General features: G+C 34.3%; 7 protein-coding genes across 11 annotated transcripts; 5 read left to right on the top strand and 2 right to left on the bottom strand.

The window, feature by feature from the left end:
* The first annotated feature begins 9,749 nt into the window (after nucleotides 1-9,749).
* On the top strand, nucleotides 9,750-11,708 carry LOC120778880 (vanin-like protein 3). The gene is made up of 4 exons (XM_040110923.1): nucleotides 9,750-9,880; nucleotides 9,973-10,627; nucleotides 10,685-11,396; nucleotides 11,455-11,708. The coding sequence occupies exons 1-4, from the start codon at nucleotides 9,809-9,811 to the stop codon at nucleotides 11,654-11,656; spliced, it is 1,641 nt and encodes a 546-aa protein (XP_039966857.1). The 5' UTR covers nucleotides 9,750-9,808; the 3' UTR covers nucleotides 11,657-11,708.
* A 1,109-nt stretch (nucleotides 11,709-12,817) lies between these two features.
* LOC120776907 (elongation of very long chain fatty acids protein 4-like) lies at nucleotides 12,818-15,186 on the top strand. Its single transcript, XM_040107978.1, has 6 exons — nucleotides 12,818-12,984; nucleotides 13,061-13,223; nucleotides 13,296-13,467; nucleotides 13,595-13,722; nucleotides 14,733-14,861; nucleotides 15,040-15,186. The coding sequence occupies exons 1-6, from the start codon at nucleotides 12,818-12,820 to the stop codon at nucleotides 15,184-15,186; spliced, it is 906 nt and encodes a 301-aa protein (XP_039963912.1).
* A 3,337-nt stretch (nucleotides 15,187-18,523) lies between these two features.
* On the bottom strand, nucleotides 18,524-19,881 carry LOC120776838 (telomere length and silencing protein 1 homolog). Its single transcript, XM_040107864.1, has 4 exons — nucleotides 19,626-19,881; nucleotides 19,453-19,567; nucleotides 18,896-19,394; nucleotides 18,524-18,799 (listed from the first exon to the last, which is right to left on the bottom strand). Exons 1-4 carry the CDS (start codon nucleotides 19,781-19,783, stop codon nucleotides 18,630-18,632), a joined length of 942 nt encoding a protein of 313 aa, XP_039963798.1. The 5' UTR covers nucleotides 19,784-19,881; the 3' UTR covers nucleotides 18,524-18,629.
* A 62-nt stretch (nucleotides 19,882-19,943) lies between these two features.
* Nucleotides 19,944-20,855, top strand: LOC120776841 (39S ribosomal protein L12, mitochondrial). Its single transcript, XM_040107867.1, has 2 exons — nucleotides 19,944-20,048; nucleotides 20,110-20,855. Exon 2 carries the CDS (start codon nucleotides 20,120-20,122, stop codon nucleotides 20,669-20,671), a length of 552 nt encoding a protein of 183 aa, XP_039963801.1. The 5' UTR covers nucleotides 19,944-20,048; nucleotides 20,110-20,119; the 3' UTR covers nucleotides 20,672-20,855.
* An 88-nt stretch (nucleotides 20,856-20,943) lies between these two features.
* LOC120776840 lies at nucleotides 20,944-24,175 on the top strand. Its single transcript, XM_040107866.1, has 4 exons — nucleotides 20,944-21,973; nucleotides 22,915-23,073; nucleotides 23,137-23,224; nucleotides 23,296-24,175. Exons 1-4 carry the CDS (start codon nucleotides 21,790-21,792, stop codon nucleotides 24,077-24,079), a joined length of 1,215 nt encoding a protein of 404 aa, XP_039963800.1. The 5' UTR covers nucleotides 20,944-21,789; the 3' UTR covers nucleotides 24,080-24,175.
* On the bottom strand, nucleotides 24,164-27,682 carry LOC120776839 (valine--tRNA ligase). The gene is made up of 7 exons (XM_040107865.1): nucleotides 27,542-27,682; nucleotides 27,043-27,482; nucleotides 25,713-26,978; nucleotides 25,205-25,654; nucleotides 24,676-25,132; nucleotides 24,425-24,603; nucleotides 24,164-24,367 (listed from the first exon to the last, which is right to left on the bottom strand). Exons 1-7 carry the CDS (start codon nucleotides 27,645-27,647, stop codon nucleotides 24,317-24,319), a joined length of 2,949 nt encoding a protein of 982 aa, XP_039963799.1. The 5' UTR covers nucleotides 27,648-27,682; the 3' UTR covers nucleotides 24,164-24,316.
* A 370-nt stretch (nucleotides 27,683-28,052) lies between these two features.
* LOC120777714 (protein boule) lies at nucleotides 28,053-49,440 on the top strand. 5 transcript variants are annotated; one of them, XM_040109197.1, is made up of 9 exons: nucleotides 32,599-32,733; nucleotides 33,744-33,884; nucleotides 42,544-43,104; nucleotides 43,349-43,502; nucleotides 47,151-47,210; nucleotides 47,694-47,796; nucleotides 47,898-47,980; nucleotides 48,104-48,137; nucleotides 48,610-49,440. In XM_040109197.1, exons 3-9 carry the CDS (start codon nucleotides 42,989-42,991, stop codon nucleotides 48,624-48,626), a joined length of 567 nt encoding a protein of 188 aa, XP_039965131.1. In that variant the 5' UTR covers nucleotides 32,599-32,733; nucleotides 33,744-33,884; nucleotides 42,544-42,988; the 3' UTR covers nucleotides 48,627-49,440. The 5 variants fall into 5 exon arrangements, with proteins under 5 accessions (XP_039965129.1, XP_039965131.1, XP_039965130.1 ...); XM_040109196.1 differs by having other exon boundaries at nucleotides 32,602-32,733; nucleotides 47,895-47,980; XM_040109193.1 differs by having other exon boundaries at nucleotides 32,604-32,733; nucleotides 47,880-47,980.
* The last annotated feature ends 14,674 nt before the right edge of the window (nucleotides 49,441-64,114 follow it).

A 64,114-nucleotide genomic window follows, 5' to 3' on the forward strand; every position in this document is an offset into this window, starting at 1 on the left:
TCATACAGAAACTCTACTCTTTATAATTGAAAGTGGAGGTGAATTTGTAGAATGGTTCATTGGGTAGGCGAAACTTCAGCAGCAATATCAGTAACACCATCAGCAAGCACCAATGTTGGTTTTGTTATTGGTGCAAGGTTTGTATATTTGCGCTTAGTTATCCGTATATGTATGTATGTGTGTGTGTGGAACTAAGTAAAAGTGTATTTACATATTCCCTTTAATAATTGTAAGCAAGCATATTTGCTTTTACTGCACTCTAATGTCACCAACATATACACAAACACATACGCATAGGAAGAAGCTCTATTAAAAGCAAGCAAACTCAATTAAGGAAGGTAATGTTTTCAATTTTCAGTATGTAATTTGAATTTAATTTTATGTCACGGTCACACCAAAGAAATTTCGGCAAACAAACACATATAAGTGTATAAATATATGTATGTATTAATAAAAGGTACTTAGATACGCATATGAGTATACAGACGCACACATAACTGCGTGAAGCGGTTAGCCACCCAATTCTAACGGACCATAGGCACCCCTCTGCACAGTTTTGGTTTCTCCAAACATTTGAAATCGGAATGCCTTTTTGACTTTCATTGTTGTTGGGAGCTCATTTTATTTGCCATTCCTTGGTCTGCTCGGACGGGTGTGTTAAATCTAAGCTTTTATGAATTCACCAGCTTGAATCGAGGAATTTGCTGCTTAAAGCACATTTGCATATGAATGAATTGAGGTGTAGCAATGAGTATTCAACCAAAGTCTATCGCAAGTCACACACAGAGTTAATTCGTTGAAGTTTTGTGGAATGTTTCTTGGAAATTGGTTCAATTACACAAAGTTGACAAACAAATGGCTGTTTCTGGCGAAATATTTGAAACGAAATATGCATGCAGTGATTTTATTGCATTACTGATAAATTACTGAAAGCTAAAGGTGTTTCTAAGAAAAATAAATAAATTTTCATTAAGTCTCTTAAAAAATTTCGAAATGATTGGGTCGATTCCGTTCCCCTAATTTTGGTGTAAAAGAGGCACTACGCTTGGGAAGGCCGAAAGTCGATCATTTAAGCACGGTTTCGACTGCCCAGAAGCTAAATGTTGCGCAAAAAAATGTCTCGAACCACCCTTATTTAAGCTGGATAAAAAATAATCCTTATGTATGGCTGCCAGGTGAGCTATCGCAAAAAACCGGTGCAAAGAGTGGCCAAACGAGAAAATTTTTGCAAATTGTTTGGAGGATTGACTTAAAATCATCTACTATGAGCTGCTAACCTACGGCCAAACTCTTAATTCCGAATTCGACTACATCAGGACAACGCCAGACCATACACATCAACAAACGGTGACTGCCGACCTGGCACCAAAAAAGGGACGAGGATTTCTGTTAGATCTCGCCATTAAGCGAAAACCAACAAAGTGCTATAACTAACCACCAAAACAGGATATAGAGTTGTAATTTGGCACAAAGGATTGCTGTACTGTGGCCTGAAAATTTTGAAAAAGTGGCTGTGGCCCCGCTTTATGATAACGGTACTGTTAAAATATTCCAAAAATGGTACGACAGGGATTTATAGGAGAGAATATTTTCGTAATAATAGTATCTAATTGGTGTGTGAAAAATGGTTTGAATCGGGACAATACTTTCCTTCGCCCCCAAATACCTAATATAAAGATTTTCAAACTTCCAGGTGAATTTATACCGCATGTATCGGCCATTATGTGAGTTATCTTAATAAAATTGAGAGAGTGGGTTTTTCTAATAACGGTGCAGTTTTGTGCTAAGAATGAATGAAATCAGGTGAAAACCCGTTCTATATCCCATATAGCTAACAAGCCTTATGCAAGTTGCAAAAGTATGAAATGTTCGGTTATACCCGAACCCTTCCTTAATTGTTCTATTTCTTTTCACTAGACCTATTAAAGTGTGTGTGAAGATTATACGTAGGGAAATTTTTAAATTCCGTTCACTCGATAGCTGAATCGAATATCTCAATCAAAGTCACGAAGACTGCCAATGAACTAACTTTTGTTGTTTAACCAGTTATTGGCCTCCTTCTAGGGGTAAGTTAGGCATTATCATTGACATCATATAATGGTCTGTTCAGAAGGAAAGCAGTACCGATGGCTATAGGGAAAGGAATGCTACTTTGAATGGACAGGCAAGGAGGCATTTAAAACACCATCCTCTCAAAGAGAGTATAAGAAGGAATTAGAGCTTCTCTCGTTGATATATTATCAGCGTATGAAAGGAAAGTCAACATACGAAGGTCTATAAATTCGAGGAACTCGAATCTAAGGTAATAGATATTAATTCGATTATATCTTAAACCTTTTTCGCCTAGAGGTTTTTTCATTCTTTTGTTGCAGACGCTGGCATATATTTTCAGTAAAAAGCAAAACAAGTAAGATAAGTTGTTTAGCGATATTCTTCGTTACATAATACGTACACACGCTCACACTAATCCGGTAAATCAACGGGGCAACAAGCCAACCCATTACATATTTAATCCGTCACACGACTTTCCAACTCACCAACTCCAGCTAAATTAAACGACCGCCAACTTTTGCCCTTTTGCACTACCAGATTGAAGCTAAACTTGAAGCAACATCCTCAGATACGCACGTAAATACATATCTACACACGTATGTAGATTGGTGAGTTTGTAAGTAAATGCTGTGTGGAATTACTAATGCATTGAATTAATTTGTATGCGGACAAAAACTTACTTACCGAGAACTTTTCAACTGAATATTAAATCAAATAATTACAAAGTAAAATCTACCACTAAACGATTTAAATGCGACAGACCAAACAACAGCCAAGGATTCGAGTTGCAGAAAAAATAAAATGAAACGAAAAATACTATGAAATGCGAAATCACAACTTAAGAGTGCGTGAAAGCCCGCGAAAGCTACAGTTTTCGGAGTAAAGAGAGCAAAAGAAAAGAGAGAGAGCGCTTACGCTTTTGGGAGAATATCTCGTGTCCGACCAATTCGCACGACTACAAACAAATGAAATGTGCTAATGGGAAAAGTTGTAGCTGCGCTTGCAAACAATAAAAGAATCAACAGTCAGACGGAGTTGGCGTACGCAAAGGCTGGCGGAAGCCGCATACAAAGGCGGTAACAACAAATTACAAACACGAAAACAGCAACAAACAAATAAAGGAATGGAAGACGCATACGCACGGCAATAAAGGGCAAAAGCCGAAAAATCCCTACATTTAGACAGGCTAATGCCGGCTGACAACGATTGTGATTGTTGCACGCTGTCGCTGTCATTGCTGCCACCAAACCGTTTCACACTGCTTGAATGGACGCCAATCGGCTTTGGCTTTTTGCTTGCTCGCCAAGTGTTTCGTGGCTGTGTGTCGCTTGGCCAGCACCTCGAATTCGATATCCCGGCAATGGTTTTGGCAGCAGGATGGCGGTTACGAGGAATCATGCAGCTGCCAGACGCATTTGGTGGACGCACACACGCGCCGCCATTGTTTGGGCACACACTCTTACTCACCAAGTTCACCAGCTTGTATGTTGACAATCGAGCTGTTTGTAAACCTGCACGATGTTTGTTCCTTTGAGTGGCAATAGCGAGCAATAAATAAATAAATTAACTGCAGCTACGTGATATGTCCGCCATCAGCTAACTGGCAGCCTTAACTCTGCATACAAAACACAGAACTGCGTACATATGTAATTATAAATAGAAATGGTGGCAAAAGGAAAAGGTACTCTTTTTCCGAACTTTTAGCTGATGACATGTGCCTACACCCACACACGCAAAACGCGCGGCTGATCGACGTTCAAATGTTTGCCTACAAATAGGCTAAAATTTAAATGGTGAATTGTGACGCGTACCACACCTGCATAGGGAAGGGTGGATGAGTGCTTTTGTCTGCAGTAATTGTATCTTTTGGATTATATTTGGAGATTATTCTAATACACATTTTTATTTCTAACATGAGTTACTTATTTATAGTATTTTTTGTTTCAAAAAAAATCAAATTTAAACTGCGGGTGGTTCGGTGTCAAATCTTGTTTGTAAACTGAAGAAACAAAATAATCTCTTTCGATTTGGCAGTATAAAACTGTGACAGGAAGTTAAATCCTCTGGATACATAATTAATTGTCTTTAAACTCAAGTCGCCGAGATCTGTTGGCATTATACCAACGTGACTTCAGCGGACGACCATATTCGGAGCGCTTGGAAACAAGTAAGATGACGTTCACCTCGAACACCAGTAGGAGCCCTCAAGTCGCTGTAGAAGAGACGAAGTGAGCTTTTTCAACGATGGATCGAAGTTGAAGAGGAAGGTTGGCGAGCCCCGAGCACTCAATCAGCTCTTGTTTCTGACTGGCAGGCCACTATAGTGTATATGTATAGAAGCAGATATGCTTCTCTGAAGTGTGGCTTATTTTAGGAAGTTGTGCATGACCTCACTAGCAGTAGGATGAAACTCCCTCTATATTAAACTTGCCTGGGTGCCTGGCCACAGCGAAATCGTCGGAAATTGTAGAGCCGATGAGCTTGCGAGAAAAGGCATCCATACTCAAACTCCATCAGAATGGAAACAAGCAGGGGTTATCATGCATTCCTGCATCCAATCACTTGATCAATGAGCTTCGCGCGAGCTCACTTAAGACTGTTGTCTTTCCCGTTCGCACTCTTTCGGTTAGGCAAAAGATATGGACACAAGGCCAGTTTCCGCCAGCATCTCGTTGTCCTGCTTTTTATGAAACCGGCAAATTGGATCCAGACGTTCAACCTACCATACTTTACCTAGCCTAAACTTTTAGGTAGAGATATTTTGGTAGAAAAGTATTAAATTACGAATGAATATGAAAATGTCATCTTTAAAAAACTCTGTGACATTGTTCCTTGAGCATACTGTCAACTGTATCTTAGTCTCCATTTATACCATCACCATCCATGTAGCGGAGTAAATGAAGAAATTTTGAAGGTTGTCTCACATAAATTAAAAATTAAATCCCATTTCCATTACAATTTTCCCCCTTAAATTGCCGTGTTTACACAAAACTGGCCGACTTAATAGCTCTATGCATTTTCAATTAAATTTTCTAATTTTCAGCCTTGATTATGGTACACTTTTTGGCACAAAAACAAATGGCAGCATGTACATATGTGTTGTTGGTTGCACGCACTAATATTTAGCACTAAAAATTCAATTCAATTAACGCAATTAAGCCTAAAGTAAATTTGTGGGCTTTTTGGTATTTCGGAGTTTTGTTATTTTTTTAATTAATTGAATTTTAATTGACTTTGTACATACTGAGGCTTTATGGTGGTCATTTATTGCGTTTACTTTCGGCAATTTCTCGTCTACTTGAAGAAAAATTACGTTGTATATGCATATAAATCGAAATAAGTGCCTGTGTAGTTTACGAGGCTGTGGGGGGGGAGGGGGGTTTCTTTGAAAAAGTAAAGTAAGTAAGGCTACCGGTGACTATATCAAATATGCTGTATTTCGAAACGCAGAATCATGGGCTATACCTATGCCGCCGCTAGTATCAAAAAGACAAAACACAAGAAAAAACGTTAACCGAAGCTAATATACCCTTCACAGGTGCATTTCTTTTAGTAACTATGTGTTTAAATAAATCCAAAGACGTAACCGGCCAGTGGTTTTCATTGAAAAGAAAACATTTTACTAGTTCTTTTTAGCCAGGTTTCTTGCTAGAAACATTAAGGTTATTTAATAAAGAAATTGGATCTATTAGACGTATGGCATTGTTATCCGACCTGCAAAATTTCTTCAACTATTGTAGTGTTGCCTTAGGGAATAAATCACGACTAATTTGCAGAATATATCTCGTTAACTCAAAAGGTCTCCAATGCAAGCATTTGACTCCGATCGTTCAGTTTGTATACAGTGGTTCGATATCGGCAGTTCCGACAAATGAGCAGCTTCTTGAAGAGAAAATGGCGTTTTCAAAATTTCAAAACGATATCTTAAAAACTGAGGGACTACTTGGTATATATACAGACAGACAAACAGTCGGACATGAATGACGGACTCAGCTCAACATACTGATCACTTAAAGATATACTTTATAGGGTCTCCGACGCTTCCTTCTGGGTGTTACAAACTTGTGCGCAGATCACATATGCTCTAGCGGAAGTCGCCTAATTTCTTAAGGTGTAAAAACCCTGGTTTGTTCCCTGGTACTTCAGAGAGGTTTACCTAATCAAAGAAATTTATTTGGATATTTAATTTATAGCCCAGGAGTGGTAAGAGAGAACTGTAATGAAGACCAGTGAATGGCATCGAGCAATACTAGAATACTTTTGTAGAGTTCAGCTGTTCATTGCAAGTCGAACTTCGCTTCTCTGTTATCATAGACTTTGATCACCATCACTCATTCCTCTTTAAATCGGCGCTCATTCTCTAGATCGCATTTCAGGCTCCCTAGCTACATGCCATAACTATTGTGTAAATTTTTAACAACTTCAACTACTATAACAACAACCACCACGTCTATCTTTGCTGCTGTTTCGTACATTTTTAAACAATTTTCTTTCATTTTTGCACTTTCTTTTTCTTATTACGAATTTCGCGTCTGACAGCTTTGCCAAATTGGCAAATATTTTTCTAATTTTCCAAAGGCACATCGCTTCCTACTATCAGCCGGTACTTGCGTGCACAGATACACATCTGCAAATAGCACTCGGTATATAAAAGAGTTTATGGAAACATTGGTACTCGCTGCCTTGACGAGTACATCTTTTCGCCTGCATTTTTATTTTTATTGCGAATGGCAGACGCAGCTGTGCTTGCTGCAAAAGTAAATACTGCCTCAAAATGTAGCAATTTTGTATGGTGTTTCATGATTGCCTTTGGCAAACGTTGAAACTACACTCGCACACAGCTGACAGCTAGCAATGAAGATTTGGCGAAAGAGTGGCAAAAACAGAATTCAAGGAAAACTTAAAGTCGAAAGGTAAAAAAGAAAAAAGTTGCTGAGAAGGTGTTTTATAGGAAATGGCCTTGGCATTATAACGGTAATTAATGCCTATAAGGAAGCTTTCTCAGAGCTTTCATCAGTTAAAGGGTGTATAATTGCAAATTTCGGGCGATAAATGAGTTGCGTGTTACTCATAAAGCGATTATTATTTCTTTAAACCTTTTTAATGGCAACCCTATCGCACATAATAGCGCTAAAATCCCCAGTGATCCCGCTTTCTTCGGCGCGCTTTCCAACACTTTGTTTGCCCTTTTAACTACTCTATACACGCTTGCCAAATTATCCTGCAGGAATTGAGATGCTGCGCTTAACTCCGCCGTAGCTGTTGCTATTTATACTCTTTTCGCCGATTTTCCTTCCTCTCTTGCCAGCTTATGTGCCGTTATTTATTCATAGATGTGTATGTATGTGCGTTATTTTTTGCATGGTTTACGGATAGTTTCGAATTTCTTTTCAAGCGTAAAAACATTTTAACCGCTTCATTGATTTACGAGCCGCAAACAAAGTTACAAAAAATTGCGAAGCTGCTGCGTGCATAAAAATTATGTAAACTGCTGGAGATACATATGTATGTACCGAAGAGTAGGTGTTTATGTTTGCTAGATTTAACAAAACAAGAAAAGAACGTTGACTTCTTTCACAAATAAAAGAAATACATTTCTTGAATATGATTTTGATCGGTAAATTTTCATGACAGCTTTATGCTATAGTTCGGAGATTGTGCCGTTGGCTTGGACAATAATCGTTCCCTTCTAGATGTTACAAACGTGGTGGCAAACTGAATAGACCCTGGTCAAAGTACAAAAAATGTGGTTGTTACTTCCGACTGGGACGAAGTAGTCGAAGTTATTCGAAGAGGTACCGCGAGGGTATTACCCTGCTTTGCTTTAGTTTACAAAAACTTTCTCCACAAAGAAATTTTTATACTGGAATCCTTTAAAATGATATAAATTGTTTAACATATATGGTATATACCACAAATCGGAATTGCTATGAAGAACACATTATATAGGTTTTGTCGAGATAATGTAAGACTTGTATCGTACAAGCCGCTTATTCATCTCTGCTGTGAAGGAAAGAGTTCTCGTAACGTTATGGATCAACTCGACACTATTGTTTTAAGGTTTTTGGTATGAAATGTGTCACCCTGTCGGCTCATACACAAAAACACCTTCCAATCTCTTTGAGGTGTAAGTAGTCAAATTAAATTTTTCTAAGACTAAATCCCCTCAAAACTAATAAGCCTTTGTAAACTGATGTTGAGCAATATCAGGATCGGAAAGGATCTCCCTTTCATGCGACTTCTTCAATATATGTACTCTTGGAGAAAATAATTCCAGCTGCAGAAGTAAATAGAGAAGGTACTCTTTTCTACAAGAGTGTATAGCTGCAGGCGTACGCCGTTGATATTAATATCATTGGCCTTAGCAACCGTGCCGTTGGTTCTGCTTTTTCCAGAATGGATAGGAGGCGTCTGGTGGTGAACGAGCGCAAGACGAAATATCTCCTGTTATCAAACAAACAGTCGTCGCACTCGGAACTGTGCTCCCACGTCACTGTTGATAGTCATAATTTCGAAGTTGTAGATAATTTCGTCTTGGGACCAGTATGAACAGCAACAACAAAGTCAGCCATAAAATTCAAAGCAGAAAAACTCTTACCAACAGGTGCTACTTCGGACTGAGTAAGCAATTGAGAAGTAAAGCCCTCTCTCGACGAACAAAAGCCAAACTCTATACGTCGCCCGTCCTGCTATATGGTGCAGAGGCTTGGACGATGACATCAACTGATGAGTCGACGTTGAGAGTTTTCGAAATAAAAGTTCTGCGAAAGATTTATGGTTCTTTGCGCATTGGCCACGGCGAATATTACATTCAACGGAATGATAAGCTGTATGAGAAATACGACATTGACATACTTCAGCAAATTAAAAGACAGCGGCTACGCTGGCTAGGTCTTGTCATCCGAATGGACAAAAACACTCCAGCTCTGAAAGTATTCGACGCAGTACCTGCCGGAGAAAGCGGAGGAAGAGGAAGACCTCGTCTCCGTTGGAAAGACCAGGTGGAGAAGGACCTGGCTTCGCTGGGAAACTCCAATTGCCGCCAAGCAGCGAAAAGGAAGAACAACCTGCGCGCTATTGTAAACTCGGCTATAACCGCGTATGCAGTGTCTACACCTATAAAGAAGAAGAAAGCTCACGGAAATGTATCGACAAATTTATGCATAATTTTTTCATCGTATTTGCCAGCTTTCACTTTGAATAATAATCCAAATTAATTTGAGTTGCATACCTTACACTATGTACTCGTATTTCTTTTTCGAAACGATAGAAAAGTTGAAAAACAAGTAAAGTTAATTTTAAAGTGTTGCCCCTTGTACAGGTTTGTACTTTTTGTAGTTATGAAAACTACTGGGTAGTTCTAAAAGCTTTACCAGCCCCGTCGAGCTTCTTAAGAAGACGTCTCACATATTGCAGCATAATATTTAGATAAGTTTAAGTTAATTATTCGCCGTTAGAAACTGATTTCTGAAAAACAAAAGTATTTATTATCAAGAAAGTAGTTATGCAAACATAAAGATTAGAACCTAATCATTATAACATCAATTACTATCGCACTATAAAAATGAAGAGATCTCAGGTAACAAAAGTAAAAGAGCGTGAAAGAGAGCGAAATAGAGGGAAAGAGAAAATAAGTAAATAAAAGTAATTAAATCTAGACACTTCGCAGAGCAAGTAAATGCTACGGAAGTGGTGTGATGGGATTAGTAGTTTGACAGCCGGCATCGTGACAATTGGTTGGAATATTCCACAAAACATGGGGCCATTGTTCGTAAATATTTTCCTTAACTGTTTGCTAGGCATTGCGCTTCAAGCAGTTGGTAGTCAGGTAAGAACGACTTTCATCCAATTTTCTGACTGTCTGCTGTAGCAAGTCGTAAAGATAAGATAAATATTAGGCTTAAAAAACACCTCTTATAGGCCTCAGACATCAACGATTCCCACTTTATTGCTGGCGTAGTGGAATTTCGACCAGACTTTATTGGCCTAACGACCGAGCAATTGATTGCCAAACACACAGAGGCATACATAGAGATACTCTCATCACCTGAGGCGCTAGAGACTGATATTGTAGTCTTTCCGGAGAGCACACTTAACAATGAATTTAATACGACCTATGTACCAGCACCTGAGGAAGTTGTCATACCATGTTTGCTGGCTAATCAAAGCAGTCGCTATGAGCCCTATTTGATCGCGCTTTCCTGTGCAGCCCGAGACAATCGCAAATATGTGATCATTAATTTGACGGAGAAGGAAGATTGCGCAGCCAACGCAGCCGTCGATCCACGGCCTTGTGCCACAAATGGCTTAAATATATACAATTCGAATGTGGTATTCGATCGAGAGGGACGCGTCATATCGCGTTATCGCAAGGTGAATATCTATGTAGAGCGTAAAAATACCACTTATCAGCCAGAATTCGCAATATTCGATACGGATTTCGGCGTGCGTTTTGCACACTTCATATGCTTCGATTTGCTCTTTTATACACCGGCCGAGGAATTGGTGGCTAAATATGGCATTAGGAATATCATACTCACCAGTATGTTCGCCTCCGAAACGCCATTTCTAACAGGTGAGCACTGATTAATTGCCACAACTTGAATTTAGATATAAACTAATTACATTTCAGCCGTTCAGCTGCAGCAGTCGTGGGCTTGGGGCAACAATGTCACCTTACTCGCCGCCGGCGGCAGTTATCCCCAGTCAGGCGCCACTGGTTCAGGTATCTATGCCGGTAGTAGTGGGAGCTTAGTATCAGCTATGATCGGCAACACCGGCGTGCGCCAAATCTATGTGGCGAAAGTGCCGAAATTTGCTGGAAAAAGCCTGTATACCTCTACACCAGAAACACACACTACAGCTGCAGCGCAACCCCAAACCGGAGTTAGATTACTGCGCGATCCACAGTTGGATAACTTCAATTCACAGCTACTGCAGTTAAATGCTTCTTCCGCGATTTCAGTCGAGCTCTGTGCCGAAACGCTCTGCTGTAGTCTGATTGCCGAAACAACAACTACAGAAAATTCTTACGGTAATGGCACTACCTCTGATACTTACCAATACCGCTTTGGCGTCTTCACTGGGACGCGTTCGTATGAGAAGGAGCAGTACAGCGATGTAGCCATTTGTGCTATATATGCTTGTACCGATGACACAGTCTCGAGCTGTGGTCTCTTATTCCCTGCAAATACGACCGTAATGCCGAAGTTTGCTTTCAAACGTTTGCAAATTGAGGGGAGCTTTCAAAAGACCGAACGTTTGTTGATTATGCCAAATACACTTGATTTGAGCTTTTATTCCCTGCAACCAGCTCAGGTGGCTTGGAACCTCGCCAATAAAAGGTATATTTTTCCATTTTTGTTAAGTGTTGTCTTTTTATATACCCATTTAATTTTTCAGCAAATCATATGAGGCTGCAATAGAGTTAAAAGCCTCTGCTGACAATCTTCTGGCTTTTGGCATTTACGCCAATTACTATGACAGTTCATCGGGGGCACACAAATATGGCAGCTCTGTGTTAATATTGTCAACAAGTGTTCTACTTTGGATTGGCGCCTATGTCACAGATCTTTTATATATACGATATTTTAGTTCTGTTTAAATGTATTAAATAAATACATACGAAGAAGTTAGTAATACAATTGAGTAATCTATATTGCTACTTAAATTCATCTTACCGGTCTTTTCCGGTAAGCTACGTGCAAAACCCGATTCAACTGACCCCTCCAAGTTTCGATTAGGGATTCCAGATGAATTTCTTATTGTCTTGTACAAAAAACTTTGGAAACTTATGTTGCTAACAGTTACACTTAGAATACAGTTACCATCAATCGAAAGAAGGAAACTGAAAAAATAAAGAAGTCTTCCAGAATTTATTCAAAAAACTTTCATTTTAAACATATTTTAAGTTATAGTTGCCTCATGCTAGAAACATTATCGTTAGAAAAATATTACGAACTGCGTAAAACACTGCAGAAGATGGAGGATATTTCAAGATTTAGACTCCCTATCAGATAAAACTAAACTTGGGAACCTAATAATGCTTATGTAAGACCTCCTACCGATTAAACAGATTAAGGCTTAAATTCGTGTGTTCTATTTTATGAAGGGTTGTAAGGACAAGAAGCAACTTTGGCTTCGTCAAAATTACTTTTGAGGCTAGTATAACATTTATTAAAAATAAAACCTAACGGTGCTTCGAAATAGACCACTAACCGATAATTGTGCTCGTTAGCGTTAATTACAGTGAACATAAAATTTTTAATTTGTTTTATTAGTTAGATTTGACATGACTTATTGCAAGGTAGAGGCGCTCGCTCCATAGTTTTGTAATATTTTTAATAATTTACGCATCGTTGCATTCAATACTGACCAACCGCATTTTGGGTATCGATTATTGTATCTTTCATTTAATTCGGCTGCTATGCATGTTAATATGTATGCCATTTTGGTCAAGGTCAAGGGCGTTGTTGTAACTTAAATGCTCTGCTTCTTTCGAAACGAAAAGCAGACTAAAATTTAAAATTTCATCCGAAGGTTACGAAGGCCGATACGCAAGACTGAATACAAATGTCTCGACTTTAAAAAGAAATGGTTAACATTAGAGAAATGTGAGCACTATAAAAGCACGCTACAAATATTGGCAGATATTTAATACAAGATAGTTTCTACATGCGAGCATTTCATGTGGCAGTGACGGAATAAGAAAAAAAATCAAAACAAAAATATTTAAATAAATAAAAATTAAAATCAACTGAGAAGCATGTTATTGCTCCGACTCTTCAATTTGAACGACATAAGTTTTCCCTACTCCCACCTGGCGGACAAGCGCACACAAAAGTGGCTTTTGGTGGAATCATTCGCTGACGTCTTGGCGCTGCTGACCTTGTACCTGCTCCTGGTGCGCTATCTGCCGCAATGGATGCAAAGGTGGCACAAACACAAACTAGCAAAAGAACGCAGCACAAATACAACAACACTTTAATCACTTTAATCATTTTCGCAGACGCAAACCCCTTCAGCTCAGGCCACTGCTTCTGCTCTACAACTTTCTCTTGGCTCTGCTGAATGCGCACATTTTCAAGGAGCTGCTCATCAATGGCGCGCGCTTGAAATACAACTTCTGGTGTCAACCGTGTCGCGAGCTATACTCCAAAGAGGAGCTGAGGGTGTGTTAAATGTGTTTGCATGAAATTACTGTTATTGTACTGTTTTCCATCCCCGTCGTTTGTCTTGCACAGATTGCTGCTGCCGTTTGGTGGTTCTATGTATCCAAGCTGCTGGAGTTCGCCGACACTATTTTCTTCATTTTACGCAAAAAGCAGACACAACTGACATTCCTTCATGTTTATCATCACAGCACCATGTTTCCACTTTGGTGGATCGCTATCAAGTGGGTACCCACCGGTTCGAGTAAGTGCAAGTGTCCCCTCTCTCTCTCAATTGTTAGTGGTAATGTGTTATCATTAATATGAAAGTAATTTAATCTCGAGCAACAACAAATTTGAATGTGTCCATATTTGTCTTTAATTTCCCATAGCAATAGTGCCGTCGATGATTAATTCTTTCATACATGTCATTATGTACAGTTATTATGGTCTAAGCGCACTTGGTCCCAACGTGCAAAAGTTTTTATGGTGGAAAAAATATCTAACGACTCTGCAATTGGTAAGTTTAGCAACTATATTGGTACTATACGAGTATGTATACTCGTATTAAATGTCGACTAAGGACTTCGGATATCTTCGGCAGTGGCGAAGTTCGTCTATAAGCATCAGAATTTGTTTGTAGGGCGCCATATCTTAATGTTCGCATAGTCGACCGCCTAATTAGAGTGATCTTAAACTTAAATTATTCCTTTGGCCCGACCCCGTCGGATCATCACGTTTCTTGAGCCTCCCGTTAGATGACGTCGACAACAACCTAGATAATCCTTGTCATCCCAACGGGGATTATATAACCGTTAGAACAACAACAACAGTGATCTTAAACTCAGCGTATGATTTCATACTTTTGATAAAAAACGTGATCGGTTCATTTTAGAATAACTATTTGCTTTTACTTCTCATTAGCTCTCGTTCTATAAACTCTATAACATCTTTTGGCTTATACCTATTTAAATTAAAGGGTACCTTGAATTGGATTTGGAATTTTAAATATGACCTCCATGAAATCTTTGCCATGGTTTTGGAGAACTCCTCCGTAACGTTGAGCGTTAGGATATTGGAGTTTTTCTCTGCATGGAAAAGGAAATAGCTAAGTAAGAACTATGCTCCAAATCAAAGCACAAAATAGAAAATAGAACCACCAATCACTAGAAACTTTAGAACGATATTTTTTTTTTGGAATCCATAAACTCGAAAATGGTGTTAACTTTAGTGCCTGCGCATTAGGTTCAAAGCGTTTACTTTTGGACTTCTGAGTTCCATTAAATTTGTACCTACATGCCACATATTCCATCTCTACACGGTCAAGCAATTTTTATGAGAAGCCTTTTCAAGTTTTAAATAATTTAGAAGCTATCCTGATGCCTGTAGAGTGACGAGTGCTTATAAGAAGACACTGCTTGATATTTGTTGAAACTGTAAGCGATTTCAGGTGCTGTTTAGTAGTAGTTTGCATCTATAGTTACACTTACACTCTATAGAAAAAAAATTTCAAAAAATTTCATTTTCCAGGTGCAATTTGTTTTCGGTGCCGCATGGTCCACACAAGCCATCGCCAGAGGCTGCGACTTTCCCGCATGGATTAATTACATAACCATCCTCTATATGGCCAGCTTACTTTCTCTGTTTGGACAATTTTATGTGAAAACATATCAAACAAAAAGAAATAAACATAATTAAATATCTAACGCATCACTTGTTCTCAATTTCCTTTAACACAACCCGCACCGAACACACTTCTGTACACACCAACACCCTTACAGGCTTAACATAAGAACTTCGACACCCAAAAGTGTGAACGTGTTTTATTGCCATTGAGACTCCCATCGAGAGCGCAGCACAATGTCCAGCGTCGAAAGTGTTTCCCAACAACGTTAAGGAGCCAAGGAAGCCAGAATTGAAGGCGTTGAAAAATAATGGTGATGACGTTGGCGCAAATGAAGTTACAACAATGATTGCAGCTTAACAAAAATCTAATTAGCTGCGCTTTGACCTTCGTTGGCGCACGAAGCACTACAACGGCACTCATTTAGCACATTTATACTTATGTAGACGCGTTAGACTACGAGGCTTGTGGCTCCCTGCTCGCCCCAATTTTAGCAAGCTAAGTAAGAAGAATTATAAGAAAATCAAATCAGCACAAATCAGCAGAAATTCGTTCTCCACGCGCAGAGTTTGGCCAGCAACAAGAGATTGCAGTGCGAAGCAGAGAAATGGGTAGTCGACTGTCTAGCCGCATGCATCTACAGACGCTCCTTTAATGTTCTCGAAAACACAATTTATTTAATATTTTCACGCTTGTAATGTTCATCTGCTTAGCAAAAATATTGGATCTTGGTACATATGTACCTTGTGTCTATTGGAAGTGAAAGAATTTTCAAAACCGTTAGTCTTCATAGGGTACATTAAATCAGACACTATATTAAAAAAAAAAAATTCAAAACCGTTAGTCTTCGTAGGGTACATTAAATGAGACACTATATTGCAACCTTAGAATTAAGGCATCGATGAGCTTTTACAGTCCAGAATAACTTTTGCTGCCATAGGATGAAGTTCGAATTGAACATTGGTAAAAGAAGAATAACAGAAGTGCACAGCTTCTAGCGTTCGCCGATGATTTTGATATCATTGGCCTCAACATCCGCGCCGCTAGTTCTGCTTTCCCAAGACTGGATAAGGAAGCTAAGCGTATGGGTTTGGTTGTAAACGAGGACAAGACGAAATATATCCTGTCATCAAACAAAAAGTCATCGCATTCGCGACTTGGATCGCACGTCACTGTTGACAGTCAAAACTTTGCCGTTGTAAATAATTTCCTCTATCTTGAAACCAGCATTAACAGCAACAACAAAAGAAGTGTAAAGCTGACCACTGAAAGTATACCGTTATTTTCACTTGACTTATGTAATTGACGAAGAAGTTAGGGCCACAAAGTCCTTAATTGAGGTTTCTGTAAAGCTAACTAATTTTTACAGCGTTTTTTTTTTAAATCAAAGACGGCTAAGCAATAAACTTGTAAAGGTCGCCTTCTATCTATTAATTGTAAGCACGATTTCCCCTTCTAAATTTAATCTCCAATAGAAAACATATGCTTCAATTGCAAATTGTTATCTTTCTACTTAGAGAGGAGTACCGCACTGATCAGTTTAGGAAGCAGACTTGTTCAAGCGATACTTAATATGTTGCACAAAGCATTTCGTACGAATTTTGCCGGTTACCTCTTTTTCCATATTCTAATCTACGAAATCAAACCGGAGATGAATTTATATCCGCGCAAGAGCTTTCGACTCAGCTGTTGATCTTAAATCTGGGTCATAAAAGTTGTATAACAATCACAACACTGAAACAATTGTATCGACGGACGCAGTTTGAGGATGATTTGTTCGATTTTCGAAAAGAAGCGCCTTGCTCGAAAGATCTGAAAACTGTTCCCATTACAGTCAGGTCTAAGTAGCCGAACCCCTATTTTTATCCGGCCAAGGACTGACAACTCGGCACCATACCTCGAAATTACTCTAGGAATGTTTTCTGCCGCTGGAACAACAACAACAAAGAGCTGAAATAAAATCCCACAACTGTCGGTTCTACGATACTAGAATTGTAATAAAAGATCTGGTAATTAATTGGGGAGACTGAGTATATTCAGACAAAAAACCAATTTCCTTTCACCTTTATTTTATCAGCTCACTAACTGTTAGTCCAGTCCAGTCCAGCAAACCACAATTGCTGGCCCATTACTTAATAATATTATTGTAGTGGCAGATACGTGCAAATATTTAGGCCTTCTGCGCCCTCTAAAAAATAACTGAGAAAAGCATCACAACCTAAATTTCATGGTGTAGGATATTTAAGCCCCAGGATCCTTTTCTAACCATAAATTAAAAACGTAATTTATTGGCAGCAAATTAGATGCAAAAACAGACGAAAAGCACACCAATACTAAATGGTGTGGAAGTATGGGGGTGTGTGTGTACATGTAGCCAAGCAATTCGAATTTGAAATTCCAGCAAACCTTCGTTAATTAGTTGCCAAACTGTTACGAAATGTTGATGAGACGAGCAGCGCAATGATGTCCGTTTATTTGTATGCCAAAGCAAGGACTCCGGGTGCGCCTCCTGCCATTTGCACCGAACATTAGGTTGATTTTTATTTTAGTACTTTCGTTGTTGTTATTTTATTTGTATTTACATTAGTTGCTGTTTAATGGCTTTGGCGAGCGTCGCATTTGAGTCACGTACTTAATTCGATTTGTGGCACGAATTGGTAATGCTTGAATAACTTATTAAGCCACATCGTTTGAACACTATGAACTGGGTAAATGCACTGCTGGTGGCGGAGGTGTGGAACGCAGACGGAACTGCGACCACGAGTGTGGTTGTGTATGTGACAGCGACGTTGCGATACATACCATATTTAAATATAAAGCAAATTATATTGCTCAGACGTTGGAGTGTTTTGATGGCCCGATGATTTGTCGTTAACATTAAATTATACGTGTGACCATTTATATGTACGTGTATAGTGTTGGAGTAAATAGAGTAAATATAAATGTGGAATGGATTAAAAAACCTAAATATTTGAACAGGATTAAGGAAGTACAAAGCTTGCAACTTCGAACTTAAATTTTAGCTGGTGTTCAAAGTTCATTATACTTCAGTACAGAATAATTATATACTGTTAGTTTAACACAGTCGACGCAAAATAGTTTGAACATTGTGATTGAAATTAATTTCAAGAATGTTTTGGGTAGAGTATGTTCGGAGTTAGAGTATAGATATAATAAGCTGTTGAATAGGATATTGAATGTAATAGAGAATTTAAACAGTCTAAGTCCTTCTTAGACCAGGTATTTTAAAAAAATATCAACATCTAAAATCTACATAGATCCATTATTGAACCCGCATTCAACAGATAACAGAAGTAAGGTAGGTGGTAAGGAGCAGGAAATGTTGATATTGTCTACAAAATATCTATAAGACTTAATATAAATAACCATATAGTAAGTATACATATGTATTTATAATATAACAAAAATAAGACAGTCGTCGCCCTTTTGTACCCTTACATCGAATATTGATTTGTTAGAGAAACGCTTTAACACTAGATTGCCTAAGCAAGTCATTTTGACTGCTTTCGAATTTCAATTAAAAAAATAGTGATTTAAATAACGACATATGTATGTATGTAGCTTCTAATAATTTTGTGACTTTTCTACAACATATAAATGGATTAATTAATCATTGTTTTTGCCCCCTCCTTCACTTCCAATATACAGAGCTTCCATTAAATATTAAATGAGTATGTATGTATGTATATGTTCCTTGAAACGCGTTGCCACATTTATTAGTTGAGGAGCATTTATTGTTTAATATTTTTACTATAATTAATGCTAATATAAAGTGATCTTATCTAATAACGACGAAATTGCTTCTTAAATTTATCATAATGGTAATCATCTGTGGCACGCTTGACGCCATTTACTACGCCGCCTTGAGGATGTGATTGCTGTTGTTGTTGTTGTGTATTTTGGGCAATATAATCACGTTTGCGACGTTTCTGTTCGCTATCTTCTATGTTAACTGCAAAATATATATTAATTTAATTATAAATTAAATAAATAAAATGAGCATGGTGTGTAATTATATTATATGTATATATATAATATATAGACTTACATCTATTATGTTGCATAAAGTTTACAGCCATATTCGTCGGCACGAACTGTGATGGACCATCTTTTTTATTCTTTTGATCCTGAAGTAGTTTTTGTTTGGCTTCCTCAGTCGCTTCAATATTTTTAATTTTCGCTTCAATGCCTAAATCGACTTCGGGTATACCGTTTAACATTTGATTGGACAACATTTCCTCGGAGCGATTGGAGGAGGAATGACGCAGGTGATCGGGTAATGCGAGCAAGGCTGCTTCTTCCGGCGTTAAATACTTATTTGGATCACCTTCTTCATTTTCAGCATTTGTTTTGGCTAAACCTTTTCTTTTTTGCAATTCCTGTTCAATATATTTCATCATTTCTTCGTCTTCATCACGTTTATTTGTTTCTGCTGAAAATTGTGTTCCAATGCCTACGTCATAGGCATCTTCTGGTTCTTTCAGTTTTCCAGACTTTAGCGCCTGCATATTCACTAGCCCGCCAGTTTTTACATTAAATGGATCTTTCTGAAATGTTAATAAAAAACTGTTATTACACAACTTTTTTACAAAACCAAAAACTTACTATGGTGATTTCTTCTTCTGGTGCCAATTTCTTGCCTAACGCCAGCCCTATGACACTCACCCCATGGGGACGTTGGCGCAACTTTTGACGCTCCTTAATTTCTTCCAGAACAGCGCTAGAAATTGAAGAATTAAATAGTTTGGGGTTTAAATATATAAAATCGACATACATACATATCTTCTTCAGGTTTATCTTCCTCATCAGAATTCGAGGGCTTCCTTTGTCGCAGATTCTTCCGTGGTTTCTTTTTAAAAAGTAATTTCCCACTCTCTGCTTCAACATTCGATTTTTCCTCGATTTTTTCCAACTTTACCTCTACCTCTTCAGACATGTCGTATATATTAATATAATTTTATTACTAAAAATCTATATTTTAACGAAATATATGCTTTACAAATTTTGTTCACTTAATCCGACAGTAATTTATGTTGACAAATTTACCTTTTGTTTTGTTAACTCATTCGTCTAAATATACCATTCACAATTGAAAGAACATCTATTGTGAACAATTGGTACGAAAACACGGCTGGAATATATTTGACAGCTGAAAAAACCGACGATCATATAACAGGCACGTTGTGATAACATACATTTTTGTGAGTTCTAAATGTGTTTTAATTAATAACATACTTTATTAAAGTTGTTTACGTATTTCAGAATTGGCAATATGAACTTCACACGTGTCGCTTTGCGTCAATTCACCCGTCACGGCAGCCGTGCACGCATGTACTCGGCTGAAGCAGCACCTGCTGCGGCTGGTGCCCCTGAAAAATTGGTACCCCCGCCTCCAGAGGGTGCTGCCAAGCCACCGAACCCAAAATTGGACAGCCTTGTCAACAGTATTGCGGCACTCAACTTACTTGAAGTTTCTGAGCTTAGTGCGTTGCTTAAAAAGAAATTAAATTTGCCTGAAACATCATTCGTGCCACAATTTGCTGCCGGCCCAGCACGTCCAGCTTCTGCTGAAGAAGAAGAGGAAGCAGCCGCTCCGAAGAAGGTACAGACCGCATTCAAAGTGAAGTTACTGAAATTCGACGAGAAACAAAAGGTTGCGCTAATCAAGGAGGTAAAGAATCTCTTGGAGGGCATGAATTTGGTGCAGGCTAAGAAATTCGTTGAAAGTGCGCCAACTATTGTTAAAGAAGATTTACCCAAAGATGAAGCAGAAAAACTCAAAGAAGCTTTAAGCAAAGCTGGCGCTGTCGTTGAAATTGAATAGATTTGTTGCATTACCTGAGTTTTAAATGTGCAGTTAGAGGAGCTGTATTATATGCAGCACCCGTTATTCTTAAATACAAACATAGTTTTACACACGTTTATTTGTGCCTACAAAAAAAAGCTCATTGTTTTATTTTCAACTTTAGTTACCAAAAATGTAATAAATATTAATCTATTATCTCTAATACACACTTTCTGTAATACATTTATATTCATTATATATTTATACTAAGTAAAAATTAAGAATTAATAATGCCGCCACCATTAATATGGCTTTGTTCGAAATTAAAAATCAAACCTGCGAAAAGTGGTTTCTTCCAAATTTCAAGAACAATCAAACCAACCAGGTGACTTGTGACTAACTGTCCATATTTCGTTCATTTAAATTTATTTTTGAGAAACGTAAGAAATTCCACCATAAATGGATATTTACTTTCACGATATTTAAGAATAAATGTTATAATCAACTTGTCATACCTCTTTGATAAAGCAAGTGAATTTAAAACCGTTACGCAAATAAGAGTTTAGCATAGCATACATTGTAGCTAACACGATTTCAGGCATAGCCTAAAAGATAAATACATCAAATTTTTTGTGCAGTGAATATAGGCAACAACAAAATAAGTGAAAATTTCATCACGATTGTGTTAAAAGCAAAATATCAACAAACATTCGTGTTGAACTACATATATTAATATTCTGACCGATCAATCGCGGTCAATTTCTACCATCAACCAACCAATGAAGTAACTGAACTTCCCATAAGTTTACTCATGCACACACACACAAACGCTACAGAGCGTGATCAATTGTAATTAGCACCTTTGCGACAGCAGCAAAAGAAGTTTGGATGCCAGCACTCTGTGCAGCGCCAAATTCTTGCAGGCACATCATATCTGCTTCACCAATGCTGGAGTAGGCATTTACTTTCGAGAATTCTTGCAGAACACACATTCGGTTTAGCCGTTCTCTCGGCTTTGTTAGTGATTTTGTGGCTATAAGTGCACAAAAGAATATAACATTGAAAAAAATATTAACATTTGCGAACTGTGTAAAATATATACCAAAACGAAGTGATAAAACAATTATTCATTTAAAATTTTAGTATATTTTGCAAAAATGACGTTCGTCTCTGTAATCGCCGGAGTGATAACGCTGGGCATTATCGGTTATGTTATATGTAAGGATATTGATGAGTATCCCAGAGAATTATCATTTCAAAATTCATTAAAGACACCAGTTGAAACATTGATGTCCACCAATGAAATACTTCAAAATCATTCACATTCGAGATCTCCTAGATGTGAGTATGTGTACGCGAGTGTTAACCAGTACCATTCGATTCTAAAGCCAGCTCACGCATGTAAAATACATACACAAATTCATTTGCATAGATTTACAATTCACTTTATTATATAATTTACAAACGCTGCATTCATCATCCTCATCCTGTGTAACATTAGTCTAAATGCATATATGTACATACATATATATCCATTAACATATTAAGTTTTCCTATAAATTTAAAAAAACTCTTCCAAAAACTGTTGTCAGTTGAACATTATCTCCTCTTGTGGTCATTACTCCATTTCCGGTCATTCCATGTACAGCCTCTCCCGTGTGTGAGAGTACATATGGTGCATATGTATATGTAAATTATGCGCAATTCATCCAGAAGTGCTAACTACATACCATAAGTGTGACCTAAATTTACTTTTTTTAGATCAGCATGTATTTATAACAATTATTATCCCACGCATTGACAATTAATTAAACAAACAAATGTGTACATACCCACTTAAGTGTCAAAATATAGCGGTTTTAAACTGTGCAACAGTTTTTAAAACATAAAAGTGAAATGTTCCCTGTCGCATACTATAAGGAACCAGAGCGCATGCCTACATCAATAACATTATGAAATCAGGAAACAGTTTTCAGTGAATTATTTGGTAATTTTTGCAAGTTACAGTGTACGGCATACTTTTAGGATTTTTCAATTAGATATTGGTAAAATCCGTTTGGTCATGTACATAACAAATGCATACATACTTGTATAACCTCTCGTCATAACTTGTTTTTGGTAGTTTATAAACACGGTTTAAAATTTGTTTAAATAAAATTATTCATTTATTGTTAGGAGATCAACATAATAGTTTGTACTTACATTCTTAAGTCAAGTTTTTAAATATAACTGTTTAATCCAATTTCATTACACTTGCTCCCTTCAAAATCTTTTCCAATCAGGGTTTCCCTTCTACACAATTGGACGCTTTCCCAATGATGTCTGCGTGGGCGCCAATCAGCTGGCTGGCACCTGTGTGGTGCGAGGCGAATGCAGTGATAACGGTGGTGTGGCGGCTGGCACTTGCAGCACCATTACAACACAAGCTGTGTGTTGTATATGTAAGTATTAAGTCCTAAAAGCCAAAATAAAAAAAAATTGGCAAACTGAATTACAATCTACAGATCAACTGGGTTGCGGCTCCTCAACAAGTTACAACAATACATATTTCTACAATTCCGGTTACCCAGGCACTTACGCCGGTGGCGGACGGTAAGGCTGCTTACGCTTTCAAACTGGAATATATACATATTAAACAAATTTTCTTCATGCCCCCCATACAGTTGCACAATTGTTGTCTCGAAATGCGATAGTAACATCTGTCAACTACGCATTGACTTCCTGTCGCTGTCGATTGCGCCGCCGAACGGTGATGGTTATTGTCTAACGGACACCCTAACTATAACGGGTGGATCGAGGGTGCCCACAATCTGTGGTGAGAATAGTGGCCAGCATGTGTATGTGGATTTCAATGGCGACTCGCCGATCACTATTTCCGTCGCCACATCCGGTGACTACACATTCAATCGCCAATGGCAATTTCAAATCGCACAACTCGCCTGCGCATCTGCCACTCAAGCGCCGTCGGGTTGTCTGCAATACTACATGGATTCCAGTGGAACAGTGTCGAGCTTCAATTACGACTCAGCTGCTAACTCGCTCGCAAATTCAATTGGTGTGGCAGGCACGCGGCAAATCGCCAATCAGCAGTATGGCATTTGTGTGCGCATGGGTGCAGGTATTTGTTCAATTACGTGGAGTCAAGTGAGCTCCGATGCATATTCGTTTACGTTAACCAATGATGTGGGCGTTATTGATCCATCGCTGCTCGGCACATCAACGGTACAAAGTCAAGACTGTACAACTGATTTCATTATCATACCAAATCCGACGCAAAACGGGGCGGCACTGGCTAGCGATCGTTTCTGCGGACTCGGTTTGGTGAGTACAACCAGCGCGACGAAACCTTTTGTGCTTTACTCGGTGACGGACGGAAATGAGGATTTGGATATGTCGAATCGAGGCTTTCATTTATCATACTCTCAAAATTCGTGCCCTGTAGTTTAACGCCACTAAAGACAACTTTCTAAACTTAAGGCTTAAATTAAAATTACTTAGGAATATCTACGAGAATAAATGTGTGATTTATAATTCAGTGTTTTATCAATCGTTTTCTTTTTTTACATTTATTTAATAGATAGTTATGTACAATTCCGATTTTTAAAGCTCCGTACATAGTAAGGCAACAACAAAAAGTTTAACTTAACAAAGCCTTATACATTTTGCTAACTTTTTTAACATATTTTAACTGGTCAAATTTCGAATATTTTTTATTTCTAATTCTAATTGTTGAATCTGAAAGAAAGCAGTTTTAATGGACATTCACTGAGAAATACTGAGGCACATAAATACCTTTTGGTTGTGTCGCTTTTGCACTTGTTCACTAGCCGAGCGCAGGAAGCCTTCGTCATTGATTCTCATGCGGTAGCGTTCCACTTCTGCTTGCAGGCGATCCAGTTTCTTTTGGTTCAGTTCATGACTGGGTTTAACTACTTTTCTCGTTTGCTCATAAATTCTATTTACTTGCAAACCTAAAATCAACACAATCAATGAAATAAGTGTTAATATTTGTGGCCGAGGAATTTTTTATAAAAATTAACTACCGAAAGAGCAGTGATGTCCCGCAGTTGAGAAGAACTGAAACGACTGCCTGCGCAGCTTCAGTTCATTCGGTGTTAGATGTTCCACAAACACCTCTGTGGTTGATGTCAGTGCGCTTATTGGTTTCAAATGCAATTCAAGCTCAGCAAGAGCCTTTGGATCAGGGACGAATATAAACAGGCATGGTTCATGCTTTTTCGATATTTTATTTTGGCTCTTCAGCTGCCGCACGGCTTGACATATTGTCAATATCACCTCAATTTCTGCCTCCACATCAGCATTGAAATACCTACTTAAGTGCAGATGTATGCCGCGTGGCAAATATTTCAGCAACTCCTCGACGATGAATGGAGTAAACACTGATATTGCTTGAAGGCCCCAGCTTAGACAAGTCGCCAATGTAGCACAACTAATGTAACCATTTGCCGTACCTTCATTAATTGCTGGTTTTGTGGTTTCCTGCAAATCAAAAGTGTTATTAGAGCGGAAATGCTTTTAAAATCACTCCAACGATTTGAAACGCATGCGCACCAGATATACGTCGCACAGGTTATTATAAAAGAATTGTTTAAGCGCAGCTGTGGCCAAGTGGAAGTCGTGTTTCTCAATACTTTGACTAACTGTTGTTAAAGTGTCTGCCAAACGACTGAGTATCCAGCGATCCCATTTGCTTAATGGGCAATTTCCCATAGTCTCGATACCGGTAAGAGATAAATTCAGCTTTTCAGCCGCACCAATGGTGTATCTAGTTGCCTGCCAGATTTTATTAAGAAATAGTTTGTTCGTATAACACTCGGCCACGTCGAAGTTGACAAAATGATTTTTGATATTGTGACTGCATAGAGTGAAACGAAGTGCGTCGGTGCCGCATTGTTGTATGCCTTGTGGAAACATTTTTTGCAACCCTCTAAGCGATTTTTTCAATTCAACTTCACTTAGTATGCCCGCATCATAAGAAGTCTGTATCTCTTTTTGCAGCTCCTGTTAAAAAAATTAAAGTAGTTTTATAAAAATATAAAACCTTTTTAATGGCAATTACCTCTAAACTGGCGCCTTGTACAACTTGGTTTGGAGTTACTACATTACCCAGACTTTTCGACATTTTTCGACCATGCGCATCGCACACAATGCCATTTAAGAGCACTCTCTTAAATGGCGCTTCACCTGTTAGCTTTACTCCCATCATTACCATACGAGCCACCCAGAAAAATAGAATATCATGTCCTGTGGCCATTAAGTCCAATGGGTAACGACTTTTATACTCCGACGAGGGCCAGTTGGATACGGAGAAAGGCAGCAGTGATGAGGAAAACCATGTATCCAACACATCCGGATCTCGTTCCACACTCCGAAGCTCTGCATTTAATTTCGTTTTAGCAAGTTTCGTAGCTTCTTCTGTGTTCAGTGCAGCTACCCAGCAAGTGTTGCCCTCAATGTCTGTAGCCAAGTAAGCGGGAATTTGATGTCCCCACCACAATTGACGAGAAATACACCAATCACGACATGCTTCAAGCCATCGATACCAATCAATCTCGAAGTTTTCAGGTTGAATTTTCATTCGACCACTTCGTACTTCGGAGATGGCAGCCTCCGCCAAGGGTTTACAATGCAAAAACCACTGAGGTCGCAACATGTACTCGACTACATCTTTTGAACGCGAGCAGATGGGTAATACCATGGCATGTGGTTTGGCAGCTCCTAGCAGCTGAAGGTTTGAGAGTTCATCCAAAACGCGCTCGCGTGCTACGAATCTAGGCAAACCTTTAAATACTTCAAATTTATCTGTAATAGTCCCTTGTTCTGTGAATACTTGTATGGGTTCCAGAAGATGTTGTTTAGCTATTTCATAATCAATACGATCGTGGGCGGGAGTGATTTTGACTGCACCAGTGCCAAAGTTCTGGTCTACTTTGACATCGAAAACAAGAGGAATCTGTTCGTTGCGAAAAGGATGGTTGAGAGAAACTTGCTCTTGATTGCGATATTTTTCATATCTTGGATCTTGTGGGTGTACAGCTACTGCAACATCGCCCAGCACAGTTTCTGGCCTCGTTGTCGAAACTGTAATTTCATCATTTGAATTGCATACACGATATTTAATATCGTACAATCTTCCAAATTCAACACTGGCTTTATGACCTGGCACAGTTAGCGCAGTGGGTCCACTTAGCTCTAATAAATCCACTTCGATGTCGGAGATAGCAGACTCTAGCGCACAAGACCAATTGACTAGCGATTTGTGTCGTTGGATGAGACCTTCATCGAACAGACGAATGAATGCTGTATTGACAGCTCGTGATTGTTTCTGCCAACGTAAATAATAAACATTTTAAAATTTCCATTTACAATTGGAAAATAAAAATATATACCTCATCCATTGTAAAGTATTCGCTATCCCATTCTAGCGTGCATCCTAGTTTACGAAGATCTTCTATGATCCTATCACCTTTTTTTCGTTTCCATTTCCATACTTCCAATAAAAATGGTGTGCGCCCGAGTTGGTGTCGTGTAATACCACGTTCCTTAAACAAATTTTTTTCCACAATCACTTGTGTAGCAATGCCCGCATGATCTGTGCCCGGGATCCATTCTACTTCATATCCCAATTGTCGTTGCTGACGGCATATAACGTCTTGTAAAGTCGCATTCAATGCATGTCCTAAGTGCAGATTTCCTGTTACATTCGGTGGAGGAAGGAGCATCCGATATGGACCGTGTTTACTACCACAATGTTTTTGTGTTTTTTGAAATACATATTTGTCTTGCTCCACAGATGCTGGATTATATCCTGTAGCTAACGGCGGAAGCGCTAGAACGAATCATTACTTTCAAAATTTAAATTGTCTATGAAAACTAATATGACAGTACCCGCAAATGTGTGTTTCTGATAAAATGAAAACTTATTTTCATATCTGCTGCTTAAAAAATGCAATCCTTTATTTGTAACACGTGAAATTTTTAGTTTTGATTGCATTTTACATTTAAAAATGTATAATGTGAAAAAATATAAGTCTTCAATTACAAAAGTCTAAAAGCAGCTGATAAATAGGGTGATGCACACTCCTCTAAATCGTTGTAAAGGTAACATGAGATCTACATATTGGATAGGTCACTAAATTTTTTGAGATATTTATTAAATTAGAAATTATATGCAAAACAAGACCAAAACGATGTAGCAAAATACATTGAATAGTTATTATAGTAATGAACTGGTCGTCGAATATTAAAAAAGAAATTAAGTGAAATTCACAATAAATAGTACAATTGGCGAAATCATTGCATAACACCCGTGTAAAAGTGGCAACACAATTTTGGGTAAATGTCAAAAGTACAGAAACAAAGGGAAAATACTGAAGAGGTAAAGAATTAAGCAAAAGTGTACAATACGAGATCATAACATAACTTGCTGCTCCAATTATAATTGTGTTTTCAGAAGAAAAAAATTGAGCATCCTAGGATTTATTGAAGATATTTTCTAATAAAAGCTTGACAACCATTGTGCGTAATACATTTTCCAACAAACACAGGAAGAAACTATAAATACTTATACATTCAGAATTCCGTGGTAAGTGGTCACATGCAGGGAAATTATTTAATTTACTTGACGTTTTTCTGGTTGTGTTACAAACTTATTAATGAAATTAACGTAAAATTGAGAAATTTGCAAAACGGGCGTTAAATTTTTCATAACTATAAGCATAACTAAAGTTGCTGTGAAGAAAATGTTGTCCGAGAAAACCAGTAATCGAATCTCGAATTAGGTCACTATGTCAAGCTGGTGGCGTAAGTCGGCGTGATTGTTGTTTTTGCTAACGTTCTTCTTTGCCTTGTTTCGCCTACCATCTACGTAGAAGTTATTGTTGTTTTCTTGGTAAATTGTGTAAAAGTTGCGTTTATAGTTCTGTATTTGGTTTCCAGGATATGTATAAGATAATAGCTATGCTAAAGAATTGAATATTCATATTTAATGTGACATGAAGAAGAATTGCATTTCTTTTTTTTTTTTAAATTGTTAATATAACTATTGTGTAGAAGAGAAATTGATTCCTGGTAAGCTCGATTCGGTTTCGGTTGCATTAATAATTTGCGATTTCGTTTTTTTATGCAGTTCATCTTACACCGGCGGTTTTCAAGCTAAGTACCGGCATCCTAATTTATTGCTTGAGTAGTAAAAATAATGTGTGATACATTTTGATTATAAAGCTACTAAAGGAATTAAAGTATCGAACATATATGGTATCAGTTAACGTTTGTTATTCCAGCAAGCGATTCTGTAATATAGATATGTAGGTATTTAGCCTATAATAAATTATGTTTTCAAATTAACATCAGTTTTCTTAAGTTTCCAGGAGAAGAAAAGGAACGATATAAAATGTAAACTACTTATATTGAAACAAAATTTGAATTTTGGTTATATCTTGGTTATATCTGATTAATCTGATGCAGCCAATCGTACTTTTTATATTAAGTATTTTGCATCTTATGTAACTTATGGTATCTTAATTGATGGAGTTCTTTCTTCTATACAATCGTTTGTACGTAGATAATTTGGAAGCATTTACGTCTGGATATAGGTCGTGAAGCTTTTTTTATATTAACTATAAAACTAGTTACTTAAAAAATATTTAATATGGTAAAATTTTGAAATATTAATTTATTTAATGATAATAGATACTTATTCTGATTTTCTTCCTGTATAAATGAAAAGTGTCATTCAAAATTGCACATTTACGCACTCACATATACAAACATATTGTATGAAAGTATCAGAAGTGTTCCTTTGAATTGTTGATGGAGCAATTCAAATACACATGATACAGGTTTGTATAAAGTTAGTTGATAACCAGCACACGAACCGCCGAGTAAATTGTCAACCAGACACGCGAACTGTCCAATCTCTATTCCGTGTCATTAGGTTGGTAGTTTACTGGATTACTGTGCTAAGAGATCGAAGAGAAACAGTAATAATTTGCTATTTTAAGTGGGAGGATTTGATATTGGTGATGCAATGACAGGGATGACCAAAGAGCGCTGTTAAAGAGAATACTTATACCCGGGAGTACGGACTAGTTACATGCATGTGTTTTCATGTTGGTTGTAATTCTGATACTTTTTTCTGTAGAGACTCCAATTGTATACATACATACATATGTATATAAGTTTATATTTTGGCATAGAGCTTTGAAGATGTTAGGAGAAGCTTGCATGTATTGGCGGAAACTGTGCAAAATATATGCATGCTATGTATAAGTATACTATGTAGTATGAGAAAGTGAGCGAAAGGGAAATTTTTACTTTTAGCTGCGAAAGCTATTAAAAAGAAAGAAATCCGATATACACTTGAACATAAGAACTTTTGCTTAAAGGGTTCTATGTTCGTTAATTAGCAGTCGCAAAATGCTGATCGAAGTTTTTATATAATTATTTAATAAATATTATTAAATTCAGAGAGTTACGTGATATTTAGGAGACTGCGTTTCTTAAAATATCAAGTTTTTTACTTTGTAGTGAAACTAGTCTTTAATTTGAATAGGTCTGATACGCATATTTCAATACCGTCTTACGAACTAAAAGTTGGTACTCCTCATAATTTCAAAACTACTTCATCTATCCCTTTGGAAATTTGAACGTTATTTCTGTAATTTTGGGGGTAACACCGGAGAGTTATTTTCAAACTTCCTGATTTATTTTAGAATATTTTCAAATTTATTTTTGCAAAAAAATCATTCAAAGTCGTCCAAAAAACGATAAAGTGATCTCCGTTAAAGAATCTTTTTGCATATTGTAATTTATGATATGTATGGAATAGAACTCTTGGTCTCAGTGCAATCTTCACACCAGTTTTATGTAGTTTTCAACATAATATCTATTTATTAGTTTCGACTGTGTTGGAAAAGTCGTCCATTATCCATACATATATATATTTCTTGGAATTAATAAATATTTAACACCACTATAACAGTATGCATTACTGCGTGTACTCTATCTTACGGAGCTTTGAAACCAACTACATAAACCTTTTCGTCTCATGGTTACCAGTTAAACTTGTCTAGTAAATATTCTACATGGATATCCGAACTTGTCCTAAATTTTCGTGAAAAGTAGTATATATGTATGATACAAACATATTCATATGCACTTGTTTATTTGTATGTACTATGTAATAATACACACATACATACATATGTATATATTTGGGGTTTTTTCAGATTTGCTGTTTTCACTCTATTTAATGGCTTTAAATATTTAAATGTATAAGTGTACATGCCTAAGTATTTATATATGTATTGTATTTCAGGCCTTAGTTCAAGTGGGAATGTTGGATTATTTGATTACCTCAAACTTAAATTACATACATATATACATATATTTAGAAAATAGGTTTAACACATCGGCCAAAAATACATATGTATATTTAATATGGCAAATACACACATTTTAATAGATATAAGCTTATATGCGACGCACAGGCTATTATTGCACATGCTTTAAGTAAAAAGATAATAAAACTTTTAGTTTATTAAGTCAATTCTCAGCTCACATCATGGCTATGCACTACTTATATACATAGAAGTGTGTCTACACACGTGTATGCAGCGCTTAGCAGCCACACTCATTTACAACTCTCTCATGATTATTCAATGTTTTCCTGCCGGTGAGATTGGATTGGTGAGCAGCAACGAATTTGATATTAGGTTAACAAAACGTAGTGCTACTCTAGAAGCTAACTAATGTGAAACACATGTTTCCACATACAACAATATATCTAGCTCTGTATTTTAGTATATTTACTCAAAAGTATAAACGTACATGTGCAGGTTCTTTTGAAATACGCTAACCGAGTTTTGAAAAGCCAGTAAAAGAGCATTCGCTTCGAGCAGAGTGGCTGCATGCGGCGTACTACACTTGACTTTTATTGTTTTCGTTCACATCAACCCGTTGGGTACTCCAGTTGGGACTACATGCATGCCAGCTTCAGGTTTTATTATTCATATTCTAGCTCATTTGCATTGCCATCTCCGTATCACAATGAAAAGTGAATTTATACTGCTATCACTGGGTCAGGGGTTGCTCATACATATGTACATACGTACATATATATGTACAACACACATTGAGGTTTGGAAATATTTACATAGATGTACATATGAATGTATGTACAAATGCTTGTAGGCGTATTGTCATACCCACAAGGCCAGTAGAAAATCATTTTTTGCATATTTTTATAAAGTAAGCATGCATGTATGTAGATATGTATGTGTGCTTATATGTAGGCATTTAAGGTAATATTCATTTATACATACGATACTGCCAATGTTTTCAATTATTATTTTCATGCAAAAACAAAACTTTGGCATTTCGGTTTGCGCCTCCCACACTGATATGTAGTTTATCCCAGCTTTTGGCTTGCGGAAAAGCGTACACACAGTCGCGCATACACACATCAATACCATACAAATATACGTACTTTCAGACATTGCGACACCCATATATTATAACTAACAAAGCCGCCTATACGACCAGAGACTTGCCGAGATTGTGAGATACCCGTATTATGAGTTTGTTCTCCCACTATGTAGTAGCCAGAAAATTGTCGTGAAAATGAGTAGCGCCCTGCTCCAATGTACACATGTGTGTGCGCATGTAGGTACGAGTTGGATTTTCGGCGAGAGCAAACCACAAAAAATGTTGTTCTTTACCGTGAGCAATATTGTTTGAGAATTGCCTTTCTTGCTTGACGCTCTGCACCGCTATTCGACACAGGAGCATTAAGTCGAACAAGCGTGCACACAAGTGTACATGTGAAAGCTAGAAATAGAAATTTTCGCTGTCTGTTAACTGCCTCAACGCCGTCAGCTCTCACGGCAGGTTAGTTCGCTTGGTTGCTGGCTGCGTATATGCTCTCACCCGATTGAGTCGTTGTTCTACTGTCGATTGCAACACTTCTGTGCCAGTTTGTTGTTAGTTATTATTTTGCCTTAGCTTTAGTAGCCAAAAGTAATATATACAAAATATATAAAAAATATACAAAATACCAAATAAAAAGTGAAATAAGAAAAGTACGGAAATACAGAATGTGGCAAACAAAATCACATTTATTACATACGATTATTTTTTGTTTTGCAATTCAGCAGTCAAATTGTGACCGTTAAAAATAACAATAACAACAAGCAAATCACAATCAAAAAGAAATATATTGAATTGTTGTAAGAATCGCATAGGTTTTGCGCGAATTGTGTCAAATTTCAAAAAAAAATCCGTTCCTTGTATATTGTGTATGTGACAGCACAGTGCGCTAATGGGATTTTGTGTATACTGATTAGTAGTGTATATCAAGAGGACAAGAGCGTGCCTACATATAGACATGTGGATGCGAGGGAGGAGTTTTGGCAGGATGAAGTGTGTACATACATACCTATATGGCGTGCCAAAGGAGAATGTATCCTTCAGCTTTTTTCCTTTTTTTTTGGCAGGACGGCATAATAACTGTTACCAGCCCTGCAAAAGCGCAATTGTGCCATACAACTTTCAAAGTAAATACCTTGTTTGCTTTTGACGCGTTGTTTTAATAGTTTCCCCTAAAGAAGCAAGTTATGAAATTCATTTGACGAAATTTCGCATGCTATGCAAATTGAAAACCTCGTTTTTCCTGCCTCCTTTTTGCATACTCATACACAAGTAGATACAAATTCTGTTGGGCGTCTGCGCCAAGGCGTACTTGATTGTCAATACTTGGCAATTCCCATAGATGAACTTAGTATATGGCTCATACATACATACATATACATATATAAATATATGCTCATATTAGGGCAAATGTATCTGCAATTGCAACTGCACCTTTTTATGGACGTCGCAAGCACCTGGAGCAAGTGCATCCCCATATTATTCTTGCCCACATACCGAGACACTACTACGCTGTTGTTATTGTTATTATTGCACTCTTTAAATGACAAATACTCGAAATAATCAAAACCATTAAAATAATCAAGTATTTCTCTTCCATGCACCAACTACAATAATAATAAACACGAACTTAAAAATTAAAATTGCAATTGAATTGAAGCAGCAAGGCGCTCCGCTTTTATAACGAAACAAAGTGAGATTCAGTGGTTTCGTCCGTTTCGCGTGTGTGACTCTGTGCTTTTAGCCAAGTGTTTGGTCTGGTCACCAGGCGATCAACGTCTATCTTACGGATACATTTCACAAGGTACTATAAAAATTCAATTTAAGACACTCACACATATGTATATACATATTATATATTTATATGTGAGTAAACATGCATTAGTGCATTTAATTTCCATTTCACATAAATTTCTAAATTTTTTCGCTATACTTTAAAGAAAAACCTTGCTTCTACATACATACGCACATAATTATATATATCAAGATATGATACATACATATATACATGTGCATATGCATAGATGCACTACACGTATAATAAAGTACAAAAAGGTAACAAAACGAAATGCATTAAATACGTGTACTAAAGTACAAATCTACATACAGACACAGGCATGAAAAAATGCTCGGCCAACGATCGCTCGAACCCCATCGATCGTCACATGTGTGAAATGCGCTTGAGTTCTGAGCATGTATGCGTGTGTGTTTTTTTTGTGCATTTAAATGCACATCGTGAGGTTTGAAGATCTGTCCGTGGGGTGTACGTGTGAAGTATGTACTAAAGTGTTATAAATAAATTGCCATTTTCGAGATAATTCATTTTTTATGTTCATCGCATTCAAAAAAGCATCCGCTGAGTGAGTAGCGTGTTCGCAATGTGGTTGTGGTGACATATAGGAAGCAACAATTGCGTACACTTGTACTAATAATCATATATGTACATATGTATATACTTAGATGCTATGGATGTTCGATGGCCTATTGGAGATTGGTATCATCTTAATGCATCCTTGTATTTTAGTAAATTAAAATTGCAAGCTTAAAAAGTGATTATCTATCTGCATTCAGTCTCACTTTCGATATGTGGGGCTTTAACGGAGCTCCTTATATCTGTTAAACGACTTGTGACGCTTTATTGCATTGCAGGTTTAACATTTGTTGTATTGTAAATTATTGTAAACGATAGTCAGTATATGTAAATCATGCACCTAATAAAGAAAGTTTTTATTATCATTTCCACGTGTACTGGATTCTCGATTTCAGTTGAAATTCAAAGTCTTATCTGACACGCTCTGGTTTGTCGAATACTCCTAATGCACTCTTGATAGCCTAAATAATTGTTCGTAATTACAATTAAGTATTGTTTTACAGGTTCGCAACGAAGAGTATTATCTGGATATTATTGAATTAAAATTTAAAAATTTACTTATTAGTGGTTACATTCTGGTCTTGTCGCCTCTGTCGCCTGTTTCTAAAATGTCAATCTCTAAAATCTCAAATATAAATACATACGCATATGTATCTAAGATTTCCTGCATTCCATAAAGACATTATATCCACTTGTGAATTTCAGTTTATTTTAAACTTATCGAATTTACTTATATTTGAAAATAATATTTGAAATTTTGAAGTAGATTCAACAAATATGTTAGTTTCATAGATATGGGCTTCCAAAACTTTAGACTCGCGATCTCGCAAACCTTTTTTGATAGTCGGTTAGGAAAATTTCTCCGAAATGGTAACCGTAATAATATACATTACGGATTTGAGTCAAAATACACCCTATATTACATATAACTTTTCCGGATTTGAATGCAGCTATATTGAAATTTACAGCAAAATCGTGTTTAGGGAATTTGTATTCTATGTATACATACACCGACATACACCCACCAACTTTCATCAATGGATATGGAAAGGAATATAAACTCCTAATGACTTTGCTCTGTTTATATCAGGACATATGTAGAATATCTTCTTACATTATTAAACGTGTTATGTAATATAATTTGTTGTGGTTATAAAAATTAATAAAATCGGTTTCTATCTTTCCCTACCGAATGATTTCTATATATCGGTTGACCATATCCGAAAGTATATTAGATGGATTACAACGTGCTTTGGTACAAAACCAGAAGGGCATCCTTCAAAACGTCCTTTTATTTTGATTATCATCCCTTTGCTTGACTATACTGTAAATATCGGTCAGAGTGTAAACTACCATAACAAAAGTTGATGAGGATTACCACTCGGTATAGTATGATTTTGTACCGAAGGTGAAAAAATGGGAATAGAACCTGGCAGGGCCTCCTGACATCATAGGTTGTGTTAAAAAAGCTGCAAATTTCTATATCTTCATGTATAGATACATATGTGTTTATGTAAATGTTAATTTTATATACATATTTAGTATATTTAAACACTTTCACGCCAAATCGTATAGATTACAATTTCCCGAACAAAATTTAGTTTTGTAATCAAGTAGTTTTATATAAAAGTACTCCATAAAATTAAGTAAGTACTGATAACAAAACTAATGTGCTCATTTTACAACTGCTACCATTAACAAAATAGAAGAGAAACTTCCGTATGATTTACTCACGAGTCCTTGTAGCTTGTTATCATGGCCAAACGACTGTGAGCGACTCGCGCTCTTTATGTCCTAGTAGTGGGGTACTAGTCATATATGCAGAAGAGAGTTTAGATGCAAACTCTCTTATTTCTTTCATAACTTGCTCTTACACTTCGCAAAAGGAGTTTTAAGAGCAGTTAGTGAAAACTTAAATTAATTGTTTTGTTTTTTTAATAGTTGTCCAAAAAAGTGCGGTATATAGGAGGAATACTTGCTGCGATTGTGTGTGTGCATTACCTAATCGAATAAAGGGTGTATGCTTGCACATAGCGGGCTATAAAATTCAAGCAAACCGCTAATAGGACACTGGATTCCTTCATTATTAATATACCCGGAGGTTTGACATTGTCTGCAATGGTCCAACAATGTTGAAATTGCCTTTTTTGTCGCGGTTTGTATTTGAAACCTCAACTCCACTTCGCGGTCGCCTGACTGTAGGCAACGTTTTACTTTTTATGTGTGTATACGTTTTGCAAGAGCGTGCTCAACCGTAAACTAAAAGCAAAAGTTACCGATATTAAGGTTAATGCTGAATGAAGTTAGCAATAACAACTGCTATAAAATTCATTTTAAATAAAAAATCGTTTGAAAGACAATTTACAATAAAAACAACAAAACACGTTAACCATGGCTATAATACCCTTCACAAATAAAAAAGTAAATAATTTGTTTTTGATCGTTATATGCCATAGTTGCCCAGTCTGAGTAATTTGTTCGGAGTTTGTACCACTGATTTATATCATAATAATGTTGCCAAATTATAAAACTTTATAATACATGCGAGTACTTGATTTTGATCCGTGTAGGGCACTATACGCTAAAGTGGTCCAAAATCGGCAGTTCCGACAAATAAGCAGCTTCTCGTTGGGAAAGAAGCACCCAGCAAAATTTCCGCTCGACATCTCAAAAACCGGGTGACTAGTTTGCATATATACAGATGGAGGGACGTGGCTAAATCAAATGGGCTCACCACGCTGATCATTTATAGATATGGTACACTTTGTACGGCCTCCGACGTTGCTTTCTGCGTGTTATTAACTTCATGTTTGGAGAAAAAGTTTGTTACATTTCCACTCTTTTATCACTTAAATAAAATAAATAAAGATATTAGTAATAAAATTTGAAATAGGAACATAAAAGCCTATAAAAATGGCTGAACAAAATAACAAGTACATCAGGTATCTGTGACTGAAAAATTTATTCGTTCAGTTCAGTTTTCTGTGCCCTATATGAGTTTTTCATCAGTATCTTGTATATCCGCCACTAGTTTAGTTACATTTGAAATTCGTTTTGGCATGCTGCAGATAAGTTTGCGGCACGTATCAATTGAAGTCTCCCACCAGGCTTTAAAACAAAAATACTTTGGAGTGATTGCTTTCCAATCCGGGGGACTGACTTGGCAAATTAAGAGAACTTACACCTTTGTCCTGAAACCAAGATCTTACCAATTTCGAAGTATGTTTAGGATCGTTATCCTGCTGCAATGTCCATATTAGTGGCATACATTCCTTAGCATATGGCAGCATCGTGTTCTGCAATTTCTATTGGAATATATTCATAGTGTCATTAGTCATACACCATACCAGACCATTATTTTGCCATATCATGTTAAACGGTCTTTTTTGTATACCGTGAAATTAATTTTTTTTCGCTATCCTGCCAGGTAAATTTGCTCGTTGTAGTTGTCGGGAAGATATTATCTGACCAATATCGCCTGAAATCACTCTTGAAGATATGAATGCGTCCTTTTTAGCGAGACAAGACGATACGGTTGTCTGCTGTTATTGAAATATTTTTTGGTCGACCACGAGTTTCGACGTTCTTTTTAATCTTTATGGCATGCTGCACGAAATGCAATGAACACCCTAAATTTTTAGCGATATTTCAAAGAACTTGACCTTCTTCGTAGAGGTTTGAAACGATTTTCTCTTACTCCGCTCTACAATGCTTATTTCTACCTGTCCATAAAAGTTTTAAGATTTAATTGCACTTTAAAGAGAAAGCGAAAGAAGGAACCATTTGCTGAAAATCTAAGAAAATTAAAAACCCATTTATTATTTTGACCTTTTAAAAAACGAACTTCAACTTACTTCAATGAGCGGATTCACCATTTTCTCTTCACTCTAAAAAGTATTGTCATCGAATTTATTCAAACTGACCTAGATTTGCATTTTTACTTCACATTCAAAATTTAATCACGATTGCACGTGTTCATATCTAGTCATGACTTGGAATCAAGTCCAAATTGACCTTCACACACCACAAAAATCAAAAATATTAGGTATTATTCAATAATAGATATGGATTTTAACGAAATGGCATGAATCACAATAGGAGGAATTATTTTAGTGGTTAATGAAAAATAATTTTTTTCAACCTTAGTTTATTTTTCTTTCTGACTAATTGTGGTTAATTCACGTGTAAATCAAATTTTATATCCGCCAAGTTTCACATCTTCCGGTGCACATTCTTACATTGATTCTATATCATGCCATTTGAAAATGTTCGTGGTAAACTGAGTTAGTTTAGGACTAATTCGCTGGTTCTCAATCTATTTTAATATTCCGACGACCTACGAAGTGGCCATTGTCTCACCTACACTTCAACACGTGTCTGTAAATTGCTGTAAATTGTGAACTCATTTAAGGAATCGCAGCTATGTTAGCGCAGATGTGAGGATAAACTGTCCCACATTTGATTCGTTTTGCAACTGTTTTGAGATAGTTACAAAATTTGTAGTGCGGAACTAGAACTAACGGTTGTCATCTTTTCTATCTCTATCTTTTTTACCGCAGTATTGAAATATTTCAAAGTAAAAAAAATTAAGTTCGAGTATAACCGAATTTAAAGCCAGGGAAGTACATGAGGCTTGTTTTTTCATCCAATTTTACTGCTATAAGAAAAATATATAGATATATTGTAAATAGGCGTGGTGGTACCTTTTTGCATTTAGTCGATATATGTGATTTCAACAAAAAGTGTGCGGTGCCACTCCGTCTCTGTCGTATTTAGTCATTGATTTATCGCTTTTAGTAATTTTAGCAGTACCGCTATATGTGGGCGTGGCAGTGGTCCGATTACGCCCATTAACGCAGTCGTATTTTTTTTGTCTCAGCTTTTACTTAAGTTACTATATGCACTGACTAACGGACGGACAGACAAACAAACAGTCACCCGGATTTCAACTCACCCGTCATCCCTTATATATATCTCGGTTAGTTTTAGGTGATACGCACGACCGTTAGTTGAACAAAAATATAATACCCTGTAGTAACATGTTGCAAGAGTGTAAAAAAATATTTGCTTAATTCAAAAACTTCTATTTGGATAAACTATTTTAGATTGACTACATAAAATACTTGTGTGTATACATATGTGTACTATGTATGTATGTATGTTGTGCATAGATCACTTAACGGCAGTAATATACATATGAACTAACTAACCTTATTTGGCTCGATGCGGCTATTTCTAAAGAATGGAGTGCAATTATTGTTCAGAACATTTTTCCACGGTTCAATGATTCTATATACAAGTACTTTACGGTTTGTTTTCATTTCGATTGGAGTTACGGCTATTTAGTTTCAAAAGTGCACATATCTACCACGATGTGATTTTCATTCTAGATATATGTACATATGTATGTACAAATATATTTTCTGATCACTGAATATACTATAGCTACTATAGCTAGAGCTGCATACATACATACTTATGTATATAGACATACCGATGCATAAGTTGCGTACATAAATTTATTCGTACATTTGTTTATGATCATTATGGCCGCTGAAGTTTCACGATTTTCACTTTCATATAGAAAATTACAAGCCCAATCGGCGACACGCATGAAAGGAGCTCGTTAAAAAATATTCACCGAAGCCCAGAATTCAATGCTTTTGTCTATATGCCTATGTATAAAAGCTTATGTACATATATACATATGTATTTTTGTGTGTTGAATAGAATAGAAGAAAGAGACATCTATGTTTTGTTATTGTGCAATACCAGAATGTTTTGGTTTTCAGTTTTTGTAGAATCGCCAAAGGTGAATTTTTAGAATGCAGACAGTCTCATACGATTTGTAAGTGTATTGGGCATGTTTCAAGCAACACATACTAAAAATCACTCGCAGTCGTATATAAAACTCTTAAATATGTACATATGTATGTATGTATGTTTATTCATAAACACACAAACATATGTAGTTGTGTACAAGCGATGTCTTGCGACGTATTTTCTTCCGACCATATGTCGCAGCAAGCCAAAAATAGCCTATTGGAATATATACTCGTGCACCGAATTTTCCTAACAAATAATGGCGAAGTGAGGAGTGAGAATCGGTGTACAAGAATAATTTCGTCCGACGATTTTGATTAGCACGATTGTCCTTAGGTATTATATTGTAGTTTCGCTAAGTAATTTTGAAAACAACTTACATACTTACATACGTCGTCATTCGTGGAAGTGATCACATTTGCAGATCTGTGAATAACGTTGACTAAACAATGGTCACGCTGCATTTAAACAAACCAAATATAAGTATATACATATGTATCATACATAGTTGTTAAACGAATTATTTTTTAATAAATGTCATTATTGTTACTCCTCTTGACGTTCAGCAAACTAAAATTGCTAAAACTTCTGTGTGGAAGTTGTCACAGTTTCTGCTAATCCCTCCTATTTAATGCGTCGAAAAATTTCATGACAATGTCTATAAAATAAAAGCTGTTTTTCAAATTAAGGGCACGTTTGTCAGTAGTGGATGAGTGCTCTGCTAGAACAAATAATTTCCACGTGATTAGTATTTCGAATAATTTGAGGTCTAAATTAGTTTTAGCAATTATTTTCAATATAGGCCTGGAAAATTATTATTTTCTTCGATGTAACCATTACACATGATAATATGGCCGACAATATTCCTGATGAAATTTCGAGGATTAATGCTCAGTTGACAGTCCCTGGCTGGGTAAAAATCCGAGTCCGTTCCGGTTGCTTAGACCCGATTGTTGTGGGAACGGAGAATGATTCTGCATGAGATTAGTATTACATGGTAAAACATTTTATTGATAAATATATGTATGATTTATTTATTTCACGTAAAAAACTTAAAAGTTGATGTGAGTACCTCTCAATTAGAATTCGGTTGATCTTCGGTTTTTTGTTTTTGTTTTTTTTTATTTTTATTTATTTTTTTAATTTATATATTTTTTCGTGTATAGTACGTACATTTTTGTATATTTGTAGATGGGAATGTAGCACCTAGACCGGCAAATCATTAGTGTTTTCTGTCACTATGTCCCCTGTTGGCGTGTGAGAATACAGTTCGTGCATACATTTTTTCCGTTTATTTATAGGCTAAAAATGGTTTTCAAAAACAACCATACAAAAAATAACATGAAGCAGCAGAAAAATCCACATTTTCATGCAAACATCCATATATATGTATCTACTTATAACAGAAATCAAATCGGCTACGTTTTTAGATCTTTTGTATTTAAGAATATTCTGAATATGTGCAGAGGTTTTTTGTATAATAGAACGTAGTCTTAGATATTTTGTGTAATAATATACATAGTATATGTACAATATATAAAAATATATTTACCTCTTTTATGCATTGTATTTGTTGTAAATAATTATGTGCTCGACCAGTCACATGCGACAGAGTATAGCGAGCGCTCTTCACATCTTTCAAATGATTTGCAGTAATATATACATATATGTATATATATTTTAGATGGTTAATTTTTAAATTATTTGGGGCTTATTAAAGAGTTTTTGGTTCGAATGCCACACTATTATTTACCAGAAAAAAATTAATTTGCAGCCGAAAAATTTTTATATTATACAAAACCATGCTCTTCTTAATTTATTTATCTTCACTACCATTAATTCAGGTCGGCCTGTAGCAGATTTTTACCTTCAAAATCAAAAAGTATTCATTATTGTCCCTTTATATTGGAGAGGATTTATATCATATAACCCTGTAATCTCATAAATTTGGCGACATGCCCGTTTAATTTGACTGCAATCTTCCTCAGGCTTATTGGGCTTTGGACATATCTAGAAGCTACCACGCTACTGCATATATTCTTTATGCTCCGTACCCTTATGCACGCTCTCTGCTGCTAATAAATAATAAAACACATACTTTTTATATACTCCTCTATAATAGATGTAGACTACATTTTTGAAACCCTTGTTGAAACGTAAATTTTCTGACACTAACAGAAAATAATAAACGAGCATATTGACTTGTGGAAAATAAATTTTTTTCTGTCATACAACATATAATTGCTAATTTTTTATTTGTGTATTTCAGAATTTGTAATAAAAGAGATCATAGATCCGATTTGGTGTTAATCGAGAAATAAAGCCGGCTTTTCATTAACCCAGGACAAATACACAAAATATTTTAAGCAAAGCGTCAACCGCACACTCCAACGCCGAACAAGCTCAAAGCAGCCACAAGCCTTGGCCCACGTACTTAGAAGAGAATATAGTCGCATAGTCAAATAAATAGCGCGAACTGATTCATTCAAAAAAGCAATTTATAGCGAATAAACTGCGAGTGATTATACAGGTTGTCGCACTCTAGATATTAGTGTATACTAAAACAAAAAACCATAAGAAAACAAAAAACAAAAAAAAACAAAAAGAAACGCAAGTCATACGCATAAATCCAAAGGATATTCTGAGCCCAAAGGTAGTGATTAAAAACCGCCAAAATTCTTCCCTTTGCAAATTTTAAAATACAACCACAGCCAATGCACAAGATGGCAGCACCGGCCGGAGCAGCGCCGACGGCGGCACTTGAGGCCCCACTATCCGCCCCAAAGTATGGCACGCTTATACCAAACAGAATTTTCGTTGGCGGCATAAGGTGAGTGTGACAACAACACCAACATACATATATGTATATGTGGATAGTATCTTTGTATACATACATATGTACATATATATTTATCTTTATTTATATGCATTTTTGCTCATAAAATTTATTTTATTATGGCTTTCTCACATATTTCACTTTATTATGCACTTAATTTGGACCATCGCCCACAACAAACAATATGCATTAACAAAAAATAAAAAATACTAACAATTAAAAACTCTTTTTAAAATAGTGGCGACACAACGGAGTCGGATTTGTGCCGCGTCTTTTCCGCTTATGGCAATGTGAAGTCTACCAAGATCATCGTGGATCGTGCTGGAGTCAGCAAGGGTTACGGTTTCGTCACTTTCGAAACAGAACAAGAGGCTCAAAGGCTGCAGACTGATGTAAGTAGTTTTGGCTTGCAATCTGCATTTAATATTAATAATATTATATATACAAAATATAGAACTTATTTCGTATTTATGGCACATTTACTGCTTTAACATCTTAGTTTTGTTTTTTTGTCATACAGATAAAGAGCAACACTTGCAAGACAAAGTAAATTTTAAAATTAAAATTAACAACCAATTTAAACTACTTTGTGCTGTATTAAAGTATTGAGGATACTTACTAATTGTCAATATAATTATAATTTAGGTTTAAATAGGGTTTATTCTGTTGTTCGTTTCTCGATAGCAAAATTGTCCAAAAGTTTTGAAATGATTTACCTATATTAATTGCGTATTTATTTTTTTATGGTTATATACTTTCATCTTATATAGGCATATTCATGATGAAATGATAATAAGGCGGTTCATCTTTGCGTTTGATTGTGGTGATCTAACTTGCCCAATTGTGCAAATCCATTTGACTGTTTGTGCACAAAATTTGTGCAAGCTAAACAAAATGGAACGAAAAGTTAAAAAATAAAGCCTTACTTCGAACAAGTGCGCTTGCGTGTTGCAATCTGTAAGCGTTGAGCTGCTAAATCGTTGACTGTGAGGCATTTGATAGACACAAAAGTTGCTCTGAAACGAGAGAAATTCGTAAACGCAAATAAAGAAAATAAAAATATAAATAGGGTGCTGATGCTGCTGCGGCTCCTTGGCGATCGTAACGTTGCCTCTCGTAGGTGTCTTACGTAATATATTACGACGTGATTTATGAACGATTTTTATCAGTAAATACGTAACGACTAAATATACATACATATACATGTAATATGTAACGATATTTGCAACACCATTCTGCCTACTAGCGCCACTACTACCACAACACTGCTATTTAAACATTAAACTACTACTGCTACTGCTCTTCTATGAACTGTGTTCAATGCCCAGGGAAGAACCAAATATATCTTGATAATTTTGTTTGTTGAGTTTGTTTTTGGAATTGACAGTTTTTCTTATTCAATAATTACTGTACTCAAGTTTAAGCTATTTTGAATAAATAATCACCAACGCTGCAGCAGTTTGTTCCATTTAAAAAACGTTAAATAATAAATAAACCAATTTTTAAACATACAACCTTTTAACTCACAATTTATAAATTTAGTTTGCAAATAAAACTTTGTTCAACATTTTCACATTATAAAAAAATTTCATGCACATATAGCAATCCAGTTCTGCATTTGCCTGGATATAAATTCAAATTAATACATATATACATATATAAAGCGATTTTCGTACTAAGTAAATTTTAGCAATCCTTAGAGGCAATTTTATAGTCGGATTTGCAAAATACTACATACATTCTTTGTTTATGATGGCCAAACAATTAGATAGTGCTTCGTTTTGTTCACTTGTCGTTCTTACGATTGTATTACTTTAGCAAAAAAGCAGTTCCAGCTAACAATTTATTGTACAGTTGTTAATATATTTCAGTATTATTATTATTTCATTCTATTTGATTTAGTAATCCGACAAATTATGCATTGTGTGTATTATATTTCGAACTGAAAGTTGATTTTGTACAAATTTGTATTTAATTTAAATAATTACAATTTAGTTTTGTAATTTTAAATGGGCTTATTATTGTACATATGTACATGTACGCGACGAAAAGTGTAGGGGAGTGAACCATAAACAGAAGTTTTGCAAATAATTTGTTTTTTTGCTTTGACGCGATGTAATTAATATGCAATTTTTTTTTGTTTTTATAATTGTCAGACCTAAAAATTGACAACAAGCTATAAACAAGCAATGAGAATAAAAATTTTATGGTCATTATGAGTTTAGCCGTACTTTTAAAGTGTCTTCTGCCTCCTCCTGCTTTTATTAATAAATAAATATATTTAGATAAATATTAAATTAAATATCTTTATTAAACAAATAAAAATATTTCAATTAGTTATGAGTAAAAACTTCACAATGATTTTAGAATTTACATAATTTCGTTGGATAAAATCTCAGAGCTTTCAACAGGCAGTAAAAAAACTCCAAAACATATCGTCTTCATTTTTTTAGAGGAGATATACAAATATGTTGACAAAAGGACCATTTTTCTTTTAGATAAATTGATTTTTAGAAGATAAACAATTACTTCGCAAAATTACATTTCAATAAATTTACTAAGACTATGCGCATGTACTATGTATATATGCACGAGTAAAGGTTGATCAAAAAAACGAAAGGCACTTATGAAAGTGAAAATTTCTTTGGAAATTTGAAAAATTTCGAATATAACTGTAAAAAATTAGCTACTATCGATCATTTTAAATTATTTATTTTTTTGGGAATATATTTCACACATTCAAAAAATAAATATTTTATTGAAACGCAAGTCTGGAAGCTTCATAACTTATCTTAATTATGAGCATTAGCAAAAATTAATTGCATATAAACTACAAAGCTACTTCAGTGAAGTATTTGCATTAAAAAGTCATTCAAAGTGTCCTGTACATGTGTATAAGCACACAATTCTATAACAAAAAAATTGAAAAGTTAAGCAAAGTTTTCATTTTATAACACGAAATTGAAATTTTGTAGGCACTAGGCGCTAGCAATCAGTTTATGCTCTTTTTGAAAATCAACAACATTTTTACTTTCTTCAAAATAAATATAATCAAAATTGAATATACATATATTTTTCTCAACTCCATAAATATGCAATTTAAAGGCTAACTGTTGCTGTGGTCTATCGCAAGCGTGTTTTGATTTATTTTTCATGATTTACTTGAGTAAAAGTTGCCGTTTTTGGTTGAGTCACATACAGCGTGTGTGTGTGCGTCCGTGTATAGTGTAAATTAGCAGGAACTGTCTTTTACTTCTGCAGTGTCTCCTTCAGCGTTTTTACCGCCTAGTAGTGTGTCTTTAAAGAGTTTATTGTTTCTACTGCTAATTTGTTACAACTTCAATGGTTTTTTTCTATTAAAAAATTGTTTTCGTTTATAATTTCGTTCATTTTACATACATTTATATATGTTTTAACGTATATAATTGTATTTAATTTCATTAACCATTAAATTACTGTTGTCGATTTTTTAATTAATTCTCGTTGTACATTTGCCGAGTTTTTAAGTGCGTTTCAGATTTATTTATTTGAGTTAAATATTGTTACGTTTGATTTCATTTTGCAGCCAATTGTGCTTGTGCGTTACATAATTTTATTGATTTAATGGAAAACAATAAAATTGAATATATTGGTGCTAAATGAGTATTAATTAAAAAAAAATGTAAACGATATGAAAATTTGGTTTCGTTACTTCACATAATCGACGTTCAAAAATCTGCTGTGTTTTTAAACAAATATTCGTATGTTCGTATATTTTTCAAATACTGTATTAGTTGTTATATTTTTAAGAGCTTTTCCTATTAATATTTTAGTAATATTTTTTTTTTAATTTATCCGTTATGAAAGACATAAAAATTGAAAAAATTAAATTGTTTCAAGAGTTTGTTTGTTAAAGAAGCTAAAGCATTTTTTCTAAAACGTTTTGTATTGAGCTGCCTTGAAATGTTTTCACGTTTAGAAATGCAATTGAATTTTATTTTTTCGTTTTTTCTCTCCTTCTTGTTTCGTTTTTTGCTTTCACCACGTTTTCATATCTACAGGGTGAATGTGTCGTGCTAAGGGATCGAAAACTGAATATAGCTCCAGCTATCAAGAAACAAGTGAGTATGCCGAATATTTTCACATACATATATACTAGTATTAATTAATACATAGACTTTATTTATAACTTACTTTATTTTGTAAAAAAACTAAATTTGGATCAAAACTTATATTTTATAAATTTATTATGTTTCGCCTAAATGTAGGCAACCACTTCACGACATTCGAATAGTAAAATATAACCTAGATTGTGTCTACGATTGTAAGCAATTTACTTTCGAAACGCTAAAGTCAAAGCAATTTTAGTATTATTTTGGTTTTAACGTAAGTCACGGCAACGCTTTCCAATAAACTTTTCTTAATAATGGAATTTTTATTTTATTTATTTTCAAAATATATTCAAGCAACGTTTTCCAATGTAATAAACTGTATCAAAATACTTTTAATTTTTGCAAATTAATTAGAAACTTCGTTAATGGTCGTTTTTATAACTCTTTTCCATTCGAATAGTAAAACATATAATTTTTGTTTTAATATTTCAGTCGATCGTTGCAACGAATGGTGCTGTCTATTATACAACAACACCACCGGCCCCAATTAGCAATATGCCCATTGATCAATTCGCCGCCACGGTTTATCCGCCAGGTAACTCGCAATTTATGATATTGAACCACTTTAAACTATAAAGATCAGATCAGTTATAATTAGCATAACCTCTTAACAAACAGTTACTGATTTTACAGCAGCCGGCGTGCCAACAATTTACCCACCTTCAATGCAATATCAACCATTTTATCAGTACTATAGTGTGCCAATGGTCAGTGCGGCGGTAAGTTAAACATCAATCGTACATTACTTGAATTTAACGAACTAATATTCTTTACTTAATTCCTCCTAATCCATTTTCGTGATGCTCTGCATATAAATAAATGATCCGAACTCGAATCAACAGAATGTACCCACCATTTGGCCACAGAATTATCAAGGTAATTAGAAGGAAAAGTTTGCTTTATATGCTCCCTTAGATACAATAAATGTATGTGCACAACTATACGAACCAACACCACTTGCCACATCTCTACATTTGTAATTTATACGAGTATAAGTTGGTTTAAATACAAAAGTATATTTGGTTGCTTTTAAGAAAATGTTGTTTGCAGTCGCTTAACAGTCAAATTTTGTTAGCAATTATTTTCGCATAAAAATTATTTATGATTATTTTTGGTTTTTATTGTTGTTGTGCATATGAATTATAATATTTGTGTACAATGTCGCTTTGATATATACATACATACATAATAATATACGTACATACGTAGGCTTATGTATAACATATTTTGTACAATGGTAGCTTAATTTAATTCACTGTTACATCTGTCTGTAAATTTGTAAATGTATATATTTATATGTATATGTATATAAGAGTGACCAACTTCCAACTTGCTATCTACTTTTTAGGTATTTATCCATGTTAATTTTGAGGGTACTAACGACAGCATCCATACCCACAACTATGATCACACGACTACAATAAACAACAAGAACAACAGCAACATTGATGCTACTACATTTTATGCGTATAAATATTTGTAAAGATGAATATTTAATGTTTCTTGGTGACAGCCAAACAAATTCACAAATTGTAAGAGACACAACAACAAAGACACAACTTTATAACAATAGCTTCCTTTACTACTACTACAACTACAACTACAACAATATCTACGAGTTCGAAAACCGAGAAATTATGAGAAGAACAAAATAGCAAAAACAAAAAAAGCGACATAAAACAATAATTTATTTGCGGCAAGAAGAAATTGTTCGCTTTTTAAACACAAAAAAATGAAGACGGTGGTGCAAAATGTCGAACCGTTACACCGATCAATGCATAGATGGTAGGACACTAAAAAGTGCACTAGCAGCGGCAAAGAGGCGATAATAGTCGAGAGTCAGAAATAGTCGATGGGATCAGGTCCAAGCAAGGATGTTTTCTAACCATAGTAAAGGCTGCTTTAGTCATTAAATAATTCAACGTAAAAAAACATGGACTGAAATCAGGGCCGCCGTTTATTAAGAGAATGATTTAAAATACGCGCACATACACACAAATACATACATTACAAAACATACAAACCTTTAAAGTACGACACAAACTCTTATTTTATTTGTGTACATTAACATGAAAACGTACAGTTTAGATATAGAAAAGTATTGATAATTGAAAATTATGGAGAAGTTAAATGAGCAAGTACGCGAACGTAATAGAAGAAGATGGAAAGAAATACTAAATTTTAAACCCAGTGAAACTAAGTAGTCTTACGTAATGCTACAAATCGTATGTATGTATATGGAAAGATATTTAACTGCTACGTATAGCGCCAGTAATTGTTTATTGTTTTCGAAAACAATGTACGTATATGTTAGTATTTTCGAATTTCGAAAGTATACAAATACCAAAACGGTTTTGCCGTACCATAACGAATCGTAGTTAGTTATAGAAAGCGGAGAAAGACAAGTTGGCATGTTCGTAGTTTGTAGTGGAAATATGAAGGAATGGTGAATATATGAATTATTAGAACAAACAAAGAAAACGAAACTTGTTATAATGCGAAGCAACAACAAAAACCTAAATTATAACTAAATAAGAAAAAAATATATATTATTTATTGATTTCAATTATTACTATAATAAATATTATACACAACTCTATATATTGATAATGACAAAAGTATATATTATTACTATTATATACTTATATAAAATATATATCTATATATATATATATATATATATATATATACATTAGACAAATTATATTTAAAGAATTTAAAATAAGATACGACGAATTAAAAACACCGGCTGGGCCTGTGAACCGGCAAACCCAAAAGCTGAACATTTAAAAAACAACAAATTACAGATTACAAAAAATTCAAAAAAAAAAAATATATATATATATATTAGTATAACTTTTATTAGTATAAGACATGAATTATATAGTAGAAGAGTCACTCTTAAACACAAGCAACACAAAACGATATTGAACTTAAAACAGGATTCGAAACTGTAACAAAAACAAAAATAACTTAGAACATCAAAAACTAGTATGTATTTAATAAAAACAATAAACAAACAAATATTGAATAAAATAACTAAAAGATTAGTTCTTCTCAAAAATCTTATATTGAACTAAGTAATAAATTATAGTATGAGAAAAACAATAAATTCGAAGAAACTAAGTTATATCGTATTCATACGTATAAGCATATAGGCAAAGAATCTGAGTAGAATTATATACACAATATTACAAAGTGAAAAACAAAAAAAACAAAAACAAATAAATATTAAAGAAAAGCAAAAGTACATATACCTAAATATACATATACAATACATATTTTAAGTGAGCAAAATACACGTATATAAATATTGATATTGATAATTATTAAAATAATATACTTACAACGCATATTCAAATATTGATAGACGATAACCCATGAATGTAGAATGATAAACAAGTACACACTAAAAATATTGGAAAGAAAATACAAATAAAAATACACTTAAAAGCAAATGTAGGTATAAATGCCACAACAAACAAACAAAATAAGCAATATAAGCATATTGGATGTGAAATAATAAATAACAAAAGCTAATTGAAAATGCAATAATCGATTAAAATTCTATTGTTAAGCATTTAAAAATATAAAAAATTAATAACAGAATTGTGAAAGCCAACTAATTGAGTAGTTCGGTCGCCTATGACTTGTTAACCAAACCATGCAATATGATTTCTAAAATTCTTTGAAATAAAATTTATAAAAAAGACAATATAGGCAAATAAATGCTCACTAACTTATATTTGAACGAGAAGTCAACGGACCACCTAAAAGTGAAAAGCCCTTCCGAAAAGAGCGCTTAATTGTTTGTAAACCAAAAAATGTGAGACGAAAGTGAAATAATAGCAAAAAAGAAAAAAGATGCGCAACTTAGAATAATAATTTACAACTTCCTACGGCAATAATTTGCAAACTAATTTATTTATGTAAAGCCGTAAAGCTTTTGCTTTTATAATAACATAAAATTTTCGAGTTGTATTGTGTGAGCGACACACCCACACACACAGAAGCATTGACGTTGTAATCATTTGAATTATAGGAATTGATAGTAAACTGAAAGTCATTTAGTTTATAAGAAAGTTTTTTTGTCTTATTAAATGTTGTTTTCTGTTTTTTTTTTTTTTGAAATCATTACAAACAGTAACATCGCATACTTATGCAAGATAAAAATGTGAAAAAATATTCATATGAAAAGACTCGGGGGGGGTGTTTATGTTACAACTTCATAAAAAAACATGAATTAAATTTTTTTTGAAATTTTTAGTTTGCTTAATTATTATGTTTACTTGTAGTTCTTTTTTTCTTTTTTGCAACATCAACTTTTTTATTTCATTTTGTAAAACTTTAAAACACACATAGATTGTTCCTCAAACTCCGAAGAGTGTCTTTGAACGTTAACAAAACTTAAGCTTTCCTCAGTTGTAAATTCAGGCGTCTGACAACCATTTGATGAATTCTATATCCTTATTAGTAGAAGAAAAAATATGTGTATTACTTGAAAATCTCAGAAAATATTTATTAAGAACAAGCGAATGCTGTAACATAAACAATTCCTCAAAAACACATAGTAAAGTATCCTAAGTGCCAGAATTGTAACAGCTATGATATCAAAAACAAGAAGATCGTAATTAAAAAGAAGGTATTAATTGACAATGTTTCAATTGCGAGCAAATTTCATTAACTTTGCCCAAATTTCAAAATAATGCACTTGAAATGAGTTGCCACCGCTGTCGAGGTCAAAAGTACCAAGCGACCAATTTTCAAGATTTTCATTCTCTTGTCAATTACCAAGTGTAGTACTGAAAAATTGCCGTTAATTTTATATAGTCTTTTGATTAATACAAATAAGGGTGGTTCAAAAGCAACTAAAGAAGTAAAGCCAAATCTTGGGAATCTTTCTACTAACAGCATCGAAAATAAAATTCATTCGACTGAAAAGCCGAAGCGGAACAACAATTCGACATAGTTGCGCAACTCATAGCAAGACTTTGATATTCGATCTTCGCTGTGGATCGAAAACGCTACTTATAGTAGCGCTAAGAGCGGTAATACGTACTTACATAGCATTCAAAAGCAATAAAAAGGAGATGTTCGATCAAGCAGATATTGCGATACTGTTGTTTTTCTGCAGATACTCAGTTGATTCATCAAATTTTTGCGTCGAATATGATGCCTTCCTATACTCTCTTGAGACTCGAAGTTCGCCATACTTTAGAGAACTAATTATAGCTTGTTGACACTTCTCCCATTTTTAACTAAAATCTATTAAATTGTCATAGTTTACCAAGCGTTGAAAACTAAAAATTGATACTATTCACACCATACATATTTTAAATTTGAAATGAATTCCTGGCAGTTCTGGTACATTTACCATTTATATCATTTTGATTTTGAGTTATTTTTGTAATGTAATGAATTAATTTTTTTTCTGTTATTTTATTATAATTATTATTTTTTTTTAATTTGTTTATTATTTTTGTTTTTAATTTCCATCATTTCATTTTTTGTTCGTTCATGCATTGGGGTGTTAGATGCCATTGCTCATTGTCATTATTGCAATATACCACAAACACATACGCATACATACATATACATACATACACATTATAATTTGTAAGTAAGTTGTTTCCATGTCGTGAATTTTAAACGCATACTGCAAACATTTACGTAGAAACTTAACTAGCGAAGTTCTCAAAGTGCAATTGTGGTAGGTAAGCAATGCGGCTACATAATATCAAATGCTTAATGATTAATAAATCAGAGGTTTCAAAATACCTGTGGCGTACCTAAATGCGTTTAAATAAAATCAAAATCATGCTTCATTAAAGATCATCGAACGTTCTCATTGACGAAAACTCGAAAAGCCGGAATCGTGCTGGTGTTAAACACTCCAATGTTATATGTATGTATTTGAATATGTTTACCCATTGAAAGAAAATATGAAATTGCAATGAATGACATTTTAAGCAATTTAGTTGTTGAAGAAGTCTATTGTTAAATTATGCTTGTTATATGCATACACACACGTAAATAATGTATCTATCTAAAATAAGATGTGGCAATTAATTGTAAGCCGAAAAACAGAAAAACATACAATATTTTGTGAAAAAATGCGTGATCATCATCATATAGAAGAAATTTATAACGAAATAATTTATAACAATTACAAAACAAAAATTTAAATTAAATAAAGTAAAAGGAAAAACTATTTATAAACGAATAAGTAAATCAAAGCAATAAATAAGGAAAGTCTTAGTCTTTAGCAGAAAAGGTTGTAGTGAAAAGTGCAAAACGAAGCTAAGAAGCAAATGTGTAGACAGCGGTGAAGAAATTGTAAGCTGAAGTTGAACGGCGGCAATTGAAATTGATTTGATTTGTTTGTAGATGTATTATGTAATTGACATGCGTGTACATACATAATCAATTCTCTCAACTGAATGCACATTGTCAAAATATGCGCCTGTGCATTTTTCTGCAACGAAAGGTCATTGATAATCGAATTGAAAATTTAGTTAGAGAACGAGAGAGAGGAGGGAGCAATAAAAAAGTAGAATTGTGTAAAAGTATAAGCATCACATTACAGTTAATTATATACATATGTAGCTCCATAATTGGAGAGCCGGCTTAAATAATCGGTTTTGAGAGTAAAAAAAAAACAAACTGGCGATGCGAAAATTATAGTACATTCGTGATATTTTTAAAAGCAAAAATAATTTAGACTATATAAAACCAAATATTGCTGATAAAACTATTTGCAAAGCAGGTTTAGATAAACTCATTATTATCGCAGCTGTGCATTTTTCGTAAGCTATTTAAAGAAAAAACATAAACAAAGAAATGCGAAAATAAGCGAACAAACGAACATTTGCCTACTTATAGAACGTACATACACATGCACATTCACACACACTCAAAAATAAGTTGTAATGCGGCGCAGCCGTTTGCTTTTGTAAGTCAAATTTGTAATTCATGCCAATTAGCAGGCAAACGCTGAAGCTATTTACACATACAACAAACTTATACACACGAACATGCAAGGCAAATTAGAGAAAAAAAAACAAAAAATACGAATAAATTTTGCCAAACGCGCCAAGTTTTCCTATTTTGCTTTTCTGTTTCAGTTTGGTCGGGAGTAAATTCCTGGTGCAACAAATGATTTATATACATACATACATATGTGCTCATAGGCTACAGCAACTTATCATACATAAGTGTAATTGCACAACTGTATATGCAAATGCATGCATGAAGAACATACTTAGTGAGAAAATAAATATGAGTAATGAAATACTGAATAAAATGGATAATGAGAATAAATACAAAAATAAAATCTAAAAACTTAATAATTAACTTGTATAAATATACATAAGTATATATTTATATGATTATGTGTATACGTACATACAGACATACATATATTATATATACATAAGCATCTATGGTATTGCAACAGAATAAACACAGACAAGAGATGAAATTAGATAAATTTATCAAAAGCAAAAAGCTAAGCAAAAACATCTATCTTATCCTTCCTGTTGACTTTAGCAGTATACTTGTACAAGTAACAAACAAACCTACATACATGCATACAATACGAAGAACGTAATTCTCAACAAAAAGTAAAGAAATATGAAATTTATAAATTATAACCCTACTGAAATTATCTACTGTTACCTAGACTACTCTGTACTATGTAGTTAATAATTGATAATTTATTAATACCATAGACTAATATTATTTATAATAGAATTAACAAAGAAGCGACTAAGAAAGAAGACTTCTAAGTGACTTAACACACAAAACTCATAAGCGACATGCACGTTAGAAAAATCAGTAAAAAATACAAAATAAAAACTAAAAAACCTAAGATAACATAAAATTTAATGAAAACAATAAAAAAACTGAATGGAGAGAGAGACATTCAAGCGAATAAAAAATAGTTCTCTTTTTGCATATGAGGTACAATAAATATTGGATTTCGGCATTGTTGTAGTGATTAAAATTATATTCTTCATCTTCTATGACCATTTTTGTATTGAGCGTATTTAAATCGATAACAGGCATTGAATATACTTTTATCATAAAAAGGCGTTTAAAATGCTTTTATGCGCCGAGAACTGTGCCTCACCCTTTCTGAAACTACTTCCAAAAGAGTTCTTCTTATATATGGAATTTCAATCCCAGCAAGAGATGACTGTTGGCTTCAGTTTGAAGCGTTTGTGACTAAAATATCGGAATTAAGGTCAATATGCCAGCAGTATAATATTGAGGCTATAGCTCGTTCCAAAATAATGTTATTAGTTGCAGCTGAAAAACACTGCAATGGGGTTTAATTCAACCGATATGGTAGCACTTCTGATATCGCGTCACCTGCTAGTTGCATACTTATAGGCAGTCACTATTTAGCAAAAGGAAATGCAATTCTGTATGGTCGAATTCCTTATCCGCCAGAACAACAGAGTGACAAAACGAGACATTTTCGACAGAGTTGTATTTAGCTGCAAGTCGCTCTACATTTTTAACCGTTATTTGTTTACACACACACACTTACGTAGTTAAGTAGTGGTGACGCCTATGTGAGTAAGTAGTAGAGTAGTTTTGTTTTAAGAAAATCTCTTGGACCTTTCAATATTTCAAAGAACGCATTATTTCTCCGCAGATATTTAAAGTAAACAGCAAACTATCAAACGAACAATATGTGTGGATCAGCGTATGTTAGCTGAAGAGATGGAGAAGAATTCGGAGCGGTATTATTAAACCTAAAAATAACAACCAGAATAAGAATAGTGTTAACTGATTATAACGTGATGTGATCGCTACCAAGTAGCGAGAGCTCGTGGGGACAAACAACGAAATTTGTCGTTTGGTTCGTATATATAAAGCCGAAGATGCTTCCATAAACTGAGTGGCATTTGCAAACGCACGTACATACGAGACACAGAGGCTTTTAAATATTTTTTGTTACTTTTAATTTTATTTAGAATATTAGGCCTGACAAAGCAATATTTTCTAAGCAAGCATTTAAACCAAGGTAGGACAACATGGTTGATTGCATAACTATTTTTTTCTTTCTGATTTTCCGACGGTACTACTCAGAATATTTCCCATTCCTCTCAAAACTCATTATGTTTGTGACAAATTACTAAAGAAACAACAGCATAAACTTAGCGAAAATATATATAAGTCCCAGCATAATTAAGAGCAGCACATCAACACTTACTAGCTGAAATCTCTATACTACCTATTTCTTACATTACCTTCGTTTGATATTGATTTTTTATTATATTTTCATATTTTCAATTAGACTCTTTACATGTGTAGTATGATAAACAAAAATTGCATTTAAATTTCGATTTGAAGTAACCAACACTTTTTTAAATTATGAAAAGAAAACCCACCCTTCAAATTTTTTGATTGTAATTTAATTATGCATTAACTACTTTATTGATTATTTTGCTTGCATTACATAAATTCGATTTGGTCAAGTAAAAATAACATTATCACATTCTCCTTAACCTTACAATCGGCATTTCATACAAATTGTATTATGTACTAGTACGTTTTGTGATCTCCATGATGAGTATTGGTTAATTGAAATTTCTTTTAACATTTGAATTTGTGTCATATTTCTGTATCGGAAAATGTATGATGATTTAAAAAACAAAAAACACTGAAACTAAATAATAATACTCATAAATAAAAAAACTAAACTAATGCAAAAACAACTGTTAATCGACGCTGAATAAATGAAATAAATAATGTAACCATTTGAAGTTCTCATTTCACGTCTGTACAAATAAATCGGATCGGGTGTCAATTCGCATTATAATTACATGTGTATATGTAACCTTACCTGAAAAATATAACTAAAGATGAGCGTACATTTATTTCACCAATATCATCGATTCTCTGCTATTTCCTTAGCGTTGTAGTGTCGCCTTTTTACATTATTTGCGGTTTGTCAGTCTAATATAGAAAAAGTTCTTCGTTTCCAATTCGCATTCGATTTGTTTTCGCTGCTTTGCTTTCTCTCCCCATCGTGCACCGAAGCAAAGCTTCATCCCCAACTTTTTATAAAAAAAATGTAAACATTTTCGGAATAATGGTCCAAATTCAGCGATTTTCTGTCAATGAGTGGTCCAATTATTACTTAAATTCAGCTTTTTTACTTATTAAAGTCATTCAATATCTGGTAATCGACCGATTTTAAATATTACACGGTCGCAAGACATATATTCCAGCTTAGAATATAATCTACAATTTTGGAACTATTTTCGAACACACAGGAAGTATAATGGCTTGGGCTTTAGAAAGAATATTAAGACCCCCGTGATGTGATTAGGATTTATTTAGTTTGCTGCTACATTAATTGTTGAGAGAAGTGTTTTCGACGCTTTACACTTTGGCACCAGCAAGGAGCGAGAGCTCTTATAACTTCGAAGAAAGTTTAATATTTTTATTCATATTTAAATCTTAATAAGATAAAGCGAAAATACCATAGCGATCTAAATTTTTTATTGTCGTGTTCATCAATTTTCGTGTATATCTGTTTCTGATAGTCTGATTTTGAGCGTCGCGACCCTTTTTGACTAATGATTATGAATATGAAAATATACTGGATAACGAAAGTGAAAGTATGAACAAAGTTCTGAAACGTATTTAGGAATTAACATTCCTCTATTTTACATACATTTCCGGCGATTTCGAACATTACAGGGAAAGGGTCCTACGTAGTGTATATGGTACGAGTACAGTGACAGTGACAGGCAGTAATAAAGCACGAATTGAATGATTGGCCTGTGGAAAAGACTTCAACTGTAATTTTAAAAATTTCCACTCTATGAGATATCAATTAGGCAAATAAAACTTGAGTACCTAGTACTCGTAAATAAGCAGAGGTTAGGATGAAACACATGTGAATTGCACAAAAGGCATTTTTAGGTTTGGAAAAGTTGCACACGATGTTTTTTTTTTCGAACTGCTAAAAACACGTACACTAATTAATATACATACATATATGTATATGAAATATATATAAAATGTAAATGCAAATAAAGAAACTAAATGTAATTACACGAAAGCGTAGAAATTCATGAAATAGTGAATTATATACATACATTTACGGTTGTGTCAAATTATATAAATAATTACGTACAGACTACATGTATAAGCATACATACATAGATTCATAAATACTTGTATGAAGGATGCTAACGTAACAAATATAGGATATTATATTATACATATGTATATTGTATATTTTTTAAATAAGTGGTATATATTGAACAAAAACGAAAACACAAAACAAACTCTATACAAATCTCGATGTGGTCTATTTATCCTAACAAAACATTGTTTGACGCCCTCAATATACTTACATATGTATGTATATATAAGTGCGTGTACGATTGTGCAGCCGTGTGTAAGTATACGAATTTGTTAAAGTTGTAAAGCAAATATGCAATATTAAGTAATATGTAATATTATAGTAACACAATAAATAGTTTAACTTAATTATACAAATTGAACATAACTTTTGGCCTAGTAAATGAACATACAGCAAATATTAGCTGCAACTGAGTATTATTATTATTTTACAAAAAAAAAAAATTTTAAAAAACTATAAAAAAATCCTAGAAACTACTTAGAAAATTAATGAATACTATAAAGTAATGAAAGACACTTGAAAATCTTGAATGAAATCAACAAAAACCGTTAGAGCTCAATTACTCGTATAAGTAATCAAGTAATCGCATGCTTACATAACCTGCCATATTTAATATTATATTTTTAAAATGTTTAAAACAATTCGCAGATTTACCACAACATAAAAATTTAAAGAAGCTAAGCTTTCTTTGAAGGTTTATTTAAAATTTACATTAACAATATTTTTATGTATTCATTAGGGTACCTTATTCACAGTATCTAAAGCAAAACATTAAACGTTTTGTTTGGCCCACCTTAATAGTTATACACATTACAAATCAGAAGAGAAACTTCATGTCTGACCACATTCTGATATACAGTTTGAAAACATAAATTAAATTCTGAGAATATATTTCGTATTTTCAAAATCTTTTAAAAATAAAGTTTGTAGAAGAAGAGTGAAAATAATAGGAAAAAATTTTACCGAGAAATGGTAGGCACTATGAAATATACTATATATTTATAACAAATAAGTTCTGAGTCAGCAAACCCAAAAAGTGTGATATTTCTGTAATAATTCAAAGATGGCCACAACCTTTGGAGTTTACACGATTAATATCAAACGTAGATTAGACTCCATGTCTTCTTTCTGAATAGAGAAAGCTTTGTCGCAGAACTTACCACAAAGTATCTCCAACTCAGACTAACCTAACTTTTTTGAAAAGCTTATCAGACAGAGCACTTGGTAATAAACAATCTCCATATTTTGAAAACTGTTTGGCGCTGGTTGAAAAATCTGAGATTGAGAGTTTTTCAAGATTCGAACACTTCAAAGACACTGTTTACCCCGTTTAAGAGTACTCTAAGTAAAGTTTCAATGCATTTGCATATTATATTATATTTGTGTTATGTGATTGTGTGTAAGCATGCGGTTGCCAATTATTATTTAAGCTGATTTAGCTGTCTTCAAAAATGCTCCAAATATGTAGGCAAAAAGAACGTTGAATCTATAAAACGAAATTGAAATAGAAAAAAACTCTTGTTGGCGACACTAATCGAAACTATTTGTGAAATTATAATTTGCATAAATCAATTATTTAGGAATATACTTAAAAAAGTAAGAATTATAATTAAATAATACTAAAGTACATGAATACAATAATTATATGCAACGAAGATTTATGTAAAATTATTGTGTAGATAGATTAAGCGAGCAAGGGCTGTTTAAATATGAATTTAATTTCCCATACCACAAATCATACAAATTGAAGTATTAAACTCATATTAACCGTTGTTTTCATTATTTATAATTTTATTCTGAGGAATCCAATAACTCGAAAACTATTATATTTGTTAAAGTTATACGAGTATTTCACTACGAGGGTGACAAGTGACAACTAGTTACAGCATTCATTGATTCTTTGTCTATATAAATATGATTTTATACAGACACAGAATCTGCATTGAGATAAGTCCTAAGGTTGCGCCTGTTCCTCTGAAGCTGCTTCACTGGTAGCATCTCTGGCGAGACATTGACACAGTCGCAACTAGAAGAACTAGTTTTCAAAAAGCAGACTTCAAGCAGCGAACTTCCATATGTACCTATTTCTTAAGCTACTTGAATAAAAGTATCTCTCACAAGTTAAATATCGCCAGAAGTGGATGTTGTATTTTAACAATTTTTATCCGTACAAGCAGAGGCTTTTTGGAAAAATATGATATTTTTTGGCTGCAAGAGTGATTGCTAATTTGAAGTATGGTCAATGTCAAACCGAAAGATTCCAATATATACAAATGTAGATCATTGGAAAAAGAAGATAAGTCTAATTATCAACAGTTTGGTTTAGTTAAAAGATTGCTGCTAAGAAGGATCTCACCCAACATTATCAGCAACAGTTACTTTTAGCCAATTTTTGTAATGTGGTTCAAAATGTATACGTATGCATTTTTTATATTCGACCTTTTGTAGGTTGAAACTTTTTAAGGCCAATGCAATAAAAAGCTGGAAAAAAAAAGTTGTGAGGTTCATTGTTGTCTCTCTGCGAAAATTATAATTATTTTCCTTATATTTTTCAAATAATTCTAAAATTAAATGATTTATTTTCTCCTTTGTAAATACAGTAAATTCTACTCATTACTTATTCATTTAATAACATAATATATGTATATAATAGTTATATACATTTATATGACTTTGTTATCATTGAAAATGCATAAAGCGCTCTCTTTTATAAAAGTGTACAAATTGTATGTATGTAATTGTTTAAAAACGTACATATACACCACAACTGTAAGATATTTACGAGAAAATGATCATCATATACAAACAACTCTATTTTGATGCGTTTTATTATAGCGAACAAATGTAAGATTTGATTTTTTGAAACACATACATATATACTAACTGCAATACAAGTATTGATTAACTAAATTATAAAGTAAAATTATTTCCGTACCCATTATCCAGATTTATTAAGAGTAATGACTATATTCCGGCAAAAAATCGTAGTAAATGTAACAGAGATATGTATATGTAAGTAAGCCACCGATTTTCGCCAACGAGATTTGATTACCGAAGTCATTAAGAAAATCTACTGGAACAATATTATATGTTGTTGTTGCATTTTGCTGGCACATACTTAAGTACTCGTATGTGTATAAAACCATATGTGTATGAAAAGGTATTTATTTTCATAGCAGTTAACAGCAGAAATCAAAATTAAGCACCCACATACATACACACAAACATACACACATGTATGCATGTGTAAATTAGATTTGCATGAGACGAAAAGTGTTTATATCATTTGGAAATTGGTTTTCAAAATTGTTAAGAATTCAAATGAAATTGTAGCGCAAAATGGTTTCACCGAAATTGTTGAATATTTTTTACTATATGTGTACGATATTTACTTAGTACATATGTATGTGCATATGTGTTTACATATGACAAAAACGATTTATTATTGTTCGTGCATCCGCATATAGATGTGCTTATATATATACAAATACCCGTTTATATACTAAATGCAATCAAATGCCAGTCAACGGATCGCCCGTCGAAGCATCGAAATACATTATTCGATGGCATGAAAATATTCCCAACTTCCTCTTCATATAATTTCTTATTTATTCTTCCCATCTGGTACACATAATTAGCGCTGACCATTTTTTGTATTTGTATTAAGGACTGTTAATACATATTAACTTCTAGTTAAATTTGACAATGGAAAAGGAAAACTTTCTCAGCCTAATACTATGTCAAACCAATGGTAGTTTCATGTCTTATGTGCTATGGAACAATTTCTGCTTTTCATCGTGGCTTTATCTGCGCTAATTTACTTTCTTGTTTTATAAATACTTTCCTGAAACAGAATTTAAACTACTTCTAATAAAACAATTTTCATATACATATGTATGTAAATATGTTATATCTTGCATTTTCAATACAAATTGTCTTTCATTTCTATTATAATCACTTTGGTCGCACTTTGCAGACACATCATAAGTAAGCCTATCTGAGACATATTCGAAGTACTTAACTGTTTATTTTAAAATAATTTTCCATATCTGAGCCAGCATCCAACTTAAAACCGACGCATACTAAATTCTGTTTACTCCCGACTTCCACGTTGTTGTGAATTTCCTCAAACGAATTATGTGCATAGGACGGTTGGGAAACCTTCGACAGTTTTTCTCTTATAGTGGAACCCAAAACTTGTCTTTATTATGTCAGTCGCAAAAAGTTTAGACATTATAAAAAGTCAAATCAAATTACAGATTCTTCCCAATTTTTTATTCTCTATGACTGTCAAGTTAACAGGCGAAGTATTAATATGCTGTTGAGTATAAATATTATGAGACATGCTAGTCGTAAAAAAGGCTTATGGATTTCCGTATCGATCGAATAAGTAAAAGCGGTTGCATGAGAGGTCTCCCCTGAATGTCGCAGCAATTTTACGATTTGTCAGCTCTCAGAACAAATCCCTAAATTGGTAGTGTTATGCCTCGTTTATACTTTGATTTTTTATAAAGAATTTGTAATACTTGTTAACATAACTGCAATTAACTAAAGAAAAGCTAATCTTAATAAGATTTTTTTTGTACTCAAAAAAGCATACAAAACAATATGAGAATGCATTGGTTTGACATGGCACACTCTGTATTTCAATAAAATTCTTTTATTTATGAATTCACTGTTATTTTCTGAATTTATAAAACTTCCAAAGTATCCATTCCATTCCTTCAAATAAAAAATTAATATTCAAAATTTTGTGAATTGGGTTAATCCGTAGCGATCACGTCTTCACTGTTATTTATATGATAATTGTTATACATAAGTATATACATATATACTACATGCGATCTTGTCGAAAACTACAAAAATAATTAATTAATAATTTATTATATTGAAAAGTGTAAATGCTGATCTCTACTGTGTTCTATCTGATTAACGATAAAAAATAAGTGAGAAAAATTTATCGAATCAAAAAATTACAAATATGGCATCAAGTTCAACTCATAAAAACCAACACGATTATTGCAAATAAAATAAAAAAGTGTAATAAAACAAATATATATACATGCAAACATAAATATATACATAGCCATAAATATAGAGGTACATATATTTTCTCTTTTGAGACGAGATAGTTTTAAAATTGAGACAATGAATATTAAAATTGTATAATATGAAGCAGCAAACCAAATATTGTATTGTATCGTATTATATGTACGAATATACCATTATTAAAATGATTGTTGAAATGTGAGAAATTATTGTAATTTAAACAAATAAATATACTGAATATATATAAAGTAATAACAAACATGAAATGTGTCTTCATAACATTAACAATGCATGACATACATACATACATGCATGCATGCATATGAACTTCTAAATTATGTTAAATGTACTTGTCGCATTTTTCAATTGAAACGATAAAACAGCGGCGATTGAATATTGAAAAATCAAACACATTTATCTACGAGTACTAACGGTACAATGCTGCACATGTTCATATACATACATATATGTAGTAATATATACTTGCATATGTGTGCATTATAGTGGTACAACCAATCTGTGCAGACTTCACTTGCAACGAACCCGATTTTCACACTTCACGCACACACACACACATTCACTCACTCAAAATGCCTATGTCCCTAAGTATCAAGGAGCATGCGCGTTGAAAGTG

Source organism: Bactrocera tryoni, chromosome 5 (genome assembly GCF_016617805.1).
Source record: "Bactrocera tryoni isolate S06 chromosome 5, CSIRO_BtryS06_freeze2, whole genome shotgun sequence".
NCBI lineage: Eukaryota > Metazoa > Arthropoda > Insecta > Diptera > Tephritidae > Bactrocera > Bactrocera tryoni.

Coding starts and splice junctions, on each gene's coding strand:
- LOC120778880 (XM_040110923.1), top strand. CDS start 9,809: ATGGGGCCATTGTTCGTAAATATTTTCCTTAACTGTTTGCTAGGCATT. Junction 10,628..10,684: donor CGAAACGCCATTTCTAACAG/GTGAGCACTGAT, acceptor ATTACATTTCAG/CCGTTCAGCTGCAGCAGTCG. Junction 11,397..11,454: donor TGGAACCTCGCCAATAAAAG/GTATATTTTTCC, acceptor TTAATTTTTCAG/CAAATCATATGAGGCTGCAA.
- LOC120776907 (XM_040107978.1), top strand. CDS start 12,818: ATGTTATTGCTCCGACTCTTCAATTTGAACGACATAAGTTTTCCCTAC. Junction 13,224..13,295: donor ACTCCAAAGAGGAGCTGAGG/GTGTGTTAAATG, acceptor TGTCTTGCACAG/ATTGCTGCTGCCGTTTGGTG. Junction 13,723..14,732: donor ATCTAACGACTCTGCAATTG/GTAAGTTTAGCA, acceptor TTCATTTTCCAG/GTGCAATTTGTTTTCGGTGC.
- LOC120776838 (XM_040107864.1), bottom strand. CDS start 19,783: ATGTCTGAAGAGGTAGAGGTAAAGTTGGAAAAAATCGAGGAAAAATCG. Junction 19,568..19,625: donor GATAAACCTGAAGAAGATAT/GTATGTATGTCG, acceptor TTCAATTTCTAG/CGCTGTTCTGGAAGAAATTA. Junction 19,395..19,452: donor CAGAAGAAGAAATCACCATA/GTAAGTTTTTGG, acceptor TTAACATTTCAG/AAAGATCCATTTAATGTAAA.
- LOC120776841 (XM_040107867.1), top strand. CDS start 20,120: ATGAACTTCACACGTGTCGCTTTGCGTCAATTCACCCGTCACGGCAGC.
- LOC120776840 (XM_040107866.1), top strand. CDS start 21,790: ATGACGTTCGTCTCTGTAATCGCCGGAGTGATAACGCTGGGCATTATC. Junction 21,974..22,914: donor ACATTCGAGATCTCCTAGAT/GTGAGTATGTGT, acceptor TTTTCCAATCAG/GGTTTCCCTTCTACACAATT. Junction 23,225..23,295: donor ACTTACGCCGGTGGCGGACG/GTAAGGCTGCTT, acceptor CCCCCCATACAG/TTGCACAATTGTTGTCTCGA.
- LOC120776839 (XM_040107865.1), bottom strand. CDS start 27,647: ATGCAATCAAAACTAAAAATTTCACGTGTTACAAATAAAGGATTGCAT. Junction 26,979..27,042: donor AATACTTTACAATGGATGAG/GTATATATTTTT, acceptor TTACGTTGGCAG/AAACAATCACGAGCTGTCAA. Junction 24,604..24,675: donor GGGACATCACTGCTCTTTCG/GTAGTTAATTTT, acceptor TGTTGATTTTAG/GTTTGCAAGTAAATAGAATT.
- LOC120777714 (XM_040109195.1), top strand. CDS start 42,989: ATGCACAAGATGGCAGCACCGGCCGGAGCAGCGCCGACGGCGGCACTT. Junction 43,503..47,150: donor CTCAAAGGCTGCAGACTGAT/GTAAGTAGTTTT, acceptor TCATATCTACAG/GGTGAATGTGTCGTGCTAAG. Junction 47,211..47,693: donor CTCCAGCTATCAAGAAACAA/GTGAGTATGCCG, acceptor TTAATATTTCAG/TCGATCGTTGCAACGAATGG.